The following is a 61,039-nucleotide window of genomic DNA, read 5'->3' on the forward strand; positions in this document are numbered from 1 at the left end:
TAAGGTCCTTGATTCAAGCTTTTTTGTTGCAACAACAAATCATTTTTTTTTCTTTAAAGCCCTTCACATTAATCCCACGTCGGAAATGAGATGAAATATGAAGAGCTTTATAAACCTCTTCCACAAACCAAATGGTTGGTGGGCCATGGGGCTCATTGTATGACATAATAGCCCATTTTTCAAGAACAAGAGTGGGATAGAATATCAAGTTGTGAGGGAAATTTAGCCCATTTTGAAAAAATAAAACAAGTAAAAAGTGATGGTCTTAACCCGTCAAGCTCACCCAGTTCACTGGTCCAATCGTCAGTTCAAGTGGTTTGAATGGGAAAACGGGTCAAAATGGGGAATTGGACCAAAAAAGCCACTAGTCGATGGTTCAATCGGTCTTACTGGCCAGTCTGGTCCGATTTTTAAAATAATGGCTAGATTAGCTCTCCACTGATCGTAAGTAGCCATCGATCGCTCAAGTGCTTGAAGTTGTATCCAACACCCAAAGTTGTTTTAAGTGCTTCTAGCGGCTTCTACGCCATTTTGAGGGTTTTTAAGGGTATTTTGGGTTTTTTTAAGGCCACTAACCTTATTTTTGTTGTAGACTTTATTTGTTATGTTTGGAGCTTACAAATCCAAATATTTGGGTTACCAAATAAGTAATAAGATCCCTAAGGCCATGGGAAGCTCACTTTTATTTTTCCTTTTATGTTTATATTCTCTATTGCATATCATAGGAAATTGACTTAAAAGATTTTTCAAAATGGTAATTTAGGATTTTTCTTATAGAAAATCAATTTTCATGAGGATTTTTTTTCCAACGTTATTTATTTTAGAATTGGATGTTGTTATTATTGGATTGCCATTCTTTTTGGAACTTTCCTATTGTTTTAGGTTAGATGTTTTTCCAAACTTTCCTACCCTAAAAGAAGGATAACAACACTAAGATGGTCCTCCAAGCTTTACCACCTTGAGTGAAGGAACATAACACTAAGTTCTTCAGGCTTTATCCCTAAAAAAGAAGAAGAACTATATTTGGAAATGAATGTTCAAGGATAGATAATATTAAAGTAATTCCTATTTAGCACTATCATTCCAATTCAAGTAATAAATAAGGATTTTGGAAAAATCTCATGATGGATATTTTAAGAAGCTTACCTAAATTTACTTAAAAGTTTTTTATTTCAAAATATTAAGTGAAAGAGGATCATAGGCAAGCACACAACCTCCAATATCAAGCTCATCTTGATTTTGGACATATCACTATCCTAAAGATGGGATGAACTAAGGAATCAAGACATAGACTATACTTATTGGACAAGACCATATATGTTTGTAGTGGGAGTAGTCAATTCAAAAGATGAAACTTTTCACTCGGTAGCATTGATGACAAGGATCTTGGTTATACACTTAACTTAAACATAAAGTCATAGAATCACCTAAAGTGGTCCTACTTGCATATGCTAAAAGTTGAACAAAAAGGTATGTTAATTAATACCTAAGGACAACCTTTTAAGGTTTAAGGTAGGTTGATAAAGTAAAGAGGGTTTCTATCCTAGTAATAAAAATCATGTCCTGCCTAAAGTAGGCTTGATTTTTGTGACACTAGGATACTTTGCATAGATATATGTAGTTTGAGAGCACTGCATTTTTTCTAAATTTATTATGATCTTGCCTTAAATGATCAGTTTCCTTTAATAATACAGGGAATGTTTTATTTGTTACAAGAATCATGTCATATAACCCTATCACCCTTATTCTCACTGATAATAAGTGGAACATACATAATTATGTTGGTTGGAAAATAATCTTAGACATAGTGCTCACTATAGAACAGTTGAAATGGGTAAGTCAAGAGTTTGCTCCACTTATTCCCAAATCCTATTGATTTTTCCATCCAGGAAAAGAAATATGCTCATTCCTAGTGGCAATGAGCATATGCAAAGGTCCATTGTATTATACGTAGGTCTCTTAATAATGTGTTTCAATAGCAACACATAAGTATTGCCACTACCTATGATACTGTGTTAAGCCTATAGGAGATGTTTGATGATAAGGATAGGTTAGCTAGGCAAGTAGCCCTAAGATTCATTGTGAACACCAAGATGATAGAAGAAATTCCCCTTAGAGATCATATAATTAATATGATTGAACTCTTTGATGAGACAAAGATCCTTAGAGCCGAGATTAATTGGGAAACCTAAGTCAACAAAATCTTACAGTTCTTATCAAATTCATTAAAGTAGTTTAAGTTCATTATACTATGAATAAGTTAATGATAAGCTTGACTAAATTGATGAGATAACTCTAGATGGTTGAAGGGATTCTCAAGGACGTTGGAGGTGTTCACATAGTAGTGAAAGATTTTTTAGGTTATTCCCATAATTAGAATAAGAAGAATACTTTCAAAAAAACCAAGCAAGGAAAGGCTAAGACTAGGAAAGGTAAGAGCAATGAAAACAACAAATATTTCCTTTGTAGTAAGAAAGGCCACTAGAAGAAAAAATGCCTTATCTACCTAAAGAGAAAAAAAAGTACTCTTTATTCATTCTTAGTTTAGTCATGTTTAGTAATGAATTCCACCAATTCATGATGGATAGATTCTAGGGCCACTAACCATATCTATAATTCTGTATAGGGGTTTTAACTAAGGAAAATCTTGAATGAAGAAAAGATGTACCTTACTTTAACATCTACTGCAAGGATTTTTATGTAAGCAATGTGAGACATTACCCTAGTATTAAAGAATAATAAACATCTAGAACTCAAAGATTGTCTTTATGTACCTGAGTTTAGAAGGAACTTGATTTCAATTTCTAGTGTAAATAAATCGAATTATTCAATTTATTTCAATAAAAGTGTTTTTATTATAAAGAATGATTCATTTATTTGCTTAGGTCCATTAGTTCACAATCTCTTTTATATCATTTTTATTTCTATTTTGTTCATTGCTGAAAATCATCATGTCTCACTAAAGAGGAAGATACCTAGCACTAATTAGACATGTTTATGGAACAATATTTTTAGGGAGTAAAATGACTAGTAAACCTAATTCAGACCAATGACTCCCAATTATCCACTTCCATGACACATCAATCCACAAATCACCTTCAACTTACATTTAAAATTAAAATTTCAGTGGTAGTAGTGGAAATGTGATGAATGAGGGACTTTTTTATTTTATTTTTCACTCAGGTAAATAGCACACTTCCCTTAGGCACTTCAAAAATTGTGCACTACTTAAGTGCACTAAGAAGAAAGCACACCTCACTACCCCAGCTTACATAACACTCACAAAGTGCACCCTAACAACCATAAGTGTGTTATTTTTTACCAATAAGTTAAGCGCACCTCAGCAACCCTAAGTGCAGAATTTTCCTTCAATAACACCACACACTTCTCCAATTCATAAGTACGCATTTCTCTCCTTCATCTATGAAGCTTACCCTAGATAGTTTCTAATTCAGTGCATTGCCTCGATTGATCCACCTTGAGCTCATGCTACACCTTCCTATCATTGCACACTCAAGGTTGCGTAGCACTTAATGCCCGTAGAGAGTTTATTGATCCACCCATATCACTATGTTATCATACTAAAAGGAAAAGAAGTGCAGTTAACCGCTCCACAATGACATTCCACACTTAGAGCACCAACATGGGCAGGTAGCTTAGCTTAATAGGACGGTTTCGAAGCAGTAAGGGACAAATGAAACTTCTTGTCTATAAATGCAAGAATTGTAAATAAACAAGGAAAAAAAGAAATTATAGGGAAATAAATTAGATTTTTTTAATTATTTTCTTGTATTTTCTTTCCCCGATCTTTTTGAGTTTATAAATTTTTTTTTTTTTTCAGTTTGATGTTTTAATATTTGTTTTTGTGTTTTCTTTTTAGTTGTGTTTTTCTCCTTTTATTTTCTTCACTCTCTCTCTCTATACATACATACATACATACATGCATACATATAAATCACTTTTGTATATAAAAAAATTAAAAAAAAAATTGGTTACAAATAAAATTGAATTGAAATTTATTTTGTACATAAATTTATAAAAAGTATTTTTCTAAACAATTCAAAAAAATCACTTTTCTTAAATAAAAATTAAATTAAAATACCTTTGTAAATAAAACTAACAAATTCATTCTCTCTAGCAAAAGTAAATAAAAATTATTTTTTAAATAAATAAAATCTTTTTATTTTAGTTTACTTTATTTAATTTATATACATATTTGCACTCGATAAATTCTCTTAATAGTAATAAGTAAGGATGACTTTCTTGAAAATAAAATTTTGATTCAATTCAATTCAAATAAAATTATTCGGTATTTCTTTTTAAGTTAAAACATTTTTTTGTAAATTAAAAATATTAACCCAAAATTCTCCTGCCAATAGTTTCGTTCAAAATTATCTTAAAACCACGTCATGACATTTGAAATAATAAAACCTTCTTTTCATTAACCTAATAAATCGATTCATGACTTTCTCATTTCATTTATTTTGCTTATTCTTATAGTTTGATATTTATCCTAACTTGTGCGTATTTCTTTTTTTTTTCTTTTTTTCTTTTTATTGTCCTGATATCCATTATTAATTAATTAATTGTCACAGTTTCCTCAATTTGTTTAGTAGAGACCGTAGGTATACGGGCTTAGAGAGGTATTACGGCTCACCATCGTACCTTCTTAATAGGTAACCTGACCCCCGAATCTAGACTCGGTTTTTGTAGACACTTCTTTTCCAAATAAGGAGTCACACAAGGTCTTCTTTCTTATTTTATTTTTTTCTATTAAAAATAAACTAAAATAAGTAGCAACTCCAACTTTTTTTCAAAAATCAATCTTTCAACAAATAAAAAATGAATCACGTTGTTTCAAGTGGGGACGCACGTGAAAAATACGAGTCCACAGGAGTATTTATAGAAAATCATTAGTGAGTCATTTACTTATTAACTCTTAAAACTAACTGCTATATGGTTGTTGAGAGGGATATTATAGATATTTGACATATAAAAATACTAATAGTGAGTGATTTACTTATTTATCCTTTAAACTAGCCATTATATAGTTGTTGAAAGGAATAATATAGACATTTGATCTGAAAAATAAAAAATAGCTATTGATCAACTTATTTCCCCCTCAAACTAGTCGTTATATAGTTATTGAAAGAGGTATTATAGATATTTGACATGTAATAAAAGGAAAAAAAGAAAAAGTAAAAATCAATATTTGAATGAGCCAAGTAGGTCAACATGATAGGTTGGCACGATGGCACAACGGGATCATCTCTTTAGGCCTAGCACGACCCGCTCCTTTGGGTCATGACAGCCCGACCCTCTACAATAACTAGGTCGTACCAACCCGACCTAGCCTTTTCGTTTGTCAGGCCATGAGCCAAAATAGGCAGCCCAACCCATTAGACATCTCTATCGCAAAACCACCCAGTAGAAGAAAAAGAAAAATCTTCCTCTGCTACGTGTCTCCACCTATTGAACTCTCTAGAAATATCTAGAAGCCTTCAAAAAAATAGCCAAAACATATGAGTCCCCTATGGACCTAAAATAAGGGTCAATACAAATATATTCCAATTTCATTTCCATAAAAAAAAAATATTTATATATTTGCTTTAGATCAAATAAAATAATTAGATTTTTGTCTTTTATCCATGTATTAGTTACCTATTGAATGAAACTTTTAGATATCCACTAAAAAACATGTTTTCGGTATCTTACCTAGAATCGCATTAAACTAGAGAAGTTCAGAGGGTGCACAAAGTTGGTTTTAAAAAAATTTAATAAATATTTTAATGGAAAATATTTTTATTAATTATTCTAATAAAAAATTGAATGAACTTTTAATTATGTTGCCTATGTGTTATTTTACAGTTAAACTAGAGTTTTGGGGCAAAATAACCCCTTCATAAAAACAAATGTAAGGTTTAACCATTTTACAAAACTTATGTTAAAACTTAAAAGGGGAAATCATATAACCATACATCAACTGACAAAAACATGAGATTTTAGAACTTTACTTTTTGTTTTTTCATTTTAGTGTAAAATGGGAAAAAATATTGTCTATTCAAGCACTCCAATAGTGCTTTCAAATTCATTCCACAATTACCTTCAAAAGTAAAAGACAAAGTACACAATAATTTAATACCACCTGTTAACAAGTACATGTGTCATTTATTTTTATTATTTCTCTCACATCAATATATCTCGGTTACCACTTGCCACATTCCCACTTTTTTCTTTTTTTCTTTTCTTTTTTTTTTCCTCTCCTTCCATAATAATCTATTGTCACCTATTACAGTTTTTATTATTATTTTTCTCTTTTTCCTTTCCATTCTTTTTAATATGCTCATGTATTTTCTTATAAAACTTCTTGAATTTTAATTTTCTTTTTTTACTCTCTAATTTCTCCATATTTATCGATTTTAATTATTTTTTGACATATTAAACTTAAAATGATAATATATAATAAATAGTTTATATAACAAATTAAATAAAAACAAAAATATATAATGGACAAAAATGAAAATATTATTCCACAAATAATATACTTGATGATTTTAAATATTAATTATAATAATACATTTGATAAATTAAGGTTTAAATTTAAAAATTCTATTTTATTATTTAGAGGTTTATGATATAAGATTTTTTATATTAATACTAAACAAAAGATTTATTTCTTTTGTAAATTCTATCACATGTAAAAGTAAAAATATCTTTGTGATATTATTTTATTATTTACATTATTTTTCTTCTAATTTTCATTTTAAATTCATCATATCAAAATCACAAAAACTGATGGTGATTTTATCATTTTTCTTATGATTTTAATTTGATTGTAGATCTAACTTTCTGTTTGGTTAAAATCTTTAATTTAAATTAAAATAAAATATAAAAGAAAACATATTTTTCAAAAAAAAAAAATTGTATTTAACATTTTATATTAATTTCATAAAAAAAATAGGTACATTCTTAAAAAAAAAAAAAAATAGGTAAATTCATGCTTAGGGGAATCAGAACTATTATCATACTTATCATGGTGTATATATTCCTTTAGGACCCTCGACAAGTAATTGGAGGTCCTCGCCTACCCCAAAACAAACTTTGGAATCCTAGATATACTTATTCTTAGAGGAACCAAGACCGTTATCAGCATTCTCATAGTTCATATATTCCATTGGGGACCCTCGAGAAGAAATTATAGGTTGTTCCCCATCCTAGAATGGACATTGGAACCTAAGGTACATCCTAAAGACAATTTGGTACATTCTTAACAAAATTTGATACGTTTTTCAAAAAATTTGGTACATCTTTAAAACAATTTGGTACATCAAATCCATGAGCTACCGAGACATCTATATTATTACCCATGGTTCGTTTATTTCTTTAGGGATCTTTAGGAAGTAATTATAGGTCATTCTCTACTCCAAAATGAATTTTGGAACCCTAGGTACATCCTTACGGAAATTTGGTACATTGTTAAGAAATTTTGGTACATCCAATCATCGGGCTATCAAGACCCCTATCTATCTTCCTATGGTCCATATTATCCTTTGAAGACCCTCAGGTAGTGATTAGAGGTCAATCCCTACCTTGAAATGAACTTTGACGCTCTTTGTACATCCTTTACAAAATTTGATACATCCTTTACAAAATTTGGTACATCCTTCACAAAATTTGGTACATCATTTACAAAATTTAGTATATCCTTTAAAATATTTGGTACATCCAATCCTTGAGCCATCAAAACCTCTATCTTATTACCCATAGATTTTTTATTCCTTTAGGGATCTTTGGGAAGTGATTAGAAGTCATTCCCTACTTCGAAACGGACTTTGAAACCCTAGGTACATCCTTGAGAAAATTTGATACATACAATCCTTGAGCTAACGAGACACTTATCTCCCTTATCATAGTTCATTTCTTCCTTTGAAGGCCCTCGGGAAGTGATTGGAGGTCGTTTCCCACCTCGGAACAAACTTTTGAAACCTTGGTACATTCTTTACAAAATTTCGTACATCCATTACAAAATATAGTACATTCTTCACAAAATTTGGTACATCCTTAAAAACATTTGGTACATCCAATCCTTGAGCTATCGGGACCCTATTTACTACCCATGGTCCATTCATTCCTTTAGAGATCTTTTGAAAGTGATTGGATGTCGTTTTCTACTCCGAAACAGATTTTGGAACCTTAGGTACATCCTTGAGAAAATTTTATACATCCATTTTTTGAGTTAACAAGACACCTCTCCCCCTTTCCATGGTCCATTTCTTTCTTTAGAGACCCTCGAGAAGTGATTGGTGGTCGTTCCCCACTTCGAAACAAACTTTGGCAACTATGGTACATCATTTACAAAATTTGGTACATCCTTTAAAAGATTCAGTACATCCTTCATAAATTTGGTACATCTTTCACAAAATTTGACACATTCTTAAAGCAATTTGGTACATCCAATCCATGAGCTACCGAGACCTCTATATTGTTACCCATGGTTCATTTATTTCTCTAAGGATCTTTAGGAAGTAATTAGAGGTCATTTTCTACTCCGAGAACCCAAGTTACATCTTGAAGGAAATTTGGTACATCGTTAAGAAATTTTGGTACATCCAATCCTCAAGCTATCAAGACCCCTATTTATCTTCTCATGGTCCATATTACCCTTTGAGGACCTTAGGTAGTGATTGGAGGCCATTCCCTACCTCAGAACAAACTTTGGCACTCTTGTTACATCCTTTACAAAATTTGATACATCATTTACAAAATTTGGTACATCCTTCACAAAATACGTTACGTCTTTAAAAATATTAGGTACATCCAATCCTTAAGCTATTGAAACCTCTATCTTATTACCCATGGTCCGTTTATTCCTTTAGGGATCTTTGGGAAGTGATTGGAGGTCATTCCCTACTTTGAAACAAACTTTGGAACCTCAGGTACATCCTTGAGAAAATTTGATATATCCAATTCTTGAGCTAATGGGATACATATCTCCCCTCCTATGGTCCATTTTGTCCTTTGGAGACCCTCGGGAAGTGCTTGGAGGTCGTTCCCCACCTCGGAATAGACTTTGGCAATCTTGGTACATCCTTCACAAAATTTGGTACATCCTTAAAAAAATTTGGTACATCCAATCCTTGAGCTATCAAGACCCCTATTTTATTAACCAATTGTTTGTTTATTCCTTTAAAGATCTTTAGAAAGTGATTAGAGGTTATTCCCTACTCCGAAACAGACCTTGGAACCCAAGGTACATCCTTAAGAAAATCTTATACATCAAATCCTTGAGCTAACAGGACACCTATCTGATTCATGCCTAATTGGTGTCTCAGCTGATTCGTGTCCAGCTAGTGCTCCTTGATTGAGGGATTAATCAACAAAATTTATAACCTATTACACCATATACTAGGGTAGCAAAGACAAAGCTACTATAGCATAGTGGCTCTAGGATCGTTCACTAGGATGGGTTTTCACTTCACAAATGATATTAATTCAAAGCTGAATTGGTGCCTTTTCATTTCAAGGTTAGCTTTAAAAGAAAACATAAAGATGTTTGAATGAAAAAAGAAGGTTTGGTTTTAAACTAACCAAAAATAGTAACTGATTTTACTTAGAAAAGTGTTTCTTGGAGTTTCAGATCACTAGGCTCAGATTCCTCATACAAAAAGGGAGAGTTCCAGTCACTTGTTTCTTTTCCTTGCATTAGAGAATTAACATATAGTTCCTTCTCCAACCGGTGTTGTACAGATGCTTCCCATTAATGGGTTCAAACACTAAATCCCTCTCACTGATGCACCTTGCAATGGCTCATACCTCTCACCTAGCACTTGCCATTCAAGGTGATCTTTAACCTTGGATTATCCGTCAAAAGCTCGCAAGAGATAACTAATGGATGTCTCCTTGGAGTCCAAAAGCTTACCAAGTGTTGGCTATTCTAGAAAATCCTACCTTCAAGTCACCTCCCAGAGGCTCGCAAGGGGTAAACTAGTGAATCTCCATGGACGGAGATCACTTGCCTTACCAAGTGTTGGCCCAGGTGATTTAAAGACGTTTTAAGTTAACTAAAAAGATAAAAACCATTAACGGGTCACTCTTTCTCTTCATTAAAAACTAAAACAACAAAACTTCCAATTTATGCATGTGGAAACTTACCCGGTTACCTTAGCTCCAAGAGACGAAGAGCCTAGCCTCTCATCCTCTGAGAAAACATCTTAGAGAATGTTTGGCTAGCAAGAAAACTAAAGAGAAAACAAGAATATATAGGAAAAACAGAGCAAGTGCTCTGTTCGTTGATTCTATATATGATATATTATATGATGGATTATATATTTTATAATGGATGCAAGGGAGTTTATATAGGAAGGTAATTTACCCTTCCTTGGATACTTCCTAGCTAAGGAATTACATGAGTGGCTGAATACAAGGAGAAAATGGAAATTTAGACACAAAAATATTAGAAGAAAATATCTAAAAGAGTCGATGCACAACTATCGGGAAGCTTCAGGACCGTTTCGCAGGTGAAAATGAGGTCTGCGAGATTTCGCAGATGTACAAAAAGGGCTGCGAAATTTCTTCGCAGCAATCGGCTGATTTCGCACCGCTGCGAAATTGTCTTTCAGTTTGCAGTGGTTGCCTTCCATCGTGTCGTGAAACTTTAGGGGGAATTCACAGCACTGTGCAAAAAGGCTGCGAAACCATTCTGCAACAAAAGGCTGATTTCGCAACACTTTGCTGAATCCTTCCTTCAGCTTGGAGCAGTTGTCTTCCAAAGGCTGTAACTTCCTCATTTCAGCTCCAAATTGTACACAGTTTGAAGCATTGGATTTTTGACTTCTTGAGCTTTGAAATGGTATATAGCATGTAGAAAATGGACTTCGGGAAGTGCTCCAAAAGTGCAAAAGAAGACTGTAGCTGTTGTCCTCTATTTTCTTCACTCTATTTTCTCCTCTTTGCTTCTCTCCTTGCATTCCGGATTTTCTTATGGCAAAGGACTTCAAAGCTTTGGTTCTTCATGTTTCTGAGCTCTTCATTGCTTTGCCATGGATTCCAAATAACTCTCATCAATCTTGGATTGCTTTGGTGATCAAATTACTAACAAAAACACCAAAACTTACACAATTTGATTAGAATTGATTGCAAGGGTCCTTAACATGTTAATTGGGTTAAAAGGCAATAACTACTACTCAAAAGTGTTTAAAAGGATTAATTACAAGCTACAAAATAGCACTTTTTGAGTAGTAATCACTATCTTCCTTTCTTTGGTACATTTATTACTTTGGACAACCTTAAGAAGTAATTGAATGTAGTTTCCCACTTCAGAATTGACCTTGACCCCCTTGGTACATCATTTACAAAATTTGATACATCCTTTATAAAATTTGGTATATCCTTAAAAATATTTGGTACATCCAATCCTTGATATACCAGGACCCCTACCATCTTGCCCATGGTTCGTTTACTCCTTTAGGGATCTTTAGAAAGTGATTGGAAGTTGAATGAACTTTGGAACCCTAGGTACATCCTTGAAAAAATTTGATACATCCAATCCTTGAGCTAATTGGACACCTGTATTCCTTCCCATGGTCCATTTCTTCCTTTAAAGACCCTTAGGAAGTGATTGGAGGTCGTTCCCTACCTCAGAAAGACCTTTGGCAACCTTGGTACAACTTTACTGAATTTGGTACATCCTTTACAAAATTTGGTACATTCTTCACAAAATTTGGTATATTCTTAAAAATATTTGGTACATCCAATCCTTGAGCTACCGAAACCCTTATCTTATTACCCATGATCCATTCATTCCTTTAGGGATCTTTGGAAAGTGATTGGAGATCATTCCCTATTCCAAAACTGACTTTGGAACCTTAGGTACATCCTTGAGAAAATTTGATACATCAATTCCTTGAGCTAATGAGACACCTATCTTCCTTCTCTTTGTCCATTTCTTCATTTGGAGACCCTCAAGAAGCGATTGGAGGTCGTTCCCCACCTCAAAACGGATTTTGGCAACTTTGGTACATCATTTACAAAATTAGGTACATCATTTACAAAATTTGGTACATCCTTAAAAGAATTTGGCATATCCAATCCTTGAGTTATCAAGACCCCTATCTTATTACCCATGGTCTGTTCATTCTTTTAAGAATCTTTGGAAAGTGATTGGAAGTCATATCCTACTCCGAAACTAACTTTGGAACTCTAGGTACATCGTTAAGAAAATTTGATACATCCAATCTTTGAGCTAACGGGACACCTATCTTCCTTCTCATGGTCAATTTATTCCTTTGGACAGCCTTAGGAAGTGATTAGAGGTCATTCACCACTTTGGAACGGACTTTAGCCCCCTTGGTACATCTTTTACAAAATTTGCTACATGCTTTATAAAATTTGGTACATCCTTCATAAGATTTGGTACATCCTTAAAAAAATTTGGTACATCCAATCCTTGAGCTACCGAGATCCCTATCTTATTACCCAAGGTCTACTTATTCCTTTAAGATTCTTTGGAAAGTGATTGGAGGTCATTTCCTACTCCGAAATAGACTTTAGAACCCTAGGTACATCATTTAGAAAATTTGATACATCCAATCCTTGAGCTAACGGGACACCTATCTCCTTTCCCATAGTCCATTTCTTCCCTTAGAGACCCTTGGAAAGTGATTAGAGGTCAGTCCCCACTTTGAAACGAACTATAACACCATTGGTATATCATTTACAAAATTTGGTACATCTTTCACAAATTTTGGTACATCTAATTCTTGAGCTACCAGGACCCCTATCTTATTACCCATGTTATGTTTATTCATTTAGAGATCGTTGGAAAGTGATTGGAGTTCATTCCCAAATCCAAAATGGACTTTGGAATCCTAGGTACATCCTTGAGAAAATTTGATATATCCAATTCTTGAGCTAATTGGACACCTGTCTTCCTTCCTATGGTCCATTTCTTTCTTTGGAGACCCTCGGGAAGTGATTAGAGGTTGTTCCCCACCTTGGAATGGACTTTGGCAACTTTGGTACATCTTTTTACAAAATTTGGTACATCTTTCATAAAATTTGGTACATCTTTCATAAAATTTGGTACATTTTTAAAAAAAAATTGGTACATTTTTAAAAAAAAATTGGTACATCCAATTCTTGAGCTATCGAGACCCTTATCTTATTACCATGGTCCGTTCAATCCTATAGGGATCTTTGGAAAGTGATTAAAGATTGTTCCATACTCCGAAACGGACTTTGGAACCCTAGGATATCCTTGATAAAATTTGATACATCTAATCCTTGAGCTAACGGGACACCTATCTCCCTTCTCATAGTCCATTTTTTCATTTGGACATCCTCGGGAAGTGATTGGAAGTCGTTCCCCACCTCAGTATGGACTTTGGTACCCTTGATACATCTTTTACAAAATTTGGTACATTCTTCACAAAATTTGGTACATCCTTAAAAAAAATTTGGTACATCCAATCCTTGAGCTACTGGGACCCCTATCTTAATACCCATGGTTCATTTATTCCTTTAGGGATCTTTGGAAAGTGATTGGAGATCGTTCCCTACTCCAAAACAAAATTTCGAACCCTAGGTACATCCTTAAGAAAATTTGGTACATCCAATCCTTGAGCTAATAGGACACATATCTTCCTTCTCATAGTGCATTTATTCTTTTGGACAATCTTAGGAAGTGATTGAAGGTCGTTCTGTACTTCGGAACGGACTTTGGCCCCATTGGCACATCCTTTACAAAATTTAGTACATCATTTATAAAATTTGATACATCTTTCACAAAATTTGATACATCCTTAAAAAAAATGGTACATCCAATCCATGAGCTACCAAGACCTCTATATTATTTCCCATGGTTTGTCTATTTCTTTAGGGATCTTTGGGAAGTAATTGGTGGTTATTCCCTACTCCAAAACAAACTTTGGAACCCTAGGTACATCTTTAATGAAATTTGGTACATTGTTATGAAAATTTGGTCCATATTATCCTTTGAGGACCCTCAAGTACTAATTGGAGGTTGTTCCCCACCTCGGAATGGACTTTGGCACTTTTGGTAAATCATTTACAAAATTTGATAGATTATTTACAAAATTTGGTATATTCTTCACAAAATTTGGTACATCCTTAAAAATATTTGGTATATCCAATCCTTCAGCTATCGCGACCTCTATCTTATTACCCATGGTCCGTTTATTCCTTTAAGGATCTTTGGGAAGTGATTAGAGGTCATTCCCTACTCCAAAACAAACTTTGGAAACCTAGGTACATTCTTGAGAAAAATTGCTACATCCAATCCTTGAGCTAACAGGACCCCTATTTTCCTTCTCATGGTCCATTTATTCTTTTGAACGCCCTCAAGAAGTGATTGGAGGTTGGTCCCCACTTCGGAATGGACTTTGGCTCCCTTGGTACACCATTTACAAAATTTGGTAAATTCTTTAAAAATTTTGGTAAATCCTTTATAAAAGTTGGTACATTCTTCACAAAATTTGGTACATCCTTAAAAAAAAATTGGTACATCCAATCCTTGAGCTATTAGGACCCCTATATTATTACCCATGGTCCGTTTATTTCTGTAGGGATCTTTGGGAAGTGATTGGATGTACCAAATTCTCTTAAAAATGTACTTAAGGTTCCAAAGCACGTTTCAAAATAGGGAATGACCTCCAATCACTTTCCAAATATCCCTAAAGAAATAAATGAACCATGGGTAAGATAGGGGTCCCGGTAGCTCAAGGATTGGATGTACTAAATTTTTTTAAGGATGTACCAAATTTTGTGAAGGATATACCAAATTTTGTGAATGATGTATCAAATTTTGTAAATAATGTACCAAATTTTGTAAAGGATGTACCAAGGAGGCCAAAGTCCGTTCTGGCCTCCAATCACTTCCTAAGGTTGTCCAAATGAATAAATAGACAATGGAAAGAAAGATAGGTGTCCCGCTAGCTCAAGGGTTGGATGTATCAAATTTTCTTAAGGATATATCTAGGGTTCCAGGTCTATTTTGGAGTAAGGAACGACTTCTAATCATTTTCCAAAGATCCCTAAAGGAATGAACAAACCATGGGTAATAAGCTAAGGGTCCCGATACCTTAAGGATTGGATATACCAAATTTTTTTAAGGATGTACCAAAATTTGTGAAAGATGTACCAAATTTTGTAAAGTATGTACCAAGGTTGCCAAAGTCCGTTCTAAGGTGGGGAACAACCTCAAATCACTTCTTAAGGATCTCCAAATGAAAAAATAGACCATGGGAAGGGACATAGGTGTCCAATTAACTCAAGGATTTGATGTATCAAATTTTTCAAAAGATGCACCTAGGGTTCTAAAGTCTATTTCGGAGTAGGGAACAACCTTCAATCACATTCCAAAGATCCCTAAATAAATAAACAGACCATGGGTAAAATTAATAGGGGTCCTGGTAGCTCAAGGATTGGGTGTACCAAATTTTGTAAATGATATACCAAGGGTGTCAAAGTCCATTCCAAGGTGGGGAACGACCTCCAATCACTTCCTGAGGGTCTCCAAAGGAAAAAATGAAGCGTAGGAAGAGAGATAGGTGTCCCTTACTTCAAGGATTGAATGTATCAAATTTTCTCATGGATATACCTAGGGTTCCAAAGTCCCTTTCGAAGTAGGGAACGACCTCCAATCACTTTCCAAAGATCCCTAAAGAAATAAATGGATCATGGGTAATAAGATAGGAGTCTTGGTAGCTTAAGGATTGGATGTACCAAATTTTATGAAGAATGTACCAAATTTTGTAAAGGATGTACCAAGGGGGCCAAAGTCCATTCCAAAGTAAGGAACAACCTCCAATCACTTCCTAAGGATGTCAAAAAGAATAAATTAACCATGGGAAGGAAGATAGGTGTCCCGTTAGCTCAATGATTGAATGTATCAAATTTTCTTAAGGATGTACCTACAATTCCAAAGTCTGTTTCGGAGTAAGGGACGATCTCCAATCACTTTCCAAAGATCCCTAAAGGAATAAATGAACAATGGGTATTAAGATAGGGGTCCCAGTAGCTCAAGGATTGGATGTACCAAATTTTTTTAAGGATGTACCAAATTTTGTAAAAGATGTACCAAATTTTTTGAATGATGCACCACAATTGCCAAAGTCCGTTCCGATGTGGGGAATGACCTCCAATCACTTCCCAAGGGTCTCTGAATGAAAAAACTAGCCATGAGAAGAGAGATAGGTGTCCCATTAGCTCAAAGATTAGATGTATAAAATTTTCTCAATGATGTACCTAGAGTTTCAAAGTCCGTTTTTTAGTATGGAACAACCGCCAATCACTTTCCAAAGATCCTTATCGGAATGAACAAACCATGGGTAATAAATAGGGGTCCCGGTAGCTCAAGGATTGGATGTACTAAATTTTTTTAAGGATATACCAAATTTTGTAAATGATATACCAAGGTTGTCAAAGTCCGTTCCGAGGTGGAGAACGACCTCCAATCACTTCTCAAGGGTCTTCAAAGGAAGAAATGGACCATGGGAAGGAAGACCGATGTCCATTTAGCTCAAGGATAAGATGTATCAAATTTTGTCAAGGATGTAACTAAGGTTTCAAAGTCTGTTTTGGAGTTAGGAACAACCTCCAATCGCTTTCCAAAGATCCCTAAAGGAATAAACAGACCATAGGTAAGAAGATAGGGGTCTCGGTAGCTCAAGGATTGGATGTACCAATGTTTTTTAAGGATGTACCAAATTTTGTGAAAAATGTACCAAATTTTGTAAATGATGTACCAAGAGTGCTAAAGTTCATTCCGAGGTGAGAAACGACCTCCAATCATTTCCCGAGGGTCTCCAAAGGAAGAAATGAACCATGAAAAAGGAGATAGGTGTCCCATTAGTTCAAGGATTAGATGTATCAAATTTTCTCAAGGATGTACCTAGGGTTCCAAAGTCCGTTTCGGAGTAGGGAACGACCTCCAATCATTTTCCAAAGATCCCTAAAGGAATAAACGAACCATGGGTAATAAGATAGGGGTCCTAGTTGCTTAAGGACTGGATGTACCAAATTTTTTTAAGGATGTACCAAATTTTGTGAAAGATGTACAAAATTTTATAAAGAATATACGAAATTTTGAAAATGATGTACCAAGGGGGCCAAAGTTTGTTCTGAAATGGGGAATGACTTCTAATCACTTCCTAAGGCTTTCTAAAAGAATAAATGGACCGTGGGAAGGAAGATAGGTGTCTTGTTAGCTCAAGGATTGAATGTATCAAAATTTCTTAAGAATGTACCTAGGGTTTCAAAGTCTGTTTCGGAGTAGGGAACGACTTCCAATCACTTTTCAAAGATCTCTAAAGGAATGAACAGAGCATGGGTAATAAGATAGGGGTCCCGGTAGCTCAAGGATTGGATGTACCAAATTTTTTAAGGATGTACCAAATTTTGTGAAGAATTTACCAAATTTTATAAATGATGTACCAAATTTTGTAAATGATATACCAAGGTTGCCAAAGTTTGTTCCGAGGTAGGGAACGACCTTCAATCACTTCCCAAAGGTCTTCAAATGAACAAATGGACTATGAAAAGAGAGATAGGTGTCCCGTTAGCTCAAGGATTGGATATATCAAATTTTCTCAAGGATGCACATAGGGTTCCAAAGTCCGTTTCAAAGTAGGGAACGACCTCCAATCACTTCCCAAAGATCCCTAAAGGAATAAACGGACCATGGGTAATAAGATAAAGGTTTTGATAGCTCAAGGATTGGATGCACCAAATATTTTTAAGGATATACCAAATTTTGTAAATGATGTACCAAATTTTGTAAAGAATGTACCAAATTTCGTAAATGATGTATGAAGGATGTACCAAGAGCGCCAAAGTTCGCTTCAAGGTAGGGAATGACCTCCAATCACTACCTGAGGGTCCTCAAAGGATAATATGAACCATAGGAAGATAGATAAGGGTCTCAATAGCCTGAGGATTGGATGTACCAAAATTTCTTAATAATGTACCAAATTTCCTTAAGGATGTACCTAGGGTTCCAAAGTTAGTTTCAAAGTGAGAAACGACCTCTAATTACTTCCTAGAGATCCCTAAAGAAATAAACGAACCATGGGTGATAATATAGAGGTCCTAGTAGCTCATGGATTGGGTGTACCAAATTGTTTTAAGGATATACCAAATTTTGTGAAAGATGTACCAAATTTTGTAAATGATGTACCAAATTGTCTTTAAATGTACCTTGGGTTCCAATGTTCGTTCCAAGGTGGGGAACCACCTACAATTTCTTCTCAAGGGTCCCCAATGGAATATATGAACTCTGACCATGAGAATGGAGTTAGGGGTCTTAGTTCCTTTAAGAACGAATATACTTAGGATTCCAAAGTTTGTTTTGGGGTGGGCGAGGACCTCCAATTACTTAGCGAGGGTCCCAGATGAATATATACACCATGAAAAGTATGATAGTGGTTTCGGTTCCCCTAAGTATGAATTTACTTTTTTTTTTTTTAAGGATGTACCTATTTTTTATGAAATTAATATAAAAGGTTAAATATAATTTTTTTTATATGAAAAATATATTTTCTTTTATATTTTATTTTAATTTAAAATTAAAGATTTTAACCAAATAAAAAGTTAGATCCACAATCAAATTAAAATCATAAGAAAAATGATAAAAGCGTCACCACTTATTGTGATTTTGATATGATAAATTTAAAATGAAAATTAAAAGAAAAATAATGTAAATAATAAAATAGTATTACAAAGATATTTTTACTTTTACATGTGATAGAATTTACAAAATAAATAAATCTTTTGTTTAGTATTAATATAAAAAATCTTATATCATAAACCTCTAAATAATAAAATAGAATTTTTAAATTTAAACCTTAATTTATCAAATGTATTATTATAATTAATATTTAAAATCATCAAGTATATTATTTGTGGAATAATATTTTCATTTTTGTCCATTATATATTTTTGTTTTATTTAATTTTTTATATTAAATATTTATTATATATTATCATTTTAAGTTTAATATGTCAAAAAAATAATTAAAATCAATAAATATGGAGAAATTAAAGAGTAAAAAAATTAAAATTAAATAAGGTTTATGAGAAAATACATGAGCATATTAAAAAGAATATAAAGGAAAAAAGAGAAAAATTAGTAATAAAAACTATAATATGTGACAATGGATTATGGTGGAATGAGAGAAAAAAAAAAAAAAAAAAAAGGAAAAAAAAATGAAATAAAAAAGGTGGGAATATGGCCAATGGTAGGTGAGATATATTGATGTAAGAGAAATGCTAAAAATAAATTACACATGTACTTATTAACAGGTGGTATTAAATTAGTGTGTACTTTGTCCTTTACTTTTAAAGATAATTGTGGAACAAATTTGAAAGTACTATCGGAATGCATGAATAGATAATATTTTTTCTCATTTTACACTAAAATTGAAAAACAAAAAGCAAAGTTCTAAAATCTCAATTTTTATTTTTTTTAGTTGATGTATGATTGCATTATTTTCCCCAACTTAAAATTAGCTTTTTTTATTGTCATGTCATAAATAAAATAAAATAAAATTTAAGTTAAAGCCTCAATTGTCAAATGAAGTTTCATTTTTTAACTAAAACTCAATTGACAAATAAGGCTTTAATTTTAAACTAAAGCCTCAATTGCTAATTGAGACTTCATTTTATTTTTATTTTTTTACTTTAAAATTTAATTAAAAAATATTAAATTATAAATTATTTTTTAAATTAAAAATATATACTTTAATAATAAAAATTAATATATTTAAACTTAAAGATCTAGTATTACTTCAATAAAGATAAATTGATAAATATAATAATAAATGAATATTTCATTTATCAATAAATTAATTATCTTAAAATAATAAAGTTATATGATATATAAATAAGATATAAAATTATATAATTTATTAATTTAAGATATTTAATTTATTGTATTTTTAAGATATTAATTTATTTGTATTTTGACAAAATTATTTTTATTGAAATAATAGTATACTCTTAAGTTTCCATGTACATATATACACATTATTTGTATACATAGAACATATATGCCTTGAAGATACATTTCAAAATTAGTTAATGAAATTAATTAAAAAAAGTTTATATAAAATGTAATTTTAATAGTTTCATCAAAATCACAAAAAAAAAAAAAAAATACTCATTAAACATTCACATAATATATATAGATAATATCACATGCCTCATAAAGAGATAACCTTGGTACTCTTTTTTTTTTTTCTTTTTTCTTTTTTTTTTTTCCCTCTCTAACCGTATATCATGTGATATAACTTAAATTAATAAATTATATATTTTTATATCTTATTTATATGTCATATAATTTTATTATTTTAAGGTTATTAGTTTATTGATAAATAAAATATTTATTTATTATTATATTTATCAATTTATCTTTATTGAAATAATACTTATTCCTTAAGTTCAAATATATATAAAAAAAAATTATTATTAAAGTACATAATTTTATATTTCAATTATAATTTGTAATTTAATATTTTTTAATTAAATTTTAAAATAGAAAAAATAACCGAGGCCTAAATTGGCAATTTCGATTTCAGTACAAAAAAGAAGTCTAGGCTTCTAACTTAAATTTTTTAAAGAAAAAAAAATTATAAATGGCAATAAAAGGGTTAGTTGTTGAAATAAGGTGGTGCGTGCCAGCCTGAAATGAATATACTGGGACAAAAGACACAGTGTGTTTGCAGCCTTGTACTCCTTGGTGGCCAGTGCAAACAGTGTCTCTCTTCCATTGGCTCTCCAGATGGTGATGGTGAAGAGGATGAAGCTGGGTTCACAAGGCCTGGAGGTATCAGCACAAGGGTTAGGTTGTATGGGAATGTCCGCCTTCTACGGCCCTCCCAAGCCCCAACCCCAGATGATCGAACTCATTCACCAAGCCATCGATGCCGGCGTCACATTTCTCGACACCTCCAACAGCTATGGCCCCTTCACCAACGAAACCCTTCTGGGCAAGGTCCTTCTTCTCTCTATTATTGATGGATGTTTGGTTTTTATTTTTAGCCGGAGTCTTGATACTGGATGCTAGGATTATGGGCTGCAGGCTCTGGAGGGAGGGATAAGAGGCAGAGCTGAAGTGGGTACTAAATTTGGGATAAGTTTTTCGAATGGCGGGAGGGAAGTGTGCGGGGAGCCTGGGCATGTAAGAGCAGCATGCGAGGGCAGCTTGAGGAGGCTGCAAGTTGACTGCATCGATCTTTATTATCAGCATCGCGTCGACACTCGCCTGCCCATTGAAGTCACGGTTTGAACATTTTTGCCATCCCATCCTTTCTTTTCCCAACCGCAATCAGATTTTTCTTTTCTTTTTTTTTTGCTTTTGTTTTGTTTTATTTTGCTTCTGTTTTTGGTTTTTTTTTCGTTTTTTCCTTTTTTTCTTTTTTTTTTTCATGAAAAATTACCTTGTGAAGGATTTTAGTAGTTGGAAATTTGGAATGAGGTTTTAAATAATGCAAAGGAAAGAGGTGAAATGACCAAAAATGTACTTGGATTATGAAACATATTTTGACAAAAGATACCACTCAATTCTCATTTATTTTCTTCAAATTGAGTTTTCATCAAAACTATCAATCATGTTTGATAACCAGAAAAATAGATAGCTGAACTTTGTTTAGGAAGTATTTTTAAAATAGTTTTAGAAAATAATTTTTGAAATTTTTTTATAATATTTTGTAGGAAAAAGTCAATTTAAAAACTTCAAATATTTTTAATCTATTTTCTATATTTTTAAATATGTTTTAAAAATAATTTTTATATGTAATATTTTATTTTTAATCATTCATTATATTTATATAATCATTTTTTTAAATAGTACTCCTTGGAAAAACAACTAGAAAATGTTCTCTTAAAAAAAACCATATTTTTTTGTTTTTAAGAATGGAAAACTATTTCTATTTTATAGTTTTCAAACATATTTTCTTTTTCTTTTTTTCTAAAGAATAGAAAATTGTTTTAAGAAAAATTTCCAAACAAAGTCTAGTTTTTTATTCTTTGAAAATAGTTGTTTTCATTTATTTTCACTTATTTTCTAAGGTCTATTTCAAAAAATAATTATACAAATATGAAAAATGATTAAAAATCAAACACTATAAATAAAAAAATTAAAATATTTGAAAACTTGGAAAATATGTTAAGAATAATTCAAGTTCATAAGCATACTTTTATTCTATAAAACATCAAAGAACAACAATTATTTTTAAAAACAATTCTCAAAAACTGTTTTGTTTTCAAAAACAATCCCCAACAAATTAATTTTGAAAACTATGTCATATAAAAAGTAAAATCATGCAATCCTATCATAATAAATGAGTAGATAAAAGTTCATGAATAGGACAGGTGTTTAGAGTTTTAAGGGTGTCCATAAAACTTAATATTTATTATTTAATGCTTCAAGTTAATTTTAAGTTAAATTATTATTAAAGAATTTGGAAAAACTTAGGGCTTGTTTGGTTACTGTTTTTAAAAAAATGTTCTTGAAAACAGTTTTTAAGAACAATTTTTGGTATTTTTAGATAAAAAAATAAAAATATATATATACATGTTTGGGAAATGAATTCTGAAAAATAGATTTTATTCTGAAAAACAAAAAGAAAAACATTTTTTGTTGAATTAATAAAAAGGTTTTTAAAGCAAGTAAAACAAAAAAGTATATATATTTGGATGTTGTTTTTTTTTTTTTCAATTAATAAAGTGTTTTCTTTAATTAATTTGATATTATAAATATATAAATAATTTTTATATGCATTTATTGGAGGAGAAACCACTAAGCTAGAGGAGAAACCATTGGGAAAATGTGAGAACAGGAAGAAGAAAAACATAGAGAAGAACCTATTCTCTAATGCCTTTTTTTGTTTCTCTAAATAGTTAAAAATACAAGGAAAACAATATTTTTTGTTTTCTAAAAAGAGCCATTTTGAGAACACGGGAACAATAAAAACAAAAACTATTTCCTCTATCAAACAGGTTTTTAGTTTTTTTTTTCAAGAACAGAAAACAGTTCTTAAAAACAACAACTAAACAAACCCTTATTTTTTTTAATTAAGTTAAATTATTCTTAAAGTCACTAATACTTTTTATTTAATGATTTAAGTTTATTTTAAATTAAATTATTCACTTGAAACTTATTACTTAATTTTAACTTTAACCATTAAGATTGTTTGATAAAGTTAACTTAATTTATTTTTTTCTAAATCATCAAATTAATATATTTACTTCTTATTGATTTTAACTAATATTTACCTTCATTAATTAATAATCAACAATAAATTTATTTGTTAAACAATCATATTAAAAGTATCATAGATATATAAAATAACTACAAAATATTAATCATAAAAAAGGGTTTTGGATGTATATTCATGGTTGTAAAATAAACTCCCACTAGATATGAACAAATATGGCAAAAGAGATTTCAGACTTAAAAAAAATTAATTATTTTAACTTAATATTTTTTTTTTCTTTAAATTATAATATTAAGTTATTTTACCTAGCATAATTAATTTGCTTAATGACTTAAGTTATTAAGTCATAATAATTTATTAAATTGAAATATTGAAATCCCTTTAAGTCATTAAATTGAGTTCATTCTAAAAACCTATAACCATTCAACCATCTCTTTCATTGTTCCATGACATAACCTCTCATGAGAGGGAGAAGAATAATAAAATACTATAACCTTGCTAGTAATACTTCCAAACATAAGGCTTGTGACGCCTTTAATAAAAGTATTTGCTAATTGGTCCTTGGATAAAATGTCGATCAACTTTCACATGCTTTATATGATCATTTATGAGCAATGCTAATAACTACCTTGTTGTCACAATATAGTCTCATGGACATTTTAACATTCACCTGTAACTCTTTAAGAAGAATCCTTAGGTGGTGTTTGTTTTTTTACTTAATATTTAATAGTGTTAAATATTAGATTGTTTGTTTTTATAGTATTTTATTTCTATTAAGTATTGAAAAGTAAGGAAAAACTAATATATTATTTTTTTCTATTTAAAAAAAACTAAATATTTTGATATTTTTCTTTTCAGTAAAAAATTTATAATAAATCATGAAAAAATAGAAAAACAAATAACCTAAATTCTGAAAATAAATTGTTTTCACCAAAAAAACAAACACACTCTTAGTCTCATAAGTTCCAGTATCCCTTGTGCCATAGATCTAAACTCTACTTCCACGTTAAACCTAGCCATCAGTGACTATTTTTTACTTCTCTAATTCACCAAATTATCTTTAACAAATGTATAATAACTAGATGTTGATCAACAATCAATAACACTCCTAGCCTAATCCACATCAATGAAGGCCTCAACTCTCAACTTTGCAGATTGAGACCTCTCAAGGAAATTCGTTCCATTGAGTTTCTTGTAGTGATCTAACTATTTGGATTATCCCCTTGGATCACCATCCATTATTGCCCTTTAGAGCTCTCTTCATATCCTTTTTAAAACTCCTCTACCATATCTCACAAAGAGAGGAAGAGACAAAGTAGACTCAACAATGAAGGCCAACGGTAGAAAGAGGTCTGGCATGTTTTTCCAGCTTTGATATGCATTCAAGAATAATCCCTTTAATCAAGCTGCAGTAAGGCCCTAAATTAAACTGCAATATTCCAACAGTCGTGCAATTTGGTTTAGTACAATGACAATATGTTGTAACACTGTAGCATGATTAATATATGTTTTGAATATTTCTCCATTCTATGACATATATATACAAAACAAGCACTGAAGCTCCTTGGTTTTAGTAACAAGCTATCTGTCATAACTTCATGTCTTTTTTGGAAGATGGGAGAAATGAAGAAACTTGTTGAAGAGGGTAAAATAAAGTACATAGGTCTGAGTGAGGCCTCTGCTTCAACAATCAGAAGAGCACATGCAGTCCATCCCATATCAGCTGTGCAGTTGGAGTGGTCCTTGTGGTCAAGAGATGTAGAGGAAGACATAGTTCCTACTTGCAGGTGAAGCATCTATGGAGACTGAAAAAGCTGTTTTAAGTAAGAAGTGTTTGAAAAATCTAGATTCGTAACTCCTCATGTTTGTTGTTTGGTCAGAGAACTTGGAATTGGGATTGTTGCATATAGCCCACTGGGGAGGGGTTTCTTTTCTTCAGGACCGAAGCTGGTTGAGAACTTGTCACAGGATGATTACAGAAAGGTTTGTCCACACGACTAACATTGCATTACCCATCACCATCAATGAATATGTGAAAATTTGCTTAAAAGGGAAGGCAAAAAATGCACTTGAGTAAGAAATTCAAGTGAAGGAAGATTCCCACCAGGAGTCGAACCAAGGTCGCTGGATTCAAAGGCCAGAGTGCTAACCACTACACCATGGAACCCTTGTGTCGTGTTCCGGTTTCTCATACCAAATTTTGATTAGTTTAATTTCTGTTCCACTGGTCTCCAAATAACCAATATTCTGTAGCTACTAATTTGTCTTCAAGTTGAAACGAATACTCTTCTCCATTATACTGTCTTTACGTTCAAAAACTATAGCTGTGTTCTGTATTGTTGAAGTACTTACATGAATTTCATGTACTGCAGGATCTACCAAGGTTCCGCCCTGAGAATCTAAAGGACAATAGTAACATATTTGAGCGAGTTAATAAAATTGCGGCAAGGAAGGAATGCACCCCATCGCAGCTAGCACTGGCCTGGGTCCATCACCAAGGGAGCGACGTATGTCCCATACCAGGAACCACCAAGATTGAAAACCTCAACCAGAATATGGGGGCTTTGTCAGTGAAACTAACACCGGAAGAAATGGCTGAACTGGAAGCCATTGCTTCAGTAGATGCTGTCAAGGGTGACAGATATGGAGCCAACTTGCCTACCTGGAAGGACTCAGAAACTCCACCCCTTTCTTCATGGGAAGCTTGAATCTTATCAGGTGATTGACATATTACAAGGTTGCCAGAATATCACCCATGGTACAACTTTGATGTGTAATTGCATTGCATGTTAGAATCCAGAATAAAACGGGTTAATGTGACACAAGCAGGTTAAGCTCCTGCCCTTTTTTTTATCCAACGCCTAAAAGAGGATTGATCATTGCGATAGAATTGAGAAATCAAGGTATATATGAACAGCCAAAGTTCATCAAAGCTCGCATCTTGGTTATCTTATCTTTAATCTGTTAATACCGTTTGTAAAAAGAAAAAAATCGACAACATAGAAAAATCAATAGCTAACAAAGAAAAAGACAGATTATACACAATTCTTCAGTGCATCTCCGGCCCCTTGAAAGAAGCAATAAGAGAGTGCAAAATCAGCAATAAAGATACCAACAAGAGAGATAACCACAGCTGAAGTAGTTGATTCCCCAACTCCTTTGGCACCTCCCATGGTAGTTACTCCCCATGCACAGCTTACAGTAGATATGATCCCACCAAAAGCCATTGACTTGATCATTGCACTTATTATGTCCCATGAATTAAGAGCTCTCTGAGCAGAATCCAGTATGATGTTGATGCTAATCCCATAAACACTGTCAGCTAGAAGTGCACTTGATGCCATCCCTACTGTGAAACACAAGAGTGTCAAAAATGGTAGAGCAATACAAGAAGCAATCACCCTAGGTGTGACAAGATAGTCCACAGGGTTTGTGCCTAGAACTCTTAGTGTGTCGGTTTGCTCAGAAACCTGCATCGTTCCCAACTCTGCTGCAAATGCACTTCCAATACGCCCTGCAACCACTATTGATGTCACAACTGGACTCAGCTCCCTTGAGAAGGCTAAAGCTAATACCCCACCAACAGATCGGTTTAATCCTAATCTGGTGAATTCTCTAACAAATTGTATGGTGAAGGCCATACCAACAAAGGCTGCAGTTAAGATACAGACACCCACTGATCTCGGCCCAACTCTCTCCAGCTGTTGTAGAGTATTCACCCAGTGGACTTTGCCCGTCAGGATCCTAATAATTACCTGCCCTGCCATGATAAACACAGATAATCCCCTCCATAGGTACCTGGGAGGCGACCATTTGCTCAACAAGGATTCTTCTTCATGATTGAATGCATGGTTTGTGTCTGAGTTTTCTTCAGACACTGAGACAGATGGATGGCCATCATCTGCACTAGGAATTGAAAACAACCTGGTTCTTTGGACAGGGATGTGAAACTTACAAGTCTGAGATTTTCCAGTGAAGCTGACTCTTCCTAAGAATGGACTCAAATTAGATGTTTTCATCTTCATCCACCCATCAACTTTGTTTGCCCTTCAAAAGAAAAGTCAAAGATACAGATGAGAAAAATATTTCACATATGTAGGCATGATAGCACAGACACACTGCATGTGTGTGTCTGGAGAGAAAGAGAGATAGAGATAGATAGAGAGAGAGACCTGTTAGAGAAGCAAAAAACTGGGTGAAGAAGAGAAGCTGTCTGCATTATTAGACTCAACCTTTTCAACGCTGTGAGAATGAGTAGAATCCTTTGATTTCAAAGGCTTCTACACAGGAAACTGCTATGAATTGGTGCAAGTCAGAATACTGTCTTAAAGAACTTCAAAATTTTGATAACATGATTTAGCCACATGGGACAGATCCCCCCAGTAACAATGCTGTTGAAGTTCACCAAAGACTGAAAGATATGTTATCCTCAATTTAGTTGAAACCTGAGCTTGCCTGTATGATACATAAGAAATCTGGAATACACAGGACATGAAAGGATGAACATTATCTTCAAAAGAAAAAGAAAGTATCCTTAAAATGTTCATGGGTTGTAAAAAAAGAATCAAAAGAATCAGCAGTGATAGGTAAGTATTTATAGCAAGTAAAAACAGAGTCGAGAGGATCATGTTAAATCATGTCTTTATGCCCTGTTAGATCACCTGGCTCTCCATCATTATAAACGACCTTGCTCGTTTCCCAATCAATATAAATGCGACCAATTGTTAATTTCTGAGCAATACTGACAGGCATATCCTGGATTTGAAACACCCAAAAAATTGAACCATTGTACATTTACACCCTCCTTGCAAGACCATCAGCTTGATTTGCCAATCTAAGCCTCCAACTGGCGGAGGGAATTATGTAGATTAAATAGTCACACTGGTCTAGGGATTCTTGCTCCCAAATACATTAAAATGTCTAAACAGACCAAGAGTAGGCTAACTTCATACTAGTTTTGTATGTCCATGGCACTGGCTAAGGTGGTGTTTGGCTACATTTCCTATTTTTAAAACTTAAAAAAAAAAAAAAACATAGCATATACTCTTATGTAAATACTGGAGATACCTTAAAAAGATAATGATTTTTAAGAATTTTTAAAAATAAAATAAAATAAAAGTATTAAAAACTTTTACTACCTCAAAATTTCAAATTTTTTATAACAGTTTTTAAGAACATAAGTTAAGTCCCTACCATTTATATGTTGCCACATTTTATATAAGAGTGCTTCTACTATTATTATTATTTTTAATAAATAAATTAATTAATTAAAAAAAAGAAAAAGAAAAAGAGAGAGAGAGAGAGAGAGAGAGATAGAGGAAACAGAAAGTGTATCCAAACCCCACTTAATAGAAAACTTTGTGAAACTCTACAAATTTAACTCCTTTCCTTAATCAACCAGTACAGCTCATGCCAGTAACTACTCTGAGTTCCCTAAAACCAAACAAAAAGCTATATTTTTGCTACACTAGATCACCTCAAATCTTAATCCCTGTTCTCCAAAATCAGACACTTGCTCCTAGTTACAGTCTCCCACTTAGTCACTCAACAACAATAACTTTAAAAGCAAATATTATGTGCCAGATAAACCTTAAATGGTGAACTCTCCCAACACCCAATCTCTATAAAAATACTAATAAAATCAGCAACAATAGAGCATGGAAGTCATTACATTGATTCATAACAGTAATACTATCTCATGACTACAACACTGGTGCCTCCATCTTCCTCAGAAAATAGACTGCATATGTGGTCATAAACATGCAGGTTCAAATGAAGCCTTTATGCTCCCAAAGTAACAGAGTGCACCTTCTCAAGCCTCATAAAAAAATGTTGGAGAACCACAAACTATCAGCCTATTATCCCTATTATTCCCAAAAAAAAAAAAAAAAAAAAAAAAATCTCTATATTGTAAAACTCATAATATATATATATATATATACATACAACAAGAAACTACAATTCTCAGTTGTAAAAGTTGAAGCCGATGATTATACTTCAAGGCTACAAAGCAGATGCCCAATTCTTCTCTTTTCAATACGACAACCAGTACCTCAGAAAAAAAAAATTCACCGATCATTTTCAAGCTTTAAATTTTTTTAAATTGTCATTGCCTAATTAAGCAAATAGTTATTTCCATTTCGAATAGTTTTCGCCTCAGAAACTCTATTGGATCTCAAAATAAGGTAGGAAAATGGGGAAAATGAACTAGAAAATAAATTCTAGTGAAACTTATAAAAAATTGTACATATTTTAAACTCCTCATTCTTTAAATCCCAAACCACACAGATAGTTTCCAACAACATTTTGAAAAATTTTCATTCACACTTCCGTGCAACTAATTTTCGCTGCTTTGTAGAGCGGGAAAGCGAGAAATCGCACCTAAACTTCCCTTTTGTGGGAATCTCAGTGAGAGAAAGGAGGCAGAGTTTTGTTAAAGTCGCAGAGAGAAAAGACGGAGGAGACCTAGGCCTGAGAAAACGCAGCGAGATGCCGATTTGAGAAATTGTCAGAGATCGCAATTAGATGCTAGTTGGAGAAAAAAAAAAAACGATGGGCAATAAAAAATTGTGTTGAAATCAGAGTGAGCTACCGGAGTGAGACACGTACCTGAGATGCCGGAGAGAAAGGAACAACGATTTGCAGTTGGTGAAGCTCCGGGCAGTACAAAGGCAGGGTTTTAATCCGTAGACGAATATGAAGAGAGGATTTGTATTCTTTCAGAGATGGGTTTATATTGGGCCATATGTGATAGTGGTGATTAAAGGACCATACGTATCTTGGGCCTGTATCACCTAACAAGGGAATAGAGAGCCCAATGCATTACTACAAATGAAAATTTCCTCCATTGGTGATGTGCACCTCAGAAACATTGGTAAATTCCTCCACTACCTCTCACTACTAAGAAAAAAAAATACTAAGCAAAAATAATATTCTTATATTTGATTGTATTATAAAAAATATTAAAAAAAAAATCATATACAATTATAATTCGAAATATATATATTTTTAAATTATTAAATCTCTTTATTAAAATGTTAAAAATAAGTGAAATAGGTGTTAAGTAATACATAAAAATAATTTGCGGACTTTAAATCTTTTTTTTTTTTTACTTTCATTTTTATTTTTCTTTTTTCCTTTTTTTCCTTTCCCTCACACTCCATTTATCATCTTTTTTGTATGGTTATTATGCCAATTTTTTTTCAAGTAATAGGGTTGAAAGAGAAATATAAACAATTACTTTTAATAAAATATTTTCTTTGACTTTTAAAAATAAAATCTAATTTTAATATTTAAAAAGTTTTTAAATTAAGCTTAACTTTCTAAGAAGTGGGAAACTCCTTGAGCCCAAGAAAAGGCCTTCCCATGCATGGATGCAAGTCTTTGGGCATCGAATTGTGCTTGAAGAAATTTGCCGCCGAAAAATGGTTTGTTTGGCTTTTATTGAGGATTAAGAAATTTTTCATACGGTTTTGCATCGGTTTTTCAACACACTTGTATAAGAAAATAGTCGAATTCCCACCAATATTTTTTATCCAAATTTTCATTGTATTTTTTCAATATTTTTATAATCCAATTATAAATATTTCTATAATTTTCAATATTTTAATCCTTATTTCATGAGATCCATCAATATGAATAATTGCAAAAGTTTCAAATTTGACGGATGATTGAACTGAAAAAAATTATGGAATCACAATTCATTAATTAAGAGGATGGTTCTAGAATCCTATGTGACATCATAAATATAAATTTTATATATTATTAAAATTAAAATAAATTTAAAAAAAGTTTAAAATGTACATAAATAATTAAAAACTGTAAAAATATTTTATATTTTATCTTCAATATTAAAACTAAATTGTGATAGAAATAAAATGTAAATATATCAATATTTTAATTTCATCTAATAATAAAATATAATACTTAATGTCCAAGTAATAATATATGTGGGAATAAGATGATATTTTACTAATTTATATTATAATATAATATTTTATCAATTAAAGACAAGGAATCATGCTATTGCAGCGAACTGACTGTTGACCAGTCCACTTCACATGAGGAGGGAATAAAATAAAAAAATCCAATTGAACTCAGCCCAGCATATATGATAAGATGAGAAAAACAAAGCTTATTAGAAACCCAGCCTAAGGGGAAAACCCGTTGGTAAGGACTTAGGCCAAAATCGGTCCATCCAATCGGTTGAGTCTATGTAGAATTGTGTGGAGTGTTCTTAAAATTTCTCACAAACTCTTGTGAGTGGCTTGTATATATTTTGTATATAGAGCATTTTAAAATTATAAGGATAAATGGGAAGAGTCTCAAGAGTTTGGTGGAATATTCTAAAGAATTCTTAAAGAGTCTTTTAGGTGCCTTGTATAAAATAGGTTGTATGTATATATTGTATATAAAATTCTAGATTTATAAGAAATTGTAAGGATTATAAAGAGATTCATAAGTGTATAAATAGGAGCTCTCCTCGTAAAAACACCAATAGTATTTTTGTCTCTTTTAAGGCTTCTAATGTTTTTCTTAGGGGTTGCAATAAGGTAGATTTGGAACATAGAAACCCTATTTCCCAATTATATAATCTTTCCTCGTCCATATTTCAATCCCGAGCTAGGACATTTTGACGAGTATCCATTTTTGTTTAAAAAATAAAAATAAAATAAATCTGACATTGCATGTGTCAACCAGATATGTATTTCTATTTGGATAGGGGATGATTTTCCCAAAACTAACAGCATTACATCAATCCACAAAATTCCTAATGAACAAATTCACAATCTTCATGCTTGTACACCTTTTTGAAAAAGCAAAAACCACTACTAAAATTTTAAGAAGAGAAGGTTGAAAACCAAATCAAAACTCAAGCCTTCAAAAGAGGAGAGGGCTTGAAATGGAGATTTTGAAGACTTTGGTACTTGATGAATATCGAAGTTGTCACTATCGCAAGAGAGCCGATCATTGTTATGATTCCACTTCTAATTGAAGAAGAAAAAAGAGTTTCTATGTTTCTTGATTGTGCTACTCTTCTTGTATTCATCTTAAAAGATGGATTTCTAAAACTTGAAGGAAAGAGTTTTTATGTTTCTTGATAGTGGTACTCTTCTTGTATTCATCTTAAAGATGGATTTCTAAAACTTGAAGATGGATTTTTAAAACTTGAAGTAGAAAGTGACAATATGCATAGATGAGAGAAACCAATAGAAGGAGAGCAATGGCTGATTTAGGGCAAATGTAAAAAAAGAAACTATTTATAATGAGTTGTTTGATATTTTATAAAATTTGAAAACTAAATTTGTAACTGGAGGGGTAGTCGGGTTAGGGCGAGGCAATACAAAACCCATCCCGCCTTGAACACGATTTGGCTTTTGAAATTTTTCCTAAACTCATCTATCCCAAATTATCACCTACTCATACCCATCCCAATAGGGACAGGCAGGACGAGTTACCCAAATAGCTCACAAACCATCATCCCAATGGTTTTGAAGATAATATTATTGGCAAATGGACATCCGGAAACATAACTTTCCCTATTGTTTATCTCATTTTTTACTCTTTTTTCCTTGTCATTGGGTTTGAGAGAAAAAATGTGGAGAAACCATTGAAATATTCTAGAGGTGTCTCATCAAGCAGTTTTGATATGAACTGATAATAGCGTAGAGACTAGAGCGAGATCGTACTTTGGTAATTAATTTTGTGAAAGATCCTCCGATCTCACCTGACCTTTTGGTACATTCTATTCCATATAACCGTTCATACAACCATTTTTTTTGTTACAGTTGTCAATGCAGTAATAGTTGACACACATTAGCCTCATCAAGTCCTTTTGACACAAGATGGAGATTGGAGCGAGATGGTACTTGGGCAATTAATTTGCAAGTCTCAGATCCTCCAATCCCATCTTTTGGGTACATTCAATTCCATATATTCCATCTAATTATTTATTGTGCCAACTCTATATATCTTCATGGAACCATTTTTTTGTTATGGTTATCATTAACAGTCAACTTACAGGTCCAATAACTTGTAACAAAAATTTTTTTATCAATTATCTTGGAAAATGGTTTAAAATAAATGTATATAACAACTCTGATGATATGGATTTATCCCACAAACGAAAAATTACTACTAGTTTGGGATTGTGAGGGATTGATACAACTTTTGAATCAATTACTATTAGTTTGGGATTGAAAGGGATTGATGTGATTAATACTCTTTTTTTTCCCCATAATTTTCCTCAAATTTTCCAAAATCAAACATGGCCTAGAATTTGCCGGGGTTGGTCTAATAAAGGCCCATTGTTTCAAACTCAACTCTAAATTTTGTGTTTTTTGATGGCTCGATAAGACTTTATGTGATTTTTTTAAATTTTCTTTTCTAATATCGATGTAAAAGCAATTCCAATTTGTTGAATTTCCATTTATTGCTTGTTTTGATGGAGCTTGTTGCTTTGGATTTATGTTTAAACATCAAATTACTTGTGTTTATCATGCATTGATTTTAACACATTTCCGTATTACTTTCTTTGATTTATGTATTGTCAAAATAGTCAAGTATGTTGGACCATGTGATTTAAATATAGTTTTCTGTTTTAAAGATAAAAAATTGTTTTTAAAAATTTTTAACAGTGTTTAGTCGTTGTTTTCTAAAAACAATTTTTTAAAATAAAGTGAAATAGAGAATAATTTTTAAAGAACAAGTAAAAATTATTTTCACTAATTTTTAAAAATAAAATAAAAATATGAGTTTGTTTGACCATACTTTCTAAAACTTATTTTTAAAAACTATTTTTTAAAAATAAAATTCAATTTCAAATTGGTTATATATTTACATATGGCAATATTGCTATGTCATAGACATCACTCAAGTAATCAATGATAGTCATCTCACTAAATCATCCAAAATTACTCATAATTTTTAATGAATGTGTATGGTTAAGATTTATGAACTGACATATTCAAGAATCATGCGTTATAATTTATATTCACCATATAAAGTCTATTCATAAAATCATCATTATTTATTGTATTGAAAAAGTTAAGACAACATTGAAATAAAAAAAGTTCAAAGATTTTCAAGTTGATACGCTATAAAAAGCAAAATCTTGTTTGCATGAGGGAAAGCATGGTAATATGGATAATATATTGTACTTTTTTTGTAAAATTAAGTTTTGTTTCATTAGATTTTATTGATAAGGCTTTTAACAAAACAATATTTATAATCAAGTCATAGAAAGAATATTATATATTTTTTTTATTAAGGTTTTTCGTAGTAAGGTTTTAAGGAGACATATTTTACGAACTGATATCAAACGGAATACAAATGAATATAAAAATTTATGAATATAAAGGAGACACGTGTCTTGCTATTAGATAGACCTAGGTGTTTTTCTTTATATACCTTGTGGAAAGCAAACCATTTTCAAATTTTCGTTTTTGCCACCTCGGATCAGACACATCATCTTTTACGTATGCATCAATAAGTGGATTTTACACTATGGTTTTCAAAATAATTTACAAATTCAATTCCACTAAGGAAAATAATGCAAAAAATAGCTGCATCAGAGATAAAATGGAACTGTTTTTTATTTAATGGCAGAGATGGGAGAAACGGAGTAAAGATAAATGCTATGTTTGTTCTCGAAAATACTAGAAAAAAATTATTAAAAAAATTATATTCTCATTATCGGTTTTAATATAAAATATATAAAAAAATGTCAAATATAATTAAAATTATTTAAAAAAATACATATATTTTTAAATTATTTAACTTTTATGAAAAAATTTTAAATAAATAAAAAATTTTAAAATAATCTATAAAAATAATTTATTAATTTTAAATCTTTTTTTTTTCTTCTATTTTTTTTCCTATTTTCTTTTTGGAAGGAAACATGCCATAAAAAGTGGAGAGGAAGAAACTCGGAAATCAAAATGGTGTCATTTCGCATATAGTGGGACTAAACATAGAAAATCTTGTACTGTTTGTACACACTGCTTGACGCAAGAAGAAAGAAACAGACACAAATCAGAAAACAATGGGGGAAGGAAGAGGCAATTGAGAAAAAGCCATATGTTGTATCTCCACCGTTATTTCTGGTTCCAAAAAGTATTAAGAAAAGAAAAAAAAAATTATGTTTGGTTATGTTTAATTTTAGAAAGTATTAAGAAAAAAAATTAAAAATAATTTTCTCATAATTATTTTAATATAAAAAATATTAAAAAAAATCAAATATAATTAAAAATATATGTATTTTAAAATTATTTAATAATGAAAAAATAGTAAATGAAACAAATTTTAAAAAACATATAAAAATAATTTATTAATTTTAAATTTATTTCTTATTTTTATTAGTATTGACTTCCCTTTCATTTTTTATTTCTATTTTCTTTTTCTTATATTTTCCTTCAAACATAACTTTAAAAAAAATAAATTTATCCTATTAAAAAATATTAAAGAAAATAAAATATAATTAAAATTAATTAAAAACTTAAATATTTTTAAATTATAATAAAAAAAATTAAATGAAATAACATGAGTTTAAACTAGAATATAAAAATAATTTATTAATTTTAAGTTTATTTTTTATTTTCTTTTATTTGTACTTTTTCTTTCCCAAATTTCCTAGGAACAAACATAGTCTTAATGAAGAAAGAATTAATTAAAATGATGTGAAATGATGGGAACACATCTTTTCTTCCTATTCATTACCGGCACAGTGCCACCTCCAATACTGGAAGGGCTATGACAGAGAAAGAATTTGTTCGACAACCAGACAACCAGCAAATTCGGAGAATGAAATGATGTGAGACTTCCCCCAACTTGTATCCTACGGAGCAATTTTCATCCTCAGAGACACAGGCAGAAAGTGTTATAGACACAACTAGATAAGCTTAGTAATAATAATATCTATGCAACATCAGGTATAACTCCAAATGAAAGTTATAAATACGAGTAAACGTAAATAGGATTACACCATAATTTAAGTCATAAGAAATTTCAAACATAATCAATGATACAACTACTCCAAATGCATGCATAGGCTGTAAGAGAGACCAAGAGGACTGGAAACTTTCACTATAGTAATTCACATGATATCATAGAGAGAAGAAAGGCCCAAAGATCATTTCTTGCCAAATCGCCATATTTGACTCCTTGCCTCTTTTAAGCAATAGCATTCCCTGATGGGAATATTTGTTTGTTTCTGCCAAACATCATGTTCCTTGTTATAGACACTTGGCATCATTTTCACACCCAACTTCAACTAGTAACATATTCTTTTTTCAGCCTGTCTAAAACATCCTTTTTTACTCCTATCATACGTATGCACTACCATTTTTTCCCTTCTTCCCTAGCCCAAGAAACATCAGTTTCAACCTCTCAATGAGTAAAACACCTCTCGTTGGCATATGGAGAGATTTTGTCACTATTTACCAAATCTAAAACCTGAACAACTATTTAATGTCACCAATTCATATCTCCAGTCCTTTTGAACAATTTATTTACTCCATAATGGAGTGTTGACAGTGAACACAAATAAGTCGGTCTCTCTAGCCTGTGCTTAGCATGACTAATCGTCTAAAAAATTCTGAAAGCAGCTCATCAAGATTCCAATTTCACTTCACTGAGGAGACATTTAACTCCCCTTCAAGCAATGCCTTATGCTGTCTAAGAGAATAAAGTAGGAACAAGAGGAAGGAACATAATAAATTGCCATATATGAAAGCTAAAATTATAGATAGATAAAATCTCCCTACTCAACTTTTCTTATAATTTTTAATGATGAGAAGCTATTTTTCAGACCAGACTTACTAAGCCTCTTTTTAAAACCCATTCTTACATTTAAAGTTTTACAGATCATTTCATGATTTAATTTAATTGCATGGGAGGTGATCCTTGTCTGTTAATATAATTCTAAATAACGATTCTAATCTACAACACCTATCAGTTTGGAGCCTATGTCATCTTTGACTTCCCCCAAGGCCTTAGGGACCAAGAAGTTTGCAGGCATATCTTGAGCCTGATCTGTTTTGACTGGGGTCAGTGAGCTTTCCCTGAGGATAGCAGCTTCTCTAGCTGACCACATTTGATTTTTGTTGAGGTGTACTTGGGATTGGGGTTTAGTTTGACTTTTACTTGACAGAAATCTCATCTTTTTCCACACCTCTTCTCTTTCTTCATTGATAGTATCTCTTAGCTTTGTATACAAGAAACAATGAAGATCCATTCTGTAATTTGTTTGTCAATGGAGTTAGTTAAGCAGCAACACTGGAGAATGGTTAACACAAAACTAGAGCATTGGAGGATCCTTTAGTAGACTGTAGACCAAGACAAAGTGTACTCACTGCCACTTTACTGCAATTATAATATCCATACTTGGGCACCATCCAAGAGTCAATTTCAAAGTAGGAGGGACAAACAACAAATAATTGCAAAAGAAAGAACATGCAGGGAATCATTGTAAGTCATATAAAATTTGACAGCTTATAGGATGGTTGAATACACACATAAAGAAAAAATTAAAAAAAAAAAAATCCCACTTGAGCATAAGCAAATTGAATGCTCTAGATGCATAGCCAAGAGATCACATATTAGTTGACAGGTTATGAATATGATTGAACAAGCACACAGAAAACTTATTCTAACACCAGCAAGTGAATGCTTGCATACGGAAGAGGGGGGACAAGAAGAACATAAACCATAGTGGTAAGCACAAACTGTAGCAATCATATGCTAGAAATGAATAAGTTGTTTGATGTAGAACAACCCTAAGGTAGTTTGTCCACAATAAAACAAAGTTGGCTAAGGTTTCACTCTTTTAGGATTTAAAGAAGGGTACAAGTAGTTCAAGTCATGGCAGCAGAAAAAATAAAAAATAAAAAAGTGAAAGTGAGAAAAGAAGAAGAAGATAAAAAGGAAAGAAAATCATTAGATTTTGACTAAGGTCTTCAAGGAGTCTCACCAGAAAAGAAACAATGAATTGTTGCAAAGTATGCCAAAAAACTTGATCATTCTCTTTAGTGTTCTCTTGATTACATCAAATAGCTTAATTCAAGGCTTTAGAAAACCCAAACACCGGATAAATTCTTTTTTATCAGAAATAAAATATTAATTAATAAAGATTTAAAAATACATGTAAAGGATGAGGAGTCCTTCCTAAATATACAAACTCTAATCAAAACAACAGATGAATAAGCCCTTAAGGCCTGGCTCAAGTGATAAAGGTTGGAGTGGATTTATGGGAGGTTTCGGTTCAATTTCCAATGAAGACAAAAAAATTTACCTATAAAAAAAAAAAGAAAAAAATATTAAATGAATAAGTTTGGAAAAAAAATAAATCAGGTCACATATCAACCCTATAGGTCTCCACTTGTCCTAAAAAATCCGTGCAATTCTTTCCCACCATATTATCCCCACTTGTGCTTAAAAACCCTTGCATTTCTTTATCATAGGATTTTGCTTCTAAGTGTACTCCCACACACACAAGGACCACTAGTATGAGGCCCTATTTGGATCGACTTCTGAGAAGTTAAAAGTTCTTTTTTTAAGCTCAATAAGGGCTTCTATACCCGTTTGGCTAATTTTGTTCAAGGAAATTATTACTTATAAAAAAGCTTAATATGGAAACTAGAAAAATATTGCTTCTTGTAGAAGCTCTATTTTGGCTTATGTAAAAAGTTCTTTCATGTTTAATAAAACTTTTACAATACCAATATTACCCTTTAAAAATTGTGACTTAAGCTTCAACTTCCAGCTATAACAAAAAACAAGAAAATATCCCAAACGAGGCTTAAATAGTCAATGTCATAACCCCAAAGTCATCAGATAGTATAAAAAAGATGATAAATCAATTCTCCGATATATATTTTTTTTTGTCATATTATCTCAACATATCCTTAAAGATCCTTGCATTTCTTTTCTACTATATTATCCAAATTAAAGTGAGGTAAGCAATTTGTCATACATTTCGCCTCTAATTGTACCCCCCAAACCCCTAAAGGAACTAATCATCATATCAGTCCTACTCCTAGGAGGAACCTAAACAAGCCTCACTTGTCTGAATAATCTGTGTCACAACCCCAAAGTCATGAAATAGTGTTCAAAAAGATGATAAATCAATTCTCCACTCCTTGTGCACATAATGCAACAATCAAGACCAAGGGTTTTGTCAAGTCTTCCCATCTATAGTGGATAACTGGTGTCGACCTTCTTGTTAACCACTAGCCATGCAAAGGCCTTGACCTTGGATGAGACTTTAGATTGCCATATGAAATTTGTTGGATAGAAATGAACATGAGCCAATAGATTGGATTGGACTAAAAGGAAAGATTTTGCAATAGATGGGCCTAAAGAAGATGATGACCAAACTCTCATATCAAGGATAGATGGTGACAGGTGCACATGAGAAAGAGAACATAAGTCTTTCAAAATTCCTCATCTCCAAATCAATATGAGGTTATGTCAAGTTAAAGGTCCAAGAAAAAGGAAAAGAGATGCCAAGAATAGATGAAATAGGAGAATTTCTAATTTCTATGTGTCATAACTCAAAAAAGATTTGGAAATTGAAAGTATAGAAGTGGATCCCCTACCACAAGTCTTCCCAAAATTGAACCCAAACGCTGAACAAATAACACAAAAGATACTTAATTTATATGACAACTAATTAGAACTCTTAATTCTTCCCTAATGGTTTTAACCTTCCAAGTGATTCAATTAAAAGAAAAATAGGAACTTTGAGAAAATAGAGAACTTTTAAAAATAGAAACATTTTGATAAATTAAAAAATAAAATAAAATACTTTCAGAATTTTATTAATTATTTTTTTTATAAAAGGGACTTGTTTGAAAAATGGAAACTTTCTTATACAAACCTTTATAAATAAACTTTAAAATTGAAAATTTTTAGTTTTTTTAAAAAAAAAAATCAATAAAAGGCACTATTTAAGAAAAAGGAATCTTTGGTAGAACTCCAAGTAAGGTGAGGGATTTTTTGTTTATCTCCTTCCCGGCTAGTCTAGGCATCCTTTGTATATATTGTGAGTACATTAGTGCTCCTTTGTTAGGTGCTTTTAATATATTTACTCATTTTCCAATAAAAAAAAAAAAAAGAATTTATTACAATCAAGGATGAAAATATCGGTTTTAATGAATATATCGGTAACTTGATCCTACAGATATATCGGAAAATATCAATGGATATTTTGACATAGAATTTCGATGAGATGAAAATTGAATAAAACTCATGGAAATGTTAGGAAAAATAAAAAAAAAATGATAGAAGAAGTAATAATAGTCATTTTGAAATTGTTCTATTAAAGAAATTGATATATGTATGATGTAATTTATTATATTCAATAATTACATCATGTGCGTCAATAAAAATATGAATTTTGTAAGTGTACATTCATTATTAAGTTACATTAAATATTATTCGACAACAACATTATGACATTGATAATAATATATGTTTAACTTGAAAATAAATTTAATATTAAAACTATAATATATTTAATTCAAATGTATTCAATGATGTAAAATAAATGATGATACATATATGTTTTCGTATTAAAACTATAATCTATTAAATATAGTAATATTTGTCCATATACAACGAAGGGCATATTTGGCTCAGTGGTTGCTAAGGGTTCAATTTGATTGACAAATACCAAAATATAACCGATATATCAATAATTTTTTGCACGGTCGAGCTTTGCGTGGTTGAGCCCCGCACCCCCACTCCGATATTTGAAATATCGTCGAATACAATAAGATATTTCTAAGAAAGAAGATTTCTAAATTCTAAATAACTCAAATAATTAACTACTACTAAGTTAGACTTAAATAACCTAATCTGCAGAACTATCTCAACCTGGGTAAATATGTGTAGCTGCACCATACATTGAACATTCTAAGAAAGAAGATTTTCTAAATTCTAAATAACTCAAATAATTAACTACTACTAAATTAGACTTGGATAACCTAATCAGCAGAAATATCTCGACCAGGCAAAATATGTGTAGCTGCACCGTACATTGAAAATTAAAACCAAAACAATAACAGAATCACACAGGCCTATGCTCATCGAATTCAAAAAACTAAATAGCATGACATGTAATCAAAATCGAACTAAAAATATCAATTAAAAAAATATAGAAATCCCATTCCACAGTCATCTCATTCAACAGTCAATACTGTAAACTATGAATGTAACACGTTTGGCCCAAAACTAGTATCGGTATATCTTCTACCAAAAATCAACCCACATAAGCATAGGATGACAACAAAATCACAATCCCAGTTGATTTAATCCAATACATTTCTCAGTTGAAATGAGAAAAACTTCACTCAGCAATTTCATCAATACATTCCCCTACTATTATTCAGAATTGAACCAAGCGTACCCAAAACCGCAAACGCCAACAAGGGGCTGACATCCAATGTATCGAACACCGGCGGAATGATATTCCGGAAAAGATTCAAATAGGGATCGCACAAGTCCCGAATTGCCGACAGCGGTTGCCGGTCCCATGGAATGTTCGGGAACCAACTGAGCAAAACCCTAACCATCAACACACCACTGTATATATCCAGCCACTTGGCCATCCCCGCCGCGACCACCGTGAGTGGGGTGTTCAAGTAGCCACTGGGGCGGTCCCGAGCGGCGGCGAAAAACAGCGGTCCCACCGCACAGACCACGCTGCTCCGGAGGTCACGAATTGCAGCGAGCTCTTCGGGGTTAGGAGTAAAATCAATTTGCTTCAAATTGAGAAAAATATCTTGGATTTTGGCGATGAATACTTTGGAAACTGCGAGAGCTGAAGACAAAATTGCGGACACGGTGCGAGTGGAATCGGTGAAGGGAGTTGTGGGAGTGGTGGTGGAGGCGGAGATGGCGAGTTTTGCGTCGCGGCGAAAGCGGAGGCGCAGGCGGTGGGATTTGGCCGGAGAGAAGGTGGGGAGGGAGACATGGAAAGAGGGGAGTGGAGTGCAGTGGGGTGCATAGAGGGTGGGGTTTGGGGTTCTGAGGAGAAGGGTTTGGGAAGCCATTAGAGAGGCCATTGGAGAAATAAGCGGAAATGAAGATTATGCAGTGAAGGGCACGAGCAGCAATCTATCTGGACTACCGTGGTTTTAGGGGCTGTTTGGTTGCAGATTTGATGTGTTCTTTGAAGGAGGATGTGGAAAAGGTTATTCTGGTTTTTTGAGAGTTTGTGGCCAAAATAAGGCTATTAGAATAAAAAAGGTAAAGGAAATAGTATTTCGTTAAAAAAAAAAAAAAAATGTAGAAGTAGTGTTTTTCCCTTCACCTCATTAGTTGATGTTTTGCAAAGGCAAACCAACTTGCTTTTTTTAAATAAAAAAAAAGAAGAAGAAGCTCTTTTTAGTTTAGTCCAACCTGACTAATCTATAAATGGTTTAAGATAATCTACTTAAAAGAATATAAATATGCATATATAAAACCACAATTATTGACTTTAGTTTTATTACGTGTATTTTAACTCTACCTTTTTATTTCATATTCGCGCATTTCTTGTCTATCTTTTCTTCTTATTTCATTTTTCCCTTTTGTTTTTTCATCCTAAATTTTTATTCTCATTATAAAACTCTAATTCTTAATTCACTTGCCCGTCAATCCTTTACTCTCATTTAATTTTTCTGTTTTATTTTATTTTACTTTTTTTTTAGCCCCACTACAAATCTTGAGAATTTAATTTGGGATTTTAGGGCAGTGTGGTAGCAAACAAGGATGTTGATATTATGATGCTTGAAGTTAAAGTATCGGGTTCTATTTTAACTTCATCTTGAATTATTTCTCACTATTTTCACGCTCTCACATAATCCAATTTCTCATTTATGCGATTGATCTATTTAACTATATTAAAATTACATTTAAACAAAATATATATCATTTTGAAGAACACTTTTACTTCGACAATTTCCCATTTTTGTAAGATGTACCTTTTTATAATGGGTTTTTGAATATTATTGTTAACGTTGATTCATTGTGAGTGTTCATTTATATTGTTTTGTCTTTAAACAGTTTTTTAGAGGTTGAAAGTTCGATTTAGCCAGATACCTAACTGTAAAAGGAGTTTTCTATATCGACAATTTCTCACTTAATTTCCCATTAATTATTCTTTTAGATTTTCAATAGTTTGAAATCCCACTAACAAATTTTCAAATTATTTAAATGCTTTATTTTACATGTTTTTTTTTTTAAAAAAAAAAACAAATTCAACCAACTCAATTGTTCCTACAAACAATGTACACTTGCCATGTATTTATGTCGACCAGTGGACATGACTAATAAATATCTCCGAATCAGGAGCTTCTTGCGCTTGAAGTAAGCCTTGGTCACACAAAATCGAACCTGGCCAGATAATCACAACCACGTGGATCAAGTCATCTCGGTTCTTCTAGATATCCGGTCATCATTTGCCTTTCCAAAGCTCTAGTCACTAAAAAAATCTCATATTTATTTCCTATTTTTATAAAGCATCAATCATCACCCTCTTGAACTCTTCCCCGGCATGTGACCTTCTCTACTGTTACTATAGCCCAGCAATCCGGTCTCTACGAAACGACACCGTTTCATAGCAACGAAGGGAATGGATTCTCTGCGTGTACTGCAGTGCTCCACCTCTGCGCAGTATCATTACCATCTACGCAAGCAACTGGAATTCCCCCTCCAATGCCGAAGCAATTTCTTGAAGCCAAGAATCTCACACTCGTTTCGGAATTTAGGGTTTTTGAATCGTCGGATTCTTTGTGGTGTTTCCTCAGTTTTGACAAGGTACTTGATGATTGTTTGGTTTCAGAGAAACTGACTGCAGGATAAGAAGTTAAAAGAATGTGAGATGTGTTATGAACTTAAGATTTGTTCTCGTTATCTCTCATTTGGTTTGGTAGCTGAAAAAGTGAGGAAGAAGAGGGAAAAAAAAATGAAATTGAATGTTCTTAATTGGTTTTTTTTGTTTTTCCTGGTGCCTTGTAATTGAAAGTTTTTAATTTCCGGCTTCTTTCCAGCATTTTCTTAGCAACCAAGCTTAGCATGTTTGAACTAGAAACGAATATATATTTTGTTAGTTGTTATTTTGTTTGAAATTTCTTACAACTTGGAAAAAGTTTCCGCTTAATACAAACAAGGTACTTAATATCCGTTTGGTTGCCGAGAAATTGATCACAGAGGAAGAAAAGAAAAAAGAAGGTGATTTTCTTTTTCTTTTCTATTTTGTCTCATAAAAATAAGTTAAGAATTGTTTTCAGTATCTTTAATTTCAGTTTGGTAGCTGAGAAAACGAAGGGAAAAGAGACACCCTAAAAAAATGGTTAAAGTTGAAATTTATATTTTGTATTGCTTGTTTATTTATTTATTATTATTATTATTGCCCCTTTGAGGTGCCAACTAGTTGAAACTTTAGCACAAAGATTTTGATTTCTTTCATCTTCCAACATTTTCTCACAGCAAAAGTTTCCTTTGTTTTTGTGGACCAGAAATAGATTTGTGAGAGCATTTTTATATTTTGTTTGAAATTTCTTAGAATTTAGAAGAAAGTTATGCTCAATTCGCTATAATGAAAAGGGTTTGTTGGCAGAGAGGAAGAGAAGAAGATGGGGACGAGGACAGGGAGTGGGAAAGTTAAGCTAAGTATTCTACTCAAACACCAGGTTAAATTCGGAGAGCATGTTGTGATGTTGGGGTCCACGAAGGAATTGGGATCATGGAAGAAGAATGTGCCGATGAATTGGACAGAGAATGGATGGGTGTGTAAGTTGGAGTTGAGAGGAGACGAGTCAATTGAGTACAAATTCGTGATTGTGAAGAGGGACAAGAGCATGACATGGGAAGGTGCAAATAACAGGGTTTTGAAGCTGCCTAAGGAAGGGAGTTTTGGTGTAGTTTGTCTATGGAATGCAACCGGGGAGGCTGTGGACTTATTACCTCTGGATTCGGAGAAGGATGAGGTAGAATTTGATCATATGGATGAAATTGGATCTGCTGATGTTGATGGTGCTTCTGTTTTGGAAGTTCAGACAAGTCCTTTTGTTGAGCAGTGGCAAGGCAGGTCAGTTTCATTCATGCGATCAAATGAGCACCGCAACCAAGAAACACAACGGAGATGGGACACTTCAGGTCTTGAAGGGTTCGCTCTGAAGTTAGTTGAAGGTGATCGAAAGGCCAGAAATTGGTGGCAAAAGGTACTGCTATTTTGATAATTTAACATCTTACATTTCAGGTTGATAGAAATTGTTCATCAGATTAGGAAATTAATATTGCCCCATTATCTACTTTAGTATCTGATTTACATACTTCCTTCATGTGATATTATTTGCAGTCCTTTCTATTGCACAATATGTTTTCCTATGTGTTCCTTTACATGTAAGTGTCTTTAAGATTACCAGTTTGATATTCTACAATTAGTAATTCTACTGTTTGTGCCTGTAAAAAGACCAAAAAAAAAAGTAATTCCACTGTTTGTAATTGTGTTGTTTGGAGCTACTGTGATACTGTCGTGACGTTTTTTTTTTTTCTTGAATTAAAAAAAAGGAATCCTTGTCACCGAAAACATTTTAAGCCTGGATGATGTGATATATTCTGATGCATTTTTTTTACATATTTGATATCCTACTTATTCTGCTATAACCCTTAATTATAAACTACATCACATTTCAGTTCCCTTGATTTAACTAAATATGCTTGAAGTTATCACCAATACCAGAAAAGTGTCATGCAACATCCCTGGAAGGTCTGAGGAGTCGGAAAATAAAGTCAAATTTTCTGTAAAGGAATGATGTTGATATACAGAAGATCTAGTGGTTGAAAAAATCATTCAAAATCATAAACCATTCTTTCTCAATTTGAGGGGAAGTGTTGGACAGAAGGATTGTTCTGTGATATATGGAAGGATTTACTTGATAGTCATCTGTGCAAACACAACAGGTTCTTTCTACTTTTATGAGTCAACTTAATTTACTGTAGTTAATTTATTTTTAAATTTTCTTATTGGCTATAATTGCCCTGTAAGGTTCATTATATTAAATGGGAAACAACAATTTTATCAAGCAAAAGCAAGATATCATTGTAATAAATCTTCTGGATCCTTTCTTCATGGAAAAATACCGTTGTCAACTTGATGCCAGACCTGAATGGTTCCTTATCAACCATTTTCCAAACACACAACATCCAACAGAAATCTTTCCAATGGAGCATGTCACTTTGTGGAAAACAATAGGAAGTAGTGGTCTTTGACAAAGATGACATACTTGACAGATGGTATTAGGTGTAGCCCCCTTATTGATGAGCATAAACTTGTGTTGATATATCTAAAGAGCTTTTGCTTGAAGAACTTCAGAGTCAATAATAACCAGCAAGGGGACAGAAGTAGAGGACCTTTTCACATCTGGGACCTAATATCATAAACCATCAGCAGGTCACTGACCTGCACCAAAAAGAACCAAGTTATTCTTGAAGCAGATATGTAACATTTAAGGTTCTGGCACTTGTAACTTTCTTGATGTGGGCCAGGAAAAGAATTCATGAGAATAGAGCTAACCATGTGATGCATGAACATTGAAGAGGCTTATCAAATTCAAGTAGGCTCACTCGCTAGCTTAGCCTGGAAATTAGTTTGTATAGACTTTCATATTTTATTTTTTTATTTGCTCCATTTCCTTGTGTTTAATATAGTTTTACAAACAATTGCTTTTCTTGGATAGGCAAATAGAAAAAAATATTAAACAAAGCCTAACAAAAAGGGAGGGCATCCTATGTACACAGGGGATAGACAAGAGACACCAAAAGAAAAGAAAAGAAAAGACAAGGAAAGAAAAGAAAACCACCCAGCCAAAAAATAGGAAAGCTAAAATCAATGAGCCATAGACTATCAATGAAATCCAATAATGTACAATTTTCCATCTCTAATGTGGTATCATGGACGGATTTGATGAATATCTCCTTCAATTTTTTATCAATAGCTTTTCCTCATTGAAAATCCAACCATTACCTCCCATATGCACCAAAACTAGCAAAGGGGAGCCATTTGCCACACCTTCCTCTGCTGCTTATCCAAGCCTTGAATCTTCATCCTAACTAGAACGCTTTGATATATACACAATAACATATTTTACTGCTGTCTACTCTAATCACAACGGATTAAAATGTGATTTGCTAAGTCTTCATTAGCTTTTCACAGACTATATCTGTTCAATATCATCCATCCTTTCCTTATGAAGAGATCAATGGTTAATATCTTCACTCACACCGTCTCAAAGGCAAAAAGATAGGTCCTTAGAGGAGCATAAGTACCCTAAACTTTCTAATTTCCTACCCTCCAAAATTTTTCTCATATCATGCTATCAACCAATTCACTAGATGCATCTTTCTTCGTTCTAAAGGACGCCCCCACTCCAATAATAGTAAAACATATAAATAAATTCTGCATGCGTTTTTTCTAGTCTGATTTTAACATTCTTAGGAATTTCAAACAGGGACATGCAATATAGTGGAAGGCTCAAGAGCACTCAACAAATATTGCTTCTTCTAAGAGGCCAATCTCATTTTAAACTTCTCCTTAATCAAGTCCCACTCTGCACAAGTCTTATAAGACATTTCCAAAGGCAATCTTAGGTATGTGGGAGGTAGGTATCCAGCCCTACAACCAAACAAGGAAACTGATCTATCCACTCCAGCTCACCAGAAGGAATTACCTTGCTTTTACAGTTTGATTTTCAAGCCTGGTACAAAGTTAAAGCATATCAACACTATTTCTAGTATTTCATCACCTCTCACTGGCCTCACAAAAGTAAACTGTAATATGTAAATAAGAGATGAGAGACTTTCATCCCTTCTTCCCCTTTTTCCCCTTTCCTTAAAGCCACTGATAAACTCCGCTGCCTTGTTCTTGAAATGAGATGATTAAGTGCTTCTATAATCAAAACAAAAAGATGAGGAGAACCAAATCACCTTGCCTCTAACCTCTGAAGCTTAAGAACTCTGTGATCATACTATTCACTAGAATCCACATTCTTAATCTAGATATACAAAAAATGAATGCATGTATCCATATATAAACTATTATTTGGGTTCTACTTTATAACAAGTTATGTAACTTTTCTTTTCTTGTCTTTTCCTTTCCATTTTTTTAAGTTGTTTGAGGGGCTAGGATTATAAAGCTTTAAGGAAACTAGAGGGTCTAGCTTGTAGAGTTGTTGTGGCCCTCATAGAAATAAGTCTGCAAAGGATTTTGTTAATAGTTCTTTCCTAATCTAGCTACAGAGAATTGTTTCTGCCTTGCAAACCTAGAAACGATTGTCTTTGAGTTCAAACTCAAATTGCATCACAATGTCTTGCTATTTCCTTATTTAATTGCTGAAAATCCATTAGAACGTTTTCATTACACATGTTACTAAAGGTGGACTGTAGATTTAATGTCCTTTGGTGCATCGAATTTGTATTAGAGCCCAAATCCTAGATCTAGATCATGTTTGAACTTGATGGAGTTTATGGGGAAAAAAAGGAAATAAATTTTTTTTGGCAATGGATAGGAATTTTTACCTTATTTGCTTATTCTAAAGTTGGGATTTACTTGTTGAGTCTATGAAGCTTTGCTTCTTATGCTCAACCCATAATGTCCTCCAAACAGAAGAGACTCCTTCCTATATGAATAGCAACTGGATGGGTGAGAGAGAGTTCTTGGTTGCTAGCAGTCTAAGATAGCTAAAACGAGGCATATGATTGGAGATTTATTGTGAGCCATACAAATGCTTCTGACTCGAACTAGTGAAGGGCCATAAGAGATTCCTGAAGGCAATTGTGACCTCTTGAGTATACTTGAGTAGTCTTAAGGATGAGAAACTTATAAGCGTAAAAAACCCTTCTCATGATGTTAGGCATGGAGATAATCTAGAGTGAGGTAAATTGAAAGATGTTCTTAGTGCATGCACTTGACTTGGACGGGGGAGGCATCAAAGTCAAAAATGGTTTTTGGAAAGATGTATGATCAAGATTGTTTGAACACTTAACTATAACGAACATTCCTTGGGTAATCCATGTCAAATTAGTATTGGTGGGCTTCTAGTAATGGCACAAGCACAATGATGAGGGCATTTTCTAAAGCTATTTGGTGTCATATCTATGTTCCATGAGTTCGGGTACAAGTGTCAAGTGCGGGACCTGTTTGACTGTCTTATCCTTCACACTATAATAATAATAATAGTAATCTTATTTTTATAATAGTAATGATAATAAAATTCTTTGATAAAAAGAACTATTTGTTCTTCTTTTTTATCTTTATTTAAATAAAAATCAAAATAGCCAATATCCGAAGCAAAATATGAGCACTCAACAAGAATCTCACACCCATACCTTTATCATGTTGTGTTATCTGAAGAAAAGTGTGAGTTCTCAACAAGGATCTCACACCCATACCCTTGTCATGTTGTGTTGACACAGGTAAGTTGGGGGAAGTTGAAGATTTTCAGGTATCAAAGTGCAGTGTTGACCATAGAGGTGTATATCCTAGCTTTACTGGAAGGGTTGAGAGAGGCTGTTTCTTGGGAGCCTCAAGCTTGTTTAGAAATGAAATTCCTTTATCTGTAATACAGTTTTTGTTGCTTATTAAAAAAAAGGATAAAGAAAAAAGCAAATCCAAAAGTGATTTTTCTTGACTGATGTGTATTAAAGGTAACAAGGAGACTATAGATTGTCTTCTTCTATGAAATTACCTTTTTTGGCCTGTTGGGATAATTTGGGTGGCCTGCAGGGGGCAGACTCTGATATTGTAGATCTTCTTCAAAGGATTGTATGAAGGAGAAAGGGCCGGTTGTCTTGGTTTATGCCTGCTTTGCAATATTTGGGTTATCTGTGGAAGGAAAAACTGGATTTTTGAGGTGAGAGTTTCCTCTGTTACATTTTAAGCTTCTGTATGGGCCAGCTGTTGAATTTCATTGGTGTCCTTTAAGCTACATCATGGCCAATTAAATTTTAACGTGCTCTAGTGAATCAGGGAAAATCCAATAGCTGGAGTTTGGAGTCCTCCAGAAATTTTATTTTGTTGATTGGCAAAGTGAGAGTCGGCAACATTCTTTTTAATCTCTTGTAAACTCACAGAATTTAATGGGGTGTGATTTTGTTTCCAAACCTTGGCTTAGAGCTTTACTAGGGAGTTTGAAGAAAGTGATAATGAAAGAACTCCTAGGGTGAGTGGTGGAGGGTGGATGCCGGTGTTTTTATTTATTGGGCAAAGTAGGTATCTTTAGGTTCTTGATGCTATATATATGAAATGGGGAAGTTTAGAGGTATTTTACAAAGCTTTTTGTGCATAACCCATATGCATAGCTAGGAGAGGATCTTATAGGAGATTATATGGCTTTGGAGAATTTATTAAATATCTCCTTTTGTTTTTTTTTCCTTAGTTTCATCATCAGGTTTCTAAGTGTAAATACCGAATACGATATAATGCACTAACTCGGTGCTAAATCGGTAAGAATTGGATGACTCGACTGAAATTCCGAGTTAACTCGACCGAGATTCCGAGTTAACTTGACCGAGATTCCGAGTTAACTTAGCCAACTCGGTTAGGTTATAGAAAAAATTTACAATCAGTACAGATTCCCTTTTCTTTCCCATCACAATAAAAATAAAAATATTTTCAAAGAAATCAGAGATTCCTCTACAAAAGAAAACACCTGTGATTTTGAAACTCAATCTTTCAACCCATCAATGAGAACATCAACGAAGAAGCAGTAAAAACAAATTGAAACCAATTGGTAACCCTTTCAGAAGCCTTTAAAAGTGGAAATTAGCATAGGATGAGGGTACATAATTGAATTTACTTATGTAACCATAAATCGAGCATTGTTGGAGTGTAGCCTACACTATGTAGGTGCTTTGGTACGTCGGCGGTGGTGATTGGACACTGACAAGGAAACCCTCACAGTCATCTCCCTCTTGTTGTGGGTGTGTGGTATCATGTGACTGTGTATGGATGGATTTGGTGGAGGGCTTGAAGCAGTAGTTGTGGTGTGTGGGTGGAAGGCTTGAACTTGAAGCTTAAATTGGTAAAGTTGAAAATTTATTTGGATGTTGTGTATGGTGAAAGTTGAAATTGGTAAATAATTAATTTATATGGATTTATAATTTTATATGAATTGTGTGTGTATGTTGGAAGCTGAAATTGGTAAAATTTTAATTTATATGGATTTATAATTTTATATGGATGGTATGTGCATGGTGGAAGCTGAAATTGGTAAACCATTAATTCATATGGATTTATAATTTTATATGGATGGTATGACCTTACAAAATCTGAGACAATTTTGTTTTAATAATTTTTTTGAGCTTATTTAATTGTACCTATTTTTCTAATAATTTACATAATATTTTTATAATTTTTTGAACTTTCTAATTATCTTATTTTGTTTATCGTCCAATACTGAGTTGATACATTGAGACCGATATGTCTTGGGACCCTCCAAGTCGGTGATCGATACTACAACTTTGAACCATGTTCTTCATAGCCTATTTTCTATGATTTTGCATCTCATTGGCTTAAGGACCTCTCCTTGAGACCCTTCAGTGGTAATCCTTTTTGGAATTCATAATTGTTGAATTACCAATTTTCCTAAAAGCTAGCTGTTAGGAAATGGGTCCATAAAATATATCATGCTCAGACATTGTCCTACATGGAGAGACAAAAGGCAGACAGGCAGACAACTAATTCATAAGTTTTGTGATCAAATATAATTATACAAATAAATAGATGAAAGGAGGATTCAAATTCAAGAGTTCCTGTTAACCAGATCTTTGATACTCTGTTGAGTTACCAACCTTTTTAAAAGCTTGAATTATTAGGACTTGGACCCATAATGTACATTATACTCTACCGCTAATGAAGTCTTTTTTTTTTCTTTTTCTTTTTTTTTTTTTAAAAAAGGAAAACATGCAACTCTTGGATCATTCTTACTTATTTACATTTGTGTTCAATGATGACATATAAATAGGCCAAGCTGGTGGAACTGTTTCATTTGTGTCATATCAGCTTTCTGTTCTGTCGTCTAGCTCTATGGTGAAATTCTGGTTTATGCCAGATGTGTCTTAGTTTTTATTTGTAGCTTTGGCCTCATGCTGAGTTAATCATACTAGGCAAAACCTATTGCCAATGTTACACACCCCCAGTACATTGCTGCCTAGGGAGATTGCTGCTCAAGTGAGCTGAGACATGAGATCTTTCCTAAACTTTGCCCGAATCTCCTATAACTAAATGGCACATGGACTCTACTACTAGACCACAAGGTCACTGGCAGATGCATCACAGTTGCATCTGTTTTGGGGTTTTTCTCTTTCCATAACTTTTGGCCTATGGTTGTTTATGGGTTTAAATGTACTATTTTCCTCATTTTCCATGATTTAAACTTACTGTTGAGCTAGCAAGCCTACAAGGGAACAAAGTAATGTGAATTTATGCCTGTTTTGTTCTTACCAGTACTGTTGTGAGATGGCATTTTTGCTATTTGCAGTTTTTATTGGAATGTTACGTTTTCTGCATGCCTCAAGTTCAAGCCATTATTTTCTATACTTGTATTTTTACATTCTTGAATCTCTTCATTGATGAAGCTTGAAGTTGTACGTGAGCTTTTAGTTGGAAATCTGGAAAGTGGAGACCGGTTGGAAGCTCTCATTTTTTCTGCCATCTATCTAAAGGTCCTCTATGTAGCTTTGCTTCTGCATGAGTTGTTTCCTTTGACTTGATTTCAATGTCCTTCTTAGATCTTCTCCTTCATATGCAGTGGATCAACACAGGGCAAATACCTTGCTTTGAAGGTGGTGGTCATCACCGTCCAAACAGGCATGCTGAAATTTCCAGGCTTATATTTCGTGAATTGGAAAGAATTTCTTGTATGAAAGATACTTCACCGCAGGTGAACAATAACTTTCTGACATAGATATGAGACAGAAATTAGTCTTCTTAAAATTTTCTTGCATTAAGATTTGGTAGAATGCTATTCTTGACAATGATATGCCATTGAGTTCTTAGAGTTAAAACACTGTTTTTTAACTCACAGTGGTGCCTACTGAAGTGCAATATGTAGTTCACTAAATCTTCTATTGTTGATCATTGCTTCCCTGCAATGCCATGAATAGAGTCTACCGTCTACCTTTTCTTATTTGCAATAGATAACAGTTGGGAACACATTTAAGTCCATGGATCACAAACCAAATCCATGGTATGTGCTGGTCCTTGAATCCATGAATGCAAGAGTGGTATGAATTGTTTCTTAGGAAAGTGATTGGTTGGGGTCGGAATGAGGGAGGGAGTATTTTTTGTTTTCCCTTTGCTTTTTGGTGCTTTTAGGTGGCCGTTGTATACACCGTGTGTACTTTGGTACACCCCTTTTGGCGTTTTAATACAAGTTACACTTACCTATCAAAAAAAAATTCTTAGGAAAGTGATCTCTCAAGAATTACAAAAATTCTCAATCTAAAAACACAAGTTTAATGAGTTCTTCTCTCTTGTTTTGCTCTCCTGATTTCTCTCTATAATGCCATGAAAAAAAATTGATAGGAAACCTCCTTTAGATAGGGCAAAGATATCATAATTCAATAAAGGAAATAGGAAAGAATTTTTTGTGTACTTCTAGCATGATTAAAGCAAGAATGCTTGGGATCAATTGGAGACTTCTAGGCTAATATTTGACCCCCTATATCTATATTCTTGATTATTACACCTAAGAATGCATGTTGACAATGCCTGAAAATCTTCACATACACAGAAGTAAGGTCTTGTGCTAACAATATGACTAGGACAAAATTGCAATAAAGTCACTAAACCATTAGCTAATTTCTCTTACAGTATCTGCTACCACCTACCAACATATGTTAGTGTTCTTTTGTCCAGACTGTTGAGGTTTTACTTACCTGTCATGTAGTCTTTTTTTTTTTTTTCACTCACTCTATTCATTTAATTATATTTTTTATTTGATAATGTGCAGGAAGTACTTGTCATTCGCAAGATTCATCCATGTTTGCCATCTTTTAAGGCAGAATTTACTGCATCTGTTCCCCTGACTCGAATTAGAGATATTGCTCATCGGGGTGATATCCCTCATGATCTCAAGGTTGTATTAATTATAATGAGTGGTGAATTGGTTCTTAATGTTTTCAAATAAAGTTGCATTAATTATTTTTTATTTTCTTCTCCATTACAGCAAGAAATCAAGCACACAATACAAAACAAGCTCCACCGAAATGCTGGCCCAGAAGATTTGGTTGCTACAGACGCAATGCTTGCAAGAATTACTAGGAACCCTGGAGAATATAGTGAAACATTTGTAGAACAATTCAAGATATTTCATCACGAACTCAAAGATTTTTTCAATGCTGGAAAGTATGCTTTATAACGTTTTAAGTATTTGATCACTTTAACATTTCAAAGATGTTTTGAATTGTTAGGGCAACAATGATTGGATTCTTTTTTTCTCTAACATGAATGTTTGCCAAATTTACATTTGTCGAAGTAATGAACTAGGATGATAGTATGACTAAAGTGATATTACTTCACATGTAAGCTTCAATAAAAATATAACAAAGTTATCTCTAGTCAATTCTATTTTGATCAAGCTCTAAGTGGATAACCTTTATAACTTGGTGATTTTCTGACTCTATGTTTTTCCCTTTCAATTTTTCCCTAAACCTTGTTCCTAGTTCCTACACCTTGACTACAGTCCTCTTTATAATGTTATTAGTCACATTGATTGAGATCTGTTGCTCTCTGCATAATCAACCGTTTGTGTTAATTTTCTCAAGATTATAGCTGCACATTTAATGGTGGATAAGTTCCAAAAGTTAATTGTTTGCTTTCCAATTGCTTTTATGCATATCACTCTTGGAACAAAATCTGATTATGTAATGTTTTGTGGCTATTTGTAATGATGACATGCTAGAATTGATGATGATTTAGCGTTTTATTCACCTAAATTCTCGTAAGCAATCTAAATTCATTTGTTAACCATAGAGCTACGTTAAATCATTCAACAAGCTAATTTTATCTGTGGTTGTGTATTGTTTCAGCCTTACTGAACAACTTGAATCAATAAAAGAATCTTTTGATGACCGAAGCTCATCAGCCCTTACATTATTTTTGGAGTGCAAGGAGGTATAGAGTCATTTTCTTTTGTCTTTTGTTTCATCTCTAGATATGAGTTCCTGTTTAAGCTGGTGTTTGGTGGTGAATTTGAGGCGGTGCAAATTAAATTTCTGACCAAGTTATGCTTATCCCAAAAAAAAAAAAAAGGGTCTTGATTAAAAAACCTAACAGTACTGCAGGCTCTTCCAATGCTTGAAAGCATCCAGTTTTTATACTGATGTCTGATCATTTCTAGTGGTTCCCATTGTGCTACACATATGATGATGAATTTAGATTTACTTGGTATATGGAAATACATAGGTAGTAGATTTTCCAGTCCATCTTGATATGATTATTATTTATATACATTTTTTAGGTTGAATTAGGTAGGAATTTCTATGAATTTATACAATTTCATTCCTCAAAAAGGAGCTTCTGCCATGCTACGAGAAAACGACACTCTTAATGTCATCAAACATAACTTATATGCCATAGTTTGGAACTTGCCATATTTTGCCATTTATTGCCTAATATAATGTTGTATCTTTGTCGCCTTACCAACTTCCCTTTTCTTTTTCGTTATATAGTAATTTTGCTTTATGTGCTTCAAACAAATACTTTGAGTTAGATTAATGTTAAATGTTTTTAAGATTGGTTTCATGTTGAGTCTTGAACCAAAGATTCTTGAGGATAGTTCCTCAAGCTAAGCTTTTTCTACATGTTAACATTCATCGCTTTCTCTTCCTGGAAACCATTTTAGGATCACATCATGAGTTTCATGTTTGCAGATAAAGATCCCTTGAAAAACCAAGGAGAAAATGATCTCCCAGCTGATTCAGGAGACTAGACTATGATATTTATTTATCTTTGGTAAGTAAAACGTGTGTTGTATTAAATAAAAGGTATACACGATGTATACATATACAAAAACCAATAGAGGTGATAATATAATCGCACCCTAAGGGGAACCTAACCAATCCACAAATTCTATCAAAGAAGTAATGTTATCTCCGATGTACACTAACCCAATCCCAAAATAGGTAAAAAAAATGAACTTTTAAAAGATTGATCTAAGCATTCCTTGTCCTCAAAAGCTCTCCTATTACGTTCCCTCCAAATGGACCAAAAAATGCAAAGAGGAGTAACTTTCCAAGCCTTTTTCCTTTTTTTGCCAACCGGTACACCATTCCAACTTAGAAGCACCACCCCCCCCCCCCCCCCCCACTGAAGAATGCATCACCCACTATATGTGAAAAAGAGCACAAACCAGTTGCTACAATGTACTTGCTTTCAGACAATGCGGTTCCTTTCCTTCACAAACTCCAAGACCATTTACCCAAGAGAGCCTTGTTGAAGAGATGAAGACTTTTAAAACCCAATCCCCCATTATGCTTCTACAAACACACAATCGACCAATTGATAAATTACTAGCCTTGAGACCAAGGAAAATCTATTAATTAAGCAAATAGTAATTAATTGATAAATTAATGATTTATTAATTTATCAAGGTCTTCCTTATTTTCCCAAAATATTGTATATAATATTGTTTTATTGTAAATTAAATATTTCCTTTTAACAAGTAACTATTTTTCATATATTTTGTTTAAACAAGTAAAATTCATGAATCTATTTATTTTTTTAAAGAAGTATTAATTTTTCGAAAAATATAACATTACATTGTTGAATGTACCACATTAGGGTTTATTTCACTCGCACCCCTGAAGGTTTGATGTAAATACACCTAGTCACCATTGATTTTAATTTCATTAGTTAGCACCCTTATAGATGAATTCCATCTATAAATTTTATTTATTTTTAAATAATAAAATTATTTTTTATGGAGTTGTTAAGCACACCTATCTAAAGTCTTTTTTTACCTAGAACTTGCTAAAATTAAATTTTTTTGAACATAATACATCCATAAGGGTGCTAATCAATAAAATTTGAAACTAATGATAGCTAGATGTATTTACATCAAATCTAAGAGGGTATGAGTGAAATTAACCTTACCACATCATTCTATTTTATGAACATTTAACCAAACAAAACTCTATTTAAGTCAACAAAAGTATAGCACAACACATCATACAACAATGGCTTCTCATCTCAAACGGTATAAAGAAAACAACAATGACTGTGAAATGCATAAAGCATTGTGCAAGTACAACAAAGAAAATCCAACTTGCACTCATAAATAATTACAACAATGGGTTTCAGAAAAGTTTAACTTGCAAGTAAGTCAAGGGATGATATCAAATACGATTAAGTTGTCTTTAGAATTTCTCTTGATTGATTTTAAAAAAGGCGATGTTAAACAACACAAAGGCGCAAAATTCCCTGATGTAGAGAAGACTCTTTATAAGTGGATTATCCTATACCAAGAACGTGTGGATATGATTGGAGAGCTAATCACAAAGAAGGCAAAAAAATTCTGAAAATAGATGTATACCCTATAGATACTACATGATTCAATTTTTCTCAAGTTTAGCTTAAGTGTTTCAAATCAAAATATGAGATCAAAACATATTATCATTTTAGAGAAAGTGGATCCGTTGATATGAAGGGCATTGAGAATAATTTGCAATCCATAAGGGGGAAAGTACATCAAGTTGCAATAAAAGATGTTTTCAGTATGGATGAAGGATTGTTTTATAGGTTACACTAGATCATTCTCTGCAACAAAGCAACTTCAAAGAAAAAAACAAGACAAGGAAAGACTCGCAACTGCTATTTGTTTTAATGAGGATGGTTCAGAGAAAATTCCTTTATGGATTATCAGGAGGTATGCTAAACTACGGTTTTCAAGAATGTAAACTTGCACGATATGAACTGTGAGTATCATGCCAACAAACAAGAATGGATGATTGGGACATTATTTCAAGAATATGTTCGACAATTTGATAAACAAATGGATGATAGAAAAACACTCTTATTTGTTGATAATTTTCCTACTCATCCAAAAATTAGAGGATTGAAAAATATGGAATTGCTTTTTTTGCCACCCTACACGACATCAAATACTCAGCCTTGTCGTGTAAGGATCATGCGAGCTTTCAAGATGCATTATCATTGCTGAATTTATTGTTATCTTTTGGAGAGTTATGAAGTAGGGCAACCAAATCCCAAAAAGATAAATGTTTTAGATGCAATGAATCTTTCAATTTTGACTTGGACAATAGATGTTCAAGAAAAACACAATTGCAAATTGCTTTTGACATTGTAAAATTAGGTCCGTAGATAACATGGCTTCATATAGGGTCAGGATTGTTTTACTTGTGTAGGCCTTTTGTTCCTTTTGTATAGCCCTCCTTGGTTAGTGGAGGTTTACTTAGTTCTTTTGATTGTACTTCATGGGGAGGATTCCTCATCCTTCTCATGTTTCTTTTCTCATCTAATACATATATTTTGTTTTTGATAAAAAATAAAAAAAATAACATGGCTTCATAGAATTTGGATGAACCCTTAGATGGCAAAGGCATTCGAGAATTGGAAATAGTAATCAAGGAGTTGCAGTGCCTTAATAGAATGAATGTCAAGTACCTCTTGAACTACCATGAAGAAAACAACACAACTTCAAAGATTTTGAGTGACAAGCAGATTATTGAGAGTGTTATGGGAAATGATAGAGAGGATGAAGTTAAAGATGATAATTCTACTATGGAGCTCGTCTCACACAAAGAAGCACTCAACTTGATAATGACATTGAATAATTTCTTGTTGCAATAGGAGAACGTCACACTATAGCTTCTTTCCGCATTACGAAAGTTAAAGACAAGATCCAAATCGACTTCACTTTCAAGGAGAAACAAGCAACATTGGACACATATATTACGAAGGCCTCCTTAACAGATCATATAGATCTAGTAACATATTAGGAAATTATTAATTTATGTAGTAAGTGGATCATATATACACAGATTTTTCTATAATGTATTATCTTACGAATTTATCAAATTATTAATTTAGCATGTTGGTCCCAAGTCAGGATTGGCAAAAAAACATTATTTAATCAAGGTTATCAATTTATCAAGTATTAATTTATTGAGGTTCTACTATAGATTGATTTCCTAGGGAAGATGCAAAAACCAATATGTGTTCATAATGAGTGAGATTTGACACCATGTCTAATGCCTTTAGGTGGACGCTTATTTGGTTGATTGATTGTAATCAGGAAAGACTTCTTAGCTAAGAGGTGGGAATGACTTTATAGCCGCTTAGGAGCGTTAATATATGCCCCTTCGAGGGGTTTGGCTTGCATATTGTTTTGTGGGCTTGCGTATTGTTTTCTTACCTTTTTTCTGTTTGGAAGGCTCTTTCTCATCCAGGATCAAATATCAGCGATTGACAAAATATCGATGGTTGGATTTTATGGAAATTTCAAGAAATACAAAAAGTATCGGATGGAGATCCAAAAAAAAAAAAAAAAAATTCTGTGGGACTAAAATTAATCAAAACTCATAAAAATATTGGGAAAAACTTAAAGAAATAATAAAATAAGCTGTTGAAGAAAATAATGTATGCATAACCTTGGACCTCTTATATTTCCAGCCCATGCCTTCATCCCTTGAGCTAGGCCTTAAGTCCTTATATCCTATTTGTAAATTCTTGTTTTCTTTTCATAGTAAAATTGGTTGTTTTCTATTTGCAAACAAATACATGGATATATAACATAAAATAAAAATAGAAAATAAATGAAAAAGTGTACTTCAAGTTAATGATGAAGTCATGAAGCACAAACTTGTGGATAGATTTCACTCTGGACTTGGAATAGGATATTGTTCTAGTGTATTCTTCTGTGGAACAAAGATGTTCCTGATTTCTGGTTACTATTATATTACATTATTGGTGTTAACGACTGTAATTTCAGTATCAGATGATAATAATTGAGTCTCTATTGATGTCCAGAGATTGGATAATTTGGAAGAATCAAGTAATGCTTTGGATAAAAGCATTGATTTGCTGCTCAAAACTGCACAATCTTTGAATGCTCTTAGAGAAGTAATTGTGAAGGGTCTTGAAAGTGGTCTCAGAAATGATGCCCCTGATGCTGCAATAGCAATGCGTCAAAAGGTGGGACAATTACATGATAATCCTTCTGCATTAGCTTCAAACTGAAAATCTCAAACTTGATGCTATTAGTTTTGTTCCTCAAATTCTGTTAGTTTTATTCCTCACAATACTTGTTTTGAACAGTGGCGTCTTTGTGAGATTGGCCTTGAGGACTACTCTTTCGTTCTTTTAAGCAGGTAAATACATCTTGGGGTTTTCATGAGACTGATTTTCTCAGTTTGCCAAGGTTTTGGAGTTAAATAGCGCAGCATAAAAATTGCATTATTATTTATCTACAATGATATCCATTGATTCCTCATCCTTGATATTCAATGTCTCATACAAACATGGGACAGATGTGTTTTGGCACTGGTTTTAACTCTTATAAAATTCACCTTTTTTATAAAAAAAAAAAAAAAACTTTTACTATAAGAATATGTACAAAAACATGTGCTACTTATTTTTTTTGATACGTAAACACAAATATATTAGCAAAGGCAAACGCCGCAAGGTACACAGGGAGTATACGAGGCGACGACGGCCTCACAACAAAAGACCAAAAAACAAACAAAAACCCACCAGCCCTAACTGGAGGCTAGCCACTCCAGGAAACCTATAAGGGAGCGGGACTC

At 32.8% G+C, this 61,039-nt stretch overlaps 4 protein-coding genes across 5 annotated transcripts; 2 read left to right on the forward strand and 2 right to left on the reverse strand.

Moving 5' to 3' along the window:
* Positions 1 to 20,758: 20,758 nt before the first annotated feature.
* Positions 20,759 to 26,109, forward strand: LOC117910266 (probable aldo-keto reductase 2). The gene is made up of 5 exons (XM_034824351.1): positions 20,759 to 21,006; positions 21,094 to 21,294; positions 24,845 to 25,017; positions 25,111 to 25,213; positions 25,603 to 26,109. Exons 1-5 carry the CDS (start codon positions 20,794 to 20,796, stop codon positions 25,936 to 25,938), a joined length of 1,026 nt encoding a protein of 341 aa, XP_034680242.1. The 5' UTR covers positions 20,759 to 20,793; the 3' UTR covers positions 25,939 to 26,109.
* Positions 26,110 to 26,136: 27 nt separating this feature from the next.
* Positions 26,137 to 29,931, reverse strand: LOC117910265 (protein TRIGALACTOSYLDIACYLGLYCEROL 1, chloroplastic-like). Of its 2 annotated transcripts, XM_034824349.1 has the most exons (4): positions 29,840 to 29,894; positions 29,612 to 29,701; positions 27,403 to 27,705; positions 26,137 to 27,277 (listed from the first exon to the last, which is right to left on the reverse strand). In XM_034824349.1, the coding sequence occupies exons 3-4, from the start codon at positions 27,447 to 27,449 to the stop codon at positions 26,266 to 26,268; spliced, it is 1,059 nt and encodes a 352-aa protein (XP_034680240.1). In that variant the 5' UTR covers positions 27,450 to 27,705; positions 29,612 to 29,701; positions 29,840 to 29,894; the 3' UTR covers positions 26,137 to 26,265. The 2 variants fall into 2 exon arrangements, with proteins under 2 accessions (XP_034680240.1, XP_034680241.1); XM_034824350.1 differs by lacking the exon at positions 29,612 to 29,701 and having other exon boundaries at positions 29,840 to 29,931.
* Positions 29,932 to 41,347: 11,416 nt separating this feature from the next.
* LOC117910262 (ylmG homolog protein 1-2, chloroplastic-like) lies at positions 41,348 to 42,347 on the reverse strand. Its single transcript, XM_034824345.1, has one exon. The coding sequence runs from the start codon at positions 42,292 to 42,294 to the stop codon at positions 41,593 to 41,595; it is 702 nt and encodes a 233-aa protein (XP_034680236.1). The 5' UTR covers positions 42,295 to 42,347; the 3' UTR covers positions 41,348 to 41,592.
* Positions 42,348 to 43,608: 1,261 nt separating this feature from the next.
* Positions 43,609 to 60,638, forward strand: LOC117910264 (phosphoglucan, water dikinase, chloroplastic-like). The gene is made up of 9 exons (XM_034824348.1): positions 43,609 to 44,029; positions 44,832 to 45,435; positions 52,850 to 52,936; positions 53,023 to 53,154; positions 54,226 to 54,351; positions 54,442 to 54,620; positions 55,304 to 55,388; positions 60,264 to 60,428; positions 60,552 to 60,638. Exons 1-9 carry the CDS (start codon positions 43,845 to 43,847, stop codon positions 60,606 to 60,608), a joined length of 1,620 nt encoding a protein of 539 aa, XP_034680239.1. The 5' UTR covers positions 43,609 to 43,844; the 3' UTR covers positions 60,609 to 60,638.
* The last annotated feature ends 401 nt before the right edge of the window (positions 60,639 to 61,039 follow it).

The sequence above is a fragment of the Vitis riparia genome, unplaced genomic scaffold (genome assembly GCF_004353265.1).
Source record: "Vitis riparia cultivar Riparia Gloire de Montpellier isolate 1030 unplaced genomic scaffold, EGFV_Vit.rip_1.0 scaffold686_pilon_pilon, whole genome shotgun sequence".
Classification (NCBI taxonomy): Eukaryota; Viridiplantae; Streptophyta; class Magnoliopsida; order Vitales; family Vitaceae; genus Vitis; species Vitis riparia.

Bases quoted from the DNA above. Each gene is read 5' to 3' on its own strand.
- LOC117910266 (XM_034824351.1), top strand. From the start codon at position 20,794: ATGGTGATGGTGAAGAGGATGAAGCTGGGTTCACAAGGCCTGGAGGTA. The intron at 21,007-21,093 runs GTCCTTCTTCTC...TATGGGCTGCAG, and splicing joins ACGAAACCCTTCTGGGCAAG to GCTCTGGAGGGAGGGATAAG. The intron at 25,214-25,602 runs GTTTGTCCACAC...CATGTACTGCAG, and splicing joins CACAGGATGATTACAGAAAG to GATCTACCAAGGTTCCGCCC.
- LOC117910265 (XM_034824350.1), bottom strand. From the start codon at position 27,449: ATGCAGACAGCTTCTCTTCTTCACCCAGTTTTTTGCTTCTCTAACAG. The intron at 27,278-27,402 runs GTCTCTCTCTCT...TTTCTTTTGAAG, and splicing joins GTTTTTTGCTTCTCTAACAG to GGCAAACAAAGTTGATGGGT.
- LOC117910262 (XM_034824345.1), bottom strand. From the start codon at position 42,294: ATGGCCTCTCTAATGGCTTCCCAAACCCTTCTCCTCAGAACCCCAAAC.
- LOC117910264 (XM_034824348.1), top strand. From the start codon at position 43,845: ATGGATTCTCTGCGTGTACTGCAGTGCTCCACCTCTGCGCAGTATCAT. The intron at 52,937-53,022 runs GTCCTCTATGTA...CTTCATATGCAG, and splicing joins TTTCTGCCATCTATCTAAAG to TGGATCAACACAGGGCAAAT. The intron at 60,429-60,551 runs GTGGGACAATTA...TGTTTTGAACAG, and splicing joins CAATAGCAATGCGTCAAAAG to TGGCGTCTTTGTGAGATTGG.